Here is a 61,057-nt window from a genome sequence, read left to right as displayed (position 1 = left end):
TTCAAGGTAAGTAGGGAATTCAGCGGGCTGGACATGTGTGGAGGGACAGATGGGACAGTTAGCAGTCAGGGCCTGAAAAGCTGCCATGCTCAGAAGTTTGGTTGAGTCCTGGAGGAGGTCAAAGTACAGTGGAATGACCCTTGCAATAGGACCAACCTTTTGAGCTGTCATTCTGAGGAGCCGTAAGAGGAAGGAGATAACCCAAGTGGGCATCCTGGGGAATGTGGCTGCCTGGTTTGCAGCCCGCTCGTCCCCAGGGCTGGGTTACTGAGCCTCCATAGCTGAGGACCCCAGGAAAGCCCTGCCCTGGCTCTCCTCATACCTGCAGGCTGTTACACCAGCTCCTGAACGCTGAAAATACATCCCGAAAACACAGGCACCTTTGTCTTTGAGGGGAATACAGTCCTAGCAGAAGGTGGCAGAGGTAAGATGACAGCCCAGACCATTCAGGAGACAAGTCCTTGCCAAGGGAAGATTCCAGTTCAACATCCCCAAGAATGTCCCAGCTGAGTAGACAAGCCTCTCTCCACTGCCCCATCCAGAGCCAAGGGGGAGACAGGGTGAACTTTCAAGGTCATTTTTTGGCCATGATTCTATACAAAGAAAGGCAAGAGAACAGGGAGAAAGAGAAGATCTGTGTTTGAAGATACTAATATCCCAGGAGGATTAGAGTCCTCAAACATGGTTCTAAGAGTCGAGAGTTACACGGGGCTGAGATTCTAGAACTCACCAGATCTAGAATTCTAGAATTCTAGAATCCTGTGACTCTAAGACTCTAGCTCAACTAGAAGGAAAATATCATAGACATCACATCCTCTTCATAAAATCCATACTTCTGGAGAGAACCCTGCACCCCGAACTCCCAAGCCAAGCAGGCGTGTTTTCCCCTTTCTGCCTTTAAACTGTCTTCTTGCTCCTTGGTGTTCTGCTCATCTGCTCCCCCCTCCACAGTCCCTCCCCCAAGCCTGGCAGCCACACATTTGCCATCTGCATACAACCCAGTGATTAGCACAGCCATGCAGAGCAGGAGAAGAGGGGTTTGAAGCCCTTACTGCCTGCCAGTCAGAGGGCCTTCGGTCAACCAGGCTGCAGGGGAGTCACTCCTGGCTCTCCAGTAGGGCTGAGTAGGGGAGGGGAGACCTACTCATGCAGACACACACATACGCACAGAGGCAGACACACAAAGGTACAGAGAGACCTGCACATCACACATGGACATCTGTAGACAACAGCCACCCTCACAGATTCAAACAAATCAGAGCAGTCACACATCCCTGCAGGGACAGCCCCAACACACATATACACGAAGACCTAGAGAAAAACATGCACCAGCACACATGGATATTTGCAATGCAACACACACACACAGCAATGGAGACAGAGCCACACAGAGAAACACAATACCATGCATGTATATGTATATACAAACATGTGCAGACAAACCCAAAGACAGGTTTTACTTAGACTGAGACCCTCCCAGAGGGACACGACACTGAGCTGTTAGTGTACCCTCCAAAGGAGAATTGGCAAGAACATCATCCTTCCGGTACCCCTCTCATCCCCCTGCCACCCGCACTCATTCATGGGACATTATTGAAGGCCTACTAGGCATACAGCCTGGCTCCTGGCCCTCAGGAGAAAGATCCCAGAGCTGTGTGACACAGGGGAGCAGAGCTCAGAAGCAGCTGAAACACATGTAGGCATGGAGTTCAGGAAATCATTCCCATTGCTGAACAAAATGGATTGCCCAGAAAGGTAATGAGCTCCCCATTGCTAGAGGTAATCTAGCATACCGGAGAGGTTTATGCATCAGGTAGGAGAAGGAGTGCTGGGGGGAATGGAAGACCTTTAAAATCCCTTCCAGCTCTATTATTCTCTGTTTCTATCAGTTCCACTCCGTTTCAAAATAGTGATCTTGAACATTTTTATCACAGTCCCTATCAGCAAAAATATTTTATTTTTCAGGAAAAACATTTTAAGCATACACCTCCATGTATGTTTATTTACAAATGTTTACATCCTTTTTGGATAATACATTCTATTCTTCATAGATACACAGACACAAAAATAGAAAAACTTGAAATAATGAGATGAAAACACATAGATCCTTACCTGAAAGGACAGGTAGAACTGGTGGGAAAGTGATAGAACATTTATTGAGTGCCGCCTGTGTGCCAGACTTTTGATATATATTATTTCTTTGAATCTTCAGAATCGCCCTGTAAAGAGACTATCATGGATTTTTTTCCCCCTCTCTCCTTTTTACAGATGAGAAACTGAAGCACAGAGAGGCTAAGTCTCTTACCCAAAGTCACGCCACCTGTAGCTGGTGAGGCTGCAACCTGGACCCAGTCAGGCTGCCTCTGAAGCCTACTGCTTCCCACTGAAGCTTGGGCATCAAGCACTGGGTGGGGGGGGGGGGGGCACCTTGTGTGGGGTGGGAGAAAGATCCATTAGGTTCTTGCACACACGGTGGCAAGTGTGAGGCCCTCAGCTGGGAGGAAGGGGCTCTAAAACATAGCAAGAGCCTCACATGACACCCTTGAAGGATTTGGACTTGAACCTGAGCAGCAGTCAGGATTCCCAGACCACCAGGACATCTGGGCAAGACACCTACTTTGCTCCTTAAAGTGCGGTCCATGGACCAGCTGCTTGGGCCTTACCTGAGAGCTTATTAGAGATGGGAGAATCCCAGGGGCCACCCCAGACCTGCTACATCTGGATCCACGAGTAACAAGGTTAAACTCTGAGAATCCGTGGGTTACCTGAACTTCACCGGGTCTGGGGTCCCACCCCACAGCGATGAAGGCAAGCAAGCCTAGCCTTGGTCATTCCGGGGGCTTCCTCCTCCCCAGAGCTGGCTCAATTCTGGAGTTGTAGAGAGTCCCAGAAAATCAGAGGTGGCTTCCAGGAATCTGTCTATGCTGCTTTCCTTGTCGCTCCTGGGCCCCATCTTGCTGTAAATCAAAGCCAAAAGACTGTTCCTTTTGCTGATATTCAGGTGAGATTCTCCGCATCACTTCCTTCCGGAAACTCCATTCCCCCAGCAGGACCCTCCCGGCCACGCTTCTCCCAGCAGCTTCAGTACCTACAGAGGACACTGTATCTCAGCCATGGGCTGATCTTCGTGCTCCCGTTCCAACGGGAATGTCCCCAGCGCCCGCACAGCCCCCAGCCCATGGCAGGTGCTCAGTGCGGGTCTGTGACTGAAGCATGGCCAAACCATCATCCCCTCAAAGGGCCCCACCAGCCCAGCAGCGTTGCGCAGCCCTGGGGTCTGTGGTGAGGCCCAAGGCCTTGCAGCTCAGCTCTGGCTTCCTGGGCCCACCCTGATGCTAACCCCAATGCCCTGTCCCCAGCTCCCAGTCCCGCTCAGTGAGGGGCAGTGTTCGCCAGTCTGGGAGCCCATTCATCATTCATGTTTCTCCAGCATGTTCTTCCTCCCTCCGCCCCACCCCAGCCGCTCCTGAGTCTCTCTGATCATTTCTTTCATTTGAGACTTTGACCAGAGCTCAGAAGGCCTTAAATATGAGCCACGCTTCTGCCCCAAACCCTGGAAAGTACCTTGTGACTAAACCTAATCATTTGCTTGAAGCTGGGAGAGGAAAGCCTAGGGGAGCAAACTCAGGCTAACATTGCCGAATCTGGCCGGTCTCCCTCTCTGGGCCTCAGTCTCCTCTGCTCCAGGGGCAGGGGGTGGGGGTGGTTACAACTTTCTTCAGGTGGCAGATTTCAGGCACTTAAGAGTGGGACAGGGAGGAAGGGGGGTTGGGGATAAAGAAGACACATAAGGGATTTGGTACCAAAGGGTCGGTTCATCTCCTCGTTTGCTCCTGATTCCACATCACACAGCTATCCTCCACCCGTCACGGAGCTTCTGGTCGCTCAGCTGTCCAAGTGGGGAGGCATGAGAAGAACCAACCCTGGCCAGATGAGATCTGCTTCCAAGCCCAGCCTTCAACCCTGCATGGCCCTGAGGCTCCTGTGACTTAACGAGCTCTGGGGCGGGGTGGGGGGTGGGGGCAACTCTCATCCCACCTTTGTCCTTGCTCCAGAGGCAGTGGTGGAGTGGAGGCTGGCATGGCCACCCACTGCCCCGAGACCACAGAAGCTGAGCGGAGAAAGTGGTTTGTGTTTCTTTGGCTTTCCCTGCGAGCCAGACCAGTTCCTGCCCAAGGACAGACACTTCCTCCCAGGAACAGGAATGAGGCCAAGTGGAGTCCTGGCCTCCATGCCTGGGAAGGAAACCCAAGTTCAGTGAGGACATCTGTTCCTAGAGGAATCCCAGGCCATGCAGGGATGTCGGGGCAGAGGAGCCCACGCCCCTTTCAAGCAACCAGCATCTCACGGACAGAGCTGCTGGCAGCTAGGCGCCCTCTCTCACTCTGTCTACATCCTTTACTGAGGCCCTGCTCTGTGTGGGCACAGCTCCGGGTACTGGAGATCCAATACCAAGACCCTGCATGGAGCTCAAATCAGAGATGAGGGAAAGCCAGAGCAACCAAGAGGTATATGTAACACGCTATCAAGAAAAAGAAAGTAGGGTAAGGGCATGAAAAATAATGTGAGTCTTAGAGCGGTTGGAACAGGCTTCTACGAGATGGGGCATTTGAGTAGAGACCCAAAAGAAAAGACAGAGCAGAGCAAGCTAGAAGCTATCCAAGGAGAGGGGGCTCTGCGTCCAGGGAGCAGTAAGTGCAAAGGCCCTGAGGTGGGCACCTGCTGATGGTATTCAAGGAATGCAGAGGAGATGCATATGGCTGGAGCTGAGTGAGCCAGGGCAAGAGAAGGGGTAATGGGTGAGATCGGGCAGGGCCTTGGGGGCCACCCCGAGTCCTGGGTTTTACTGCAAGTAACAGGGACAGGAAAGGCTATGGCAGGTTTAGGCAGAAGGCAAAACAGGATGGGGAGACTGGAGAGCAAGCAGGAAGCCAGGGAGGAGGTGACTGCTCGAATCCAAGTGAGAGCTGGAGGTGGTGGAGTAAGAGGGCGACATAGGCGATAAGGAGTGGTCAGATTCTGCGTCTATTTTGGCAGGACGGAGGACTACTACCTGGCAGGACTGTGAGTCAGGAGGAAGAGAGACAGAGAGGGCTTGAGGAAACCTTAGCAAACGCGCATGAGCAGAGCTGAGATGGGGAAGTCGGGACAGAAGGAGGCACCAGCCATGGTTCTCAGAGGCCGTTCCTCCTAGTTTCTCTCTCTCTTTCATACACTCCCTGCCCTTTTTATCTATTAATCTTGCCCTCAAACTGTTGTCAGATAAGGACACAGAGGCTGGGAGGCACCCAAGATCACACTGCTGGGCCGGCCAGAGCCTGGGGTTGAAAGCACATCCCAGTCTGAGCTATACTGGCCCATCACCACTGGAAAGAGTTTGCTACTTCTGTTCATTCACTATTTCATTCATTATTCAGATGCTTGTGTGCCTCCAACGAGTCAACAGGCCTGGGGCTAGGCGCCCTAGAGGAGCCTGGAAATCACAGAGCCAGCCCTGTGGTGGTGAGGGAGACTGCGAGAGAGCTGCATTGTGGGGCCCTCAGCTCTCAGCAAAGTAGAAACCAGAATGTGCAGAGACTGGGAGCAGCAGCCGGGGAATGTGAACTCCTGGATTCAGGGTCTCATGCTGCTGTTCACAAGCTTACCCTTAACCTCCCTGTGCCTCAGTTTCCTTATCTGTGAAATGGGGATAAGAATTGTGGCCATGTGAGTCAGAGTAAGGAGCATGAGAGAATCCGCTGAAGTCCTTCAAGCCTGGGGCTCCGTACATGCTCCTACACGTATGACTACGGGCAGAGCCTACACTTGAACTCAGGTCTCCTGGTGAGTGCCAGACAGCTCTCTGTCTGGACGCCAGCCCTCGCATCATCACCCTGCAGGGCACCCCCACCCAGAGGTGTTGGGGGAGGCTTGGCTTCGCACAGCTTGGCTTCGCACAGCTGGGCTCAGCTCTCAGCAGAGCCAGAGCCCCAGAGCCCGAGAACAGTGTTTAGGGCCTGACAGCCTGGTCCCACCCCTAAGGAGCTCAGGCGAGCTGCCTGCCTGCTTTGCCTGCCAAGATACTTAGTTGCTGACTTCCCTTGGAAAGCACTAATTACAGCATGGCTCCCCCAGGCCCTGGCTCCGTGATCTGTCACGGCCCCTCGGCTCTGGGGCACCGGCGGCAATCTCTGAGCCATGCCCTTGCCCCCTCTGCTCTCCCTTGGGCAGGGAGGACAGAAAACAGAGGGCTAGACAGAACCCACCAACGGGAATGCTGGGAATGGGCTCCGTGGTCCCCAGACCACAGCCTCAGCATCGCCTGGGACCTTGTTAGAAATGCACATTCCCAGGCCTTACCGAAGACCCACTGAATCAGAAACTCTGTGGGTGGAACTCTGGGATCCGTGTATTAACAATCACTCCAGATGACGATGATGCCTGCTCAGTAGGAAAAAAAAGCAGCTCTGATCCCTGTGCAGCTATGGTGGAAAAGCTGCAGGGTGCTGTGGACAGGTGGTTATAAGCTGGGCACTTTGAAGCACAAACCCAGAGAGACTCCCCCCACAATTCAAGGCCCTGCCCATTTCTTACCGTGCCATCTTGGGTAGGTCACCTCTTTAACTGAATACATATTTACTGATAACCTACTGTTTACTGTTGAAGGCCCTGGAGCTGTGGAAGGAAGAGAAAACAACAGCAAGCCAGCAATATCTTTTCCTATATTAACTCATCCCTTGCAAGAGACGTTTTAGGTATGCTTCTGTTAATCTGCAGTGGAGGCAACTGAGGCAGAGATGGTCAAGGTAATTTGCCCCAGGGCGAACCTGAGCAGCACTGGCATCTACATCATAGGATGTGCCTCCAGAGCCAAGCACTGAGCCGCTGGGGCCGGGCTGACCTGTGACTCATCCAGGAGATGGACAAAATGCCATAAAGACCCCCTCCCCAACCCCTGGCAGGTCACGTGGTGTGCCAGGAAGATGAAATCAAGTTAGGAAGGGGGTCAAGTGCTTTGGGGTTTGGAGAGGTGACTCTTTTCACGGAGTGGTCTGGCCAGGGGACCTGCGAGCAGAGACCTCTCTAAGGCAGCTTTCTGTCTGTAAAAAGAGGGCCCTGTCCATACCCCTCCTCGGCGTGGTCTGAACACGTCACAAAAACATGTCTGTAACGCAGAGTAGCTGCCGGACAAAGAAGACCTGTTACTATCCGGAGAACTGGGTTCAAATCCTAACTGGTCCGGCCCCTCAGCCACTCACTAGATGCGAGTCACTCCAGTCCCGTGGGCTTGTTTCTGCGGGGATAAAATGGCTGCCGGGAGCCTTGGCCATGACCCCACATAGTTAGGGAGCAGAGCAGGCGTGCAGTAAGGACACTCCCACTGCTGGTCCCCATCCTGATTGCTGGCCAGCTCATTGGGAGCTCCTTTCTCCGAGGCAGTGGGTCCCCGGGTCCAGACTGCCCGGGGAGGCCTCACTATTTTTATTTTTATTGTACTGGCTCCACAGCAGAGGCCTCTAACTCCAAATGGCTCCTGTTGCCCAGAAAACTAGGTGGTTGGCAGTGCAGTCTCCTGACTGGCCCCAGGCAGCCTGGCGGGCCTGCCTGTTGACGCCAGCCCAGGGTTCTGGGAAGCAAGGAGCAGAGCCCTGGGCGGGGCCAAGTCCCTGCAGGTTCTGGCATGTCCCGGCCTGGGCAGAGTGACGCTGGCCCGGTTGCCTTGTGCCTCTGGAAACACAGTGCCGTTGCTGGGTCTTCAGTGAGATGACACGTGTCAAGGGACCTGGCGCACACGCAGGGCATCCCTGCACGGGCAGAGGCTCAAACTCCAAATTCACTCCTACCACGGCTGCTCCCACCACACAGACCATGACCTTCATGTCAGCATGGGCCTGGTTATTCCCATTTCACAGATGGAGAGACTGAGGCTCACAAAAAAAAAAAATTTTTGTTTTCCCCTGAGTCACACCAGTCAAATTGGCAAAGTCTTGGCTTCAAAGCCCCTGATTCCCTCCCCACCTCCTCCCATGCTCCTTGGAATCTTCCTTCGGATGGGCCCTGGACAACAGGGGCAGGATGTCACCTGACTTCCAGAAAAGATCCCTCTGGCTGCTGAGTGGAGAGTGGATGGGGGAAAGGGGGGCGAGGGGAGCAAGAAGGTGCCCAGGTGGGAGTCGCGCTGCGAGGCAGTTTGGTTCTGGAAGGTGGAGCCAGGATTACTGACAGGTGGCCCATGGGGAGTGCCGGAGAAGAGCAGAGTAGGGATGGGGCTACCTCTGGCTTCCCTTCTCGAGTATTTCAGCCTTCCCTCAAATATCACATCCTCAGAGGCCTTGCCTGACCGGTCTCCTCTCCTAGGCACTGCTGGGCTCCTTCCCCGCTTAGTTTCCCTGTAGCCTTATTTCCACCTTACCACTACGCTGTCTGTTTGCCCCTGCTAACAACAGTCAGCTCTTAGCAGACAGGGGTTTTGCTTGGCTTCCCTCCCCCCCCCCCCCCCCCCCCCCCCACCCGCCCTCTCCCCCCCCCCCCCCCCCCCCCCCCCCCCACTGCTGTATCTCCAGGCCCTATAGGGCACAGTGCCTGGCACATGGTAGGTGTTTAATAAATGTTGTCACACGCATGAATGAAGGGACTATGTATGAAAGCAGTTCAACTTTAATCCAGGGCAACCCAGGACGCCTCCTCTGGAGGTGGCTGGTTCACCTCAATGATCTGCCATAATCTCTCTGTGTGACCTCGGGCAAATTGTCCCCCAACCTCAGCCTACCCAGCTGCCCATTGGTTTCCATGACCTCCCAGCCCTGACAGTGAAGGATTTTTTTTTTTTTTCTGTGGTGGCTGGACCAGGAGGGCGAAGCCAGAGGGCTCCTGGGGCAGAAGGCAGGATGGAAGGGGCCCCTGCGTGGGGCAGCCCTGCTAGCGCCTTTGTCAAAGGTGCGCTATGTAAATAGCAGGTGGTTCAATTATTATCCTTCCTAATCCGAGGCTTCCTAATCCTAGGCAGGTCTGTGTGTGCATGTGCTGGGGAACGGTGAATGGCAGAGCCTTCTGGAAGCCCAGGGCCAGGAGACGGCCTCGTCTCTGACCTTCAGCAGCAGCTCTTGCCCCCTCCTCGCACCCCAGAAGGATTTGGGTGATGGATTTTCCCAGGAACCTCGGGTGGTCACCTTCACAGTCTTGGCCAGATGTGGCCTACAGAGTCAGAGATTCCCTACCCCCCTACCTCGGATGAAGAGGACCCCCAAACCACCTCCTGACTGGTGTCCTGATTCCTTGCTCCCTAACCTCAGGCCCACCCTCCAGTCTCCACCAGAGTGGCCTTTAAAACCCATAAATCAGACCATGGCGCTCCCCTGCTTAATACCCTCCGATGATTTCCTATCTGTAGAATACTTTTACCAAGGTCTGCAAGGCTGGACCTTGCAAGGGCTGGACCACCCTCCTCCATCTTGGCTTAACCCCCTCTGACTAAGGCTGGCCCCAGGGCCTTTATACCTGCTGCTCCCTTCTCCTGGAACAGCAAATCCCCAAATCCTCACCTTGCTGCCCCATCTGGCATCTCAGCTCCCAGCATCTCAGGAAGGCCCAGTGCTTATCTGAATGAGCCCTAGCTTCTCACACTCGATGCTCTTCCGTTGTTCATGAATTATTTCTTACTTGTCTACTTATCTGTCTCCCCACTAGCATGTGAATTCCTTGTGGACAGGGACCTTGCGGGGGTCGCTGTACCTCCCACACCCAAAGAAAAGAAAATCCCCCTACACTTCAAATACTGCTCAGAACCCTGTGGGCTCCCAAGGACCAGCGCCAAGCAGTTTACTTATTTATCAAAGGCCGCGTAGCACTTGGTACACGCTCGGCACTGTTTGAAGCGCGGTACAAATATGAATTTATCTAATCCTCACACCCGGTTTTTTTTAGGTTGGTCCTCCTATTAGCCTCACTGCAGATGAAGAAGCTGGAGCACAGAAATGGTCAGGGATTTCTCTCAAGTCTATAGAGTCAGAAGAGATGGGTGGCTGATTAGAATGCAGGGAGCCTGGTCCATGCTCAGCAGGTGACAGGTGTACCCTGTCAGGCCCCCCAGGCTCAGCACAAGGCCAGGACCAGGCATTGACTGGAGGCTGGGGTGGAGCCGGGGGAGACGGGGGGCACTTTGCAAAGGGCTTCAACCTGGAAATCAGGAATTAAAACCTTGTTTTTATCCCAGGCCTTGCTGTGCGGCTTTCAGCAAGCGCACTCCCTCTCTGGGCCTCAACTCCCTCTCTATTTCTGGGGCTGGCCCTTCCTCCACCTTGTTTCATTTGTATCCCCTTGAGGCCTTGTGAAGCAAAATGGGTTATAGCTAATTTCCAAACCCCAGTCCCTCCAATTAGCAGAGGGTCTGGGACTCTTCTGCCGCCTACTGCCTGGCACGTCCCTTTGCCAGGTGACCAGAGCGTCCCCACTCCCTGTCACTGACCCGGCTGCTGTTGGGAGCACAGCTCCCAACAGCACAGGGAAAAAAGAGAGACAGAGACAGAGAGAGCGGTTTCACCAGGAGGCTCTGTCCTCTGTCTCCAGGCCCTTTGCCCCTGCTCTCCTTTTCCCTCATCTTACCCTCTGTCTGTCATTTTTTGGGATCCCAGGCCTTCAAGCCCCACCTCTTCCCCCGCACCCCTGCCTGGGCCTTCTGTACCCCCTCCCAATCAGCCCTACCCACAAAGACGCACCTGGCTGAGAGCCCACTGCCCCTGGGGAAGCCCAGACCCTTCCCCTCTGGTTTCTCAGCCACAGCCCCCCTTCTCGTTCCTTCTCCTCCCTGCTTCCCTGCGCCTCTCTTCCAGGCAGTACTGAAGTCCTTCCTACACACACGCTATTTTTGTACCATCACTCTCTCCTTCCTCTCCCCCTTCCCCCTACATTCACTTACTTCCTGCTTTTCCTTCACCTCGGCCCAGCTCTGAAAGAACCCGGCCCCTCGGGCGCGCGCCCACTGCTCCCACCCCTCAAGAGGGGCCTTCAGCTTTGGGGCCCAGGGGCAGGGCCACTCCGGGAGGGGCCTAAGGCAGACACCCCCGCCCCGTCCCCCCTCCACCCCCACTCCCGTGCCGCCTCCAGCCGCTCGCCAGCCGGCGGGAAGCAGGGACTAGCCGCGGCCCCGAGTCCGGAGGCTGGGGGAAGGAGGTCGGCCGCAACTTCCCCAGTCCACCTTAAGAGGACGATGTAGCCAGCTCGCGGCGCTGACCTTAGAAAAACAAGTTTGCGCAAAGTGGAGCGGGGGCCCCGGCCTCTGGGCAGCCCCGGCGGCGCTCCCACTGCCTCCTAGCCCTCGCCGGCGGCGCAGGTCCGAGCGCGGCGGGCGGGCGAGCGGAGCGGAGCTGGGGGCCGGGGACAGGGGGACAGGGGAGCGGGGAGGGAGCGGCGCGGGCGCGCGAACTGGCACATTGTTGCAGCCGGCGGCCCGTCCGGTCCCGGGCGCTCGCGAGGCGCGCCGGCGGCGGGGATCGCGGAGCCGCTCCCCGGGCTGCAGCCGCGGGGCCCGGCGTGGGGGAGCTAGGGCCGCCGCGCGGGCGAGGGGGCAACGCAGCCCTCCGCCTCCCCCACCTTCCTCCTCCCCACCTCCCGCCCCCCGGGCGCGCGGCTGGCGGGCGACCCTGGGCTGGCGGGCCCGAGCCCCGCAGCCTCCCCGGGCGGGCGGGAAGGAGGGAGGCGGGGAGGGCAGGCGGGAGGGGGCCGGGCTGCCGGGAGGGCGGGGGCAGGGGCCGGGACTGCGGGCCGAGAGCGAGCCGAGCCGAGCCGCCGGCGCCGCGAGGAGCCCGGGCGGGGCAGGTGGGCAGCGGCGGGGGCGGCGCGGCGGGGCTCGGCGGGGCTCGGCGGGCTGCCCTCGCCCCTGCGCGCGCGGTCCTCCTCTCTCCCGCGCTGGCGGCGGCGATCTGCGCGCCGCCTCGCTCACTCCTCTCCCGCTCGCTCTCTCCCTCTCTCTCTCTCCCTCTTTCTCTCTCTCCCCTCTTCCCCTCTCTCGCCTCTCCGTGTCTCTGGCTCTCCGCCTGGCTCCCTCGGGTCTGTTTTTCTCTCCTGCCGCCTCTCCCTGGCCGTTCCCTGGCTTTATTTCTCGCGCGCTTGGGGTCTCTCCCCGTCTCGGTCTCTAGATCTCTCGGGGTTGGGGGGTGGTGTTCTCCGAAAATCGCAGCGGTGACGGCGGCTCCTAAGCCGCTCCAGGCGCCTGTTCCGGGTGGGGGGGGGGGGAGCCCGGCCGGGAGGGGGGGGGGGGGGGGGGGGGGAAGGGGGGGGAGCCTTAGTCATTTCCCCGCTCCAGCCTGCGCCCGCCCGAGCGCGCACTCACCGCCGCTCTCCCTCCTCGCTCCGCAGCCGCGGCCCATGGAGCCCGCCGGCCCGGCCCCCGGCCGCCTCGGGCCGCTGCTCTGCCTGCTGCTGGCCGCGTCCTGCGCCTGGACAGGTAAGCACCCCTGCCCCCCGCGGCTGCCGTCCCCCAACTGCGGGCCCAGGCCTGCCAGAGCGCCAGTGAGAGCCACTGGGCTAATGTCCAGCAGTAGTAAGGGGAGACATGTCTGTAACTGGAGTTACAGATGCAGAAACTGAGGCCCAGAGACGGCCAGCCACTTGCCCAAGGTCACACAGCCATGGGTAGGACCCACTCTCCCTCTCTCCTGTGTGGGCATTGTGCTGGGCCCAGTGCTAGGCAGTGGGACGTACCCAGATGAGTTGGTCCACCCAGCCCCTGCCCAATCTGATGGGGAAGGCAGGCTGTCAGCAGCTTTCTGAGCTAGGTGCCCCTGGCTTCTCTAGAAGCTCTTTCCCTGGACTTATGCTTTCCGCACGTCTGACTTCAGGGTCTGAGAGGAGGGGGTCGGGGCAGAGGTCCCTCAGGTGCTACCTGGAAGGGAAGAGAAGCAGGCTGTTGCCATTAAGGAAGAGTGAGCTTTCCCTCTGGTGCGTGGAGCAACACGGTGTTGGTGTGTGTATGGCAGAGAGAGAGAGGAAGGGAGGCCGCAGTAACTCCGGGGGTGAGCTGCTGTGATCAACAGATCCTAATGCGAAAGCACGAAAGCACGGTGGATTGTCCCTGGGTTTGCCAAAGCCTCTTGCTAGATGGTCTGCTCCTTGCTGTTCTCCCGGCTCCCCCACTTCCTCCTGCCTGCCTTCCCCGGGCTTCCACGCAGCTCCCTGCAGTTCAGGTGCTCTGTGGGGCTGTTACCTGTGGCTCTGAGCATGTCTTTTTGTTGGCCTACATCAAACACCTGGCTGTCTCCAGCCCTCGGCAGGCTCTGAAGGCTACCGTGTATGTTCGCCAAGGGGTGAGGTCACCATTCAGGAGTCCTGCTTCTTAAAGGGGTTTTGCAAAACCATGGGTCTCCTGGGAGGGCCTGGGTGGCAGTGTAATGGCTTTAAAGGAGTTGGGGTGGGGGAGAAGAATGGGGAATCTTGTTGTAGGCAGAGGGGTCCACACCATCCTTCTCTAGGAGGAAGGTAAAGATGAGCTCAGTACCCACCTCCCCCCCACACCCCTCCTTTTGCATTTGCCTAGAGACTGGTAACCATCTGATAGCAGTGAGGAAGGGAGAACTAGCAAAGAGTGGGTGGAGGGAGAAGTGGGGGTGGACAGCAGCTTCTCTCTGCCCTGCAGTTTCCCCAGAACCCCAGGGATCTACGTAGGCATCCCCCACCCCACCCCGGGTCTTCCCAGTATGTTTGGGTCCTGGCTGGGCGGAAGGAAACACTGATACATTTCAAGTCTGCTTGGTGAGTGGCATCTCCAGTCTGATCCACTTCTTGCTCCCCGAGCCACCCTTTCCACCCTGCGGAAGTCCTAGTTCCTGCCCCACGTCCTTCCTGGATCTGGCCTGGAAATGCACAAGTGTCTCTCACAAGTACTTCATTTTCCTGACACAGGGAATGGGGCCCAAGTTAATTTCTAAATGCCTGTTCCAGACCCTTCTCCAGCCAGGACCCCGTGGTTCAGTTTCTGGCAAATGACCTGGTGAGGCTGATTAGCAAGTGTTCGGATGGGCAGCCTGCCTTTCCTGGGGCGCTGGCCGGGAACACCGACACCCTTCTTGTGAGCAAATCTCCCCTTTTTGCCTATAAAAACAATCTATAAAATGGTAAAGATTAGGCCATAAAACTTCCGTTCCAATCCATTCAGCATCAATGGCCTGAAAAAGTGGGAGCAGCAGAGGGGCCAAGATTAACTTTGAAATAAATAAATCTGAGGAGGTGAGAACACATTTCTTGACCGAGGGTGGTGGGACAGGGGTGGGGTGTCGCCGTCATAGCTGAAGTCTGCCAGCCTCCTTCCCTCTGTGTCCTCCGGGCTTCTGGTCACACTCTGGGCCCCGGCATGGGCTTCACCTGGTCTGGCTGCCGGATGGGGCTGCGGCAGCCCCCCCTCCCTCGGCTGCTCCCAGCGTGGAGTTTATGACAAAGCACAAGAGAGGCAGGACAGAAGGGCAGGAAGGTAGAAGGAGGCAGTTGTCCAATTTTCCAAGAAAATAGATTTGTTCGAGTGAGAAACTCAAATGTCAGGCTTAGGAAGGCGGCATGAGATTGAATGACTACTAATGTCTCAGGAAGAACTGTCAGCCTGGTGGGGTGGGGGGGCGTGTGTCATGTGATTGCTGGGGCCCCACATGATCACCGCTTGCAGGGGGCCGGTCATGTGAATTATCTGGGTTGGGGAAGGCAGGAGAAGAAGTTACTAAAGATTGCTTTTAGCACAAATGCTGCCAAAGGGAAATTCTAAAAAGATGCCAGTGAAGTCACCAACCTGTGTTCTTGGAGCCGACGTGAGGCCTGTTTCCTAAAACAACCTCTCTGAGGGCCATTCGGAGCCTGGGAGTAGGGCAAGGGTCTCGGGGACACCTGGGCAGCCCCACAGCACCTGGCATCCGTTCTGCAGGCTCTTTGCTTGGTCCCACTGAGGTCACGGGCTTCTGGGGCCCCTACTGGGTAGATCTCGGTGACTCCCCCTGGCTCCTCCCCCTGTCCTAGAGGAGGCCAGGCCAAGATGGGGTTCAGGTGTTGGGGGCCAACTGGGCTCTCCAGCGACCTTCTGACCCTTTGGTAGAGGGGGACACGGCGGTGGCTCCTGTGTACTTTCCTAACTGGTGAAATTAGTCTCATTTCCTCTTTCTCAAGAAGACAAAGGGGGTGGGGGGCTCTTTGACCCCAATGGACTCTGGCTGTTGGAAGTTTCTTTTAAACCCATGGTGTTCTCTGGGTCCTTTCTGGTCATGAAGTATTCCTTTACCAACTCCTTGGAGACCCGTGGTGTGGTGTGATTCAATCTGTATTTGTAGTCATTTGGCATGTTTGAGATCCTGATGGGAACCACATGTGGAGAAGAAGGAGAATCCATGTCTTTGAATGGTAACAGCAACAGCACCCGAGACTGTGCGCTGAGGGCCTGCCTATGTCATCTCATTAGTCAGGAAAACAAAGCGTGAGGTGGCTTTTTATCCCCATTTTGCAGATGAGGAAAATCGAATCCCAACTTGGAGAAGTAACTTGTCTCAGGAGTAAGTGGCAGGGGGACTTAGTCCAGCCTGGAAGGAGTGAGAGGAGCCCCCTCCGGGGTCACATGGAGGTTTGTCAAGAGTTCCTTCTGGGGCAGGAGCCCTTCCCTGAGTCACAGTCGCTTCCTGGAAGGCACACTGAAGATGGAAACATCAAGAGCCCCTTGCCAGTGGCAGCTCATGGGAGCCATGTGACTTCCACCAGAGCCCCCCATCTGGGCTGCCGAGCTCTGGAGGCCCCCAGAGCTGGAATATTCCTCCTTACATCTTCCCGGTGCCCTTTGCGACAGATGGAGAGGGGGTGTGTGAGAGGAAGGGAGTCTAAAACTGTTGTACGGAGCCCACACACACTCGCTCGCTGCTTCCAATGGCTCCGTGCGACAGGTTATTTTCTTATTTGTAGAGTCTTGGACTGATGGAAGGCTCTCCCCCCCACCCCTCTTTATAAATGTGCTCAGATTTCTGGCCTGTCAACACAACGCAGATCATGTCACTCCCCAGCTCCAAACTGTTGAGTGGGTCCAAGTTTTTTCCAAAAACACTTGAAAAGAAAAGAAAAGAAAAGTGCAGCAGCCTGTGTGGGCTCCCTCCCTGACAGGCCTTACTCTCAGGCACATATTTCCCCAAAAGCTGACCTGACAAGACTGGCTGGCCCCCCATAGACCGTAGTTTGCCCAGCCCGCCAAGCGGGGGAGCCCCTAAGACCTGAGAAGCCCCAGAGTGGTAGAATCCCACACTGGACCCTGTTTACTGCAGCATTCCCCAAACATATGAACACGAGGCGTTTGGCTTGTGCAAGGCTTGCGAACATGCGATCTGACCCAGTTTGGTAAATGCTTGTGTACCCATCCCGTGCCCTCAGCTCAACTCTCTCATCTCTGGGCCTTCGTGGATGCTGTTCCCACTGGCAGAGCTCCCCTTCCCTGCACCTCCTTATCTTCATATGCCCAAACCTGTTCCTCTTTCAGTTGGAGCCAAGGGAGCTCCTCCTTCTCTGAACCATACCCAACCCCAGGATTGTCTCTCCCTCCCCACCCCCATGGAGGCTACTTGTTGCTTTCTCCTTGTTTCCTGGCCATATGCATACGTGGTTCGCATCTGGTGGGCGTGGTGGTTCTGGATCCAGAAGCGAGAGCCACGGAGGGTGAATCCCAGCTCCGCCGCCTGTGGGGCCACCTCCAGCACTTGGTGTGTGTCGCAGTTCCCTCCTCAGGAAGACAGAGATGACCTCAGCAACTGTTTCAAGAATCAAGTGCATTGACGCACACACGTGTATGCTTGCCACTGTGCCTGGCAGGGAGCAAGTGCTCGGCACACGTCTGCCAGCCAGCCTCGCGGCCACCATCGCTTTGTTCTCCTGGGATTTCCTCCTCTACCAAAGTGGGGCTGACTTTTGTGAAGTACCCGGCACAGCTTCTTGCAGGCACTGGGCACGAAGTCACAAACACTGTCATGGGAGGGCGTGGTGTTCCGCTTGGGGTTTTTCCCTGTAGCTGTGGGGGCCCTTGGAGGCTGGATGACTGCAGCCGATCCCCAGACTAGTGGGATTTAATTGTCTGTTCCTGGGACTGAGGCTGTGGGCGCAGGCTGCCTCTAGGTGTCTCTGTCCGGATCCACGGGTTTGGAATTGTGCGCTCCCAGACCCGGAAAGCCAGAGGGGGAGCCTGGGAGAGCCCCTGGTGGTCTTGCTGAGCGCCTCACCATGCCCCACTGGACAAGAGAGCCCAGCACTTGTGGGCTCACACCCCAGATCCACAGCAAGGCATGGATGGGATGCCAAGCGCCCTTTCTTCTAGGCCAAGCCTTTTTAAAACTGGGCTGTGCTGGAAGTTTCCATTGTTAAAGCCAGAAATCTGACAGGATCCCGAATTCCATGGAAAAATACTAAAGTAATAATAACAGGAACCACTGTTTCCAGCCACTTACGGGGCTGAGCACTGTATGCTGGCTGGCCTGTATGATCCCGGTGGTACTCAGTTAGCCTGGGCGATGTGCACAGTTATCAGATCACTGGACTAATGAAGAGATTGGGTCAGAGAAGTGGAGCAACTTACCAAGGCCACATCCGGACCGAGTCCAGATGACAACCCAGATCAGCCTGACTGCAGAGCGCAGGCTGTTAGGTAGACATCGCTCAGCCTTGTTTGACAGGTGGAGAAACCAAGGCCCCAGAGGGCTGGCATCCTGCTTTCTTGGTGCTCCTCTCGTATTTCTGTCAATCAGCGTATCCTCCCCAGGAGCTGGAGGTGGCCCATGTTCCCAGGATGGGTTTCCGTCCCATACTGGTGAAGGAAGCATCTATTTTCACAGCTGAAACTGCTTTCCTGTTCCCTTGAGCGTTGCTGGGGCAGGTCTCCTGACGGAGCCCCCCTCGCAAGATGGATTTTCCCCAACAGGTGTCTGGCCAGGCCCTCCGTCCAGAGAGATGCAAAACAGACTAGGTGGAAGTCAGGCCACAACACAGATCGGCTCTTTGTGTCTGTGAGATTTCCTGGCACAGCCACTTGGGGGCACAGGGGGTGAGATGGCCGCAGATTGGCTCCAGGAGCCTAAGGGATCAGTGGGGGAGATGGAAAGCCCGGAGCAAGCGAGCAGGGAGCCTCTGTGCCTGGAGAGCCAGCCAGAGGGGTAGACCCCTAGGGCCCGCTCCATTGCCAACCGTGTCCCCCAGAAATGGAAGCCTTGGTGGAAGGACAGAGTGTCCTTTGTGCTAGGGATGAGCTGGGCCTCGAATCCGTGCTCTCCTTCCTTACCTTTTTATTTTGGAAAACTTTAAACATGCACAAAAATGAGCAGGAATAGCGGGACGACCCCTGGCTTCCACACTGATCTGTCATTCTTTTTTGACTGCCCCCCCCCACACCCAACTTTACTGGGAGCGGAGGGGTCAGGGGAGCTTTGGAAAACAAATGCTAGACATCAGGAGTCACTTCAGCCATTACTAGTCTGACTCACATCCCTCGATATGCTCCGTGGTCTAGTGCCCCCAATGTGCCCACAAGCGTGGAGTCCTTCACCCACAGTTCACAGAAAAGGAAACCGAGGCTCCTGAAAGCCAAGTTGGGCTCCTCCCATGGCCATGTAGCCAGTGAGAGTTAAAGCCAGATCCTAGCCTCGGTTTACTCTTAACCACTTTGCTATTCTTGTTATAATCATTTTAGTTATAAATATTGGTCCAACAAGTACTTTTGAACAGCTACTACATGCCTGGGTGGCTCTAGTTGCTGGGGTAACAACCATGGGTAGGCAAAAACACCTGTTCTCAGAGAGCTGATGTTCTAGTAAGGAAGAAAAACAGACCCAAGTAAATATTGCATCAGGTGGAGACAGGTACTGTGAAGAAAAGGAAAGCAAGACGAGGCATAGAAGGTTGAGTGGGGACAGAAGGAGGGCCTCTCTGAAGAGTGGAGGCCTGAATAATACTGAAGAAGCAGCCATGGGAATATCAGGAGAGCGAGCCATGTAGAAGGAATAGCAAGTGCAAAGGCCCTGGGGCTGGAAAGAGTTTTCTTTGATCCAGGGATAACAAGGAGGCCAGAGAGCCTGGAGTGAAGGGAGATAGGCAGTGTGGCGATTGGGAGAGGTCAGGGCCAGACAAAATAGGATCTGGCTAACTGAGCACCTTGACATTGAACATGTCAGGCCTTGTGATAGAATCATTACTCTGTGCCTCGCCTCATTAAATTCTCACCACAATTCTATGAAGTGGGAAATATTATTATTGGACAGATGAAGAAATCAAGACTCAGAGAGGTACAGTGACTTGCCCAAGGTCACACAGCTTGTAAGTGCAGAGCTAGGGTTTGAGGCCCGGCCCTAAGTGCTGCAGCATCCTTGTCACTGCTTTCCTGCTTCCACTATTGCCCCCTCCCATGTCATCACCCAGAGCAGCTCACTGAATTAAATACTCCTTTCTCCTGCTCCAAACTTCTCAGTGGTTCCCACTGCCCTTAGTCAGACTTCTTACCATGATCCATGGGGCATGGCATTTTCCGGACCACGTCTGTCTGACTGACCTCATCTCAATCCACCCCCTCCTTCCTCTGTGGCTTATGGCCGCAGCAGCCCTCCTTCTGGCCCTCTTAGGCACTAGCCTCTTTCTTGCCTCAGGGCCTTTGTACATGCTCTTCTCTCCTACTGGAACAACTTCCTGGCTCTTGCTTCCTTCAGGTTTCAGCAGTAATCTCGCCTCATCAGAGGGGCCTTTCCCAGCCACCCCATTCTGTAAGTGGGTCTCCCCTTCTCTATCATGACAACAAAATTGTTTCTGAGCACTCCAAGCCATTTCTGTATTTGTGTCATTCTTTCAGCCTTGTGTCCCCTGCTAGGATGTAAGATGTTCCTACATGAGAGTAGGAACTGTGTCCGTCTTAGTCACTGCTGGGCCTCCTGGGGCCTGAGCACAGGGGCCGGCAGCAGTAGGCAGGCTAATACATATGGCTGAAAGAAGGAACAGGTGGGTAGTAAGATCCCCATTTTCAGGAAAAGGCTCAGAGCCTTGAGGTCACATAGGCAGTAACCCTGGTCTGAAAGCACAGTCCTGCCCTCACTACTTCTGTGGCTGGGGTCGTGGGCATGGCATGGATCCCCGCCCCTCCTGCTGTCATAGTGATCCCGAAAATGTCAAGAAGCACACAAATGTCAGGGCCAGCCTGGGTGGAGGGAGGTAGCCAAGACACCTGAGAACTGGTACTTAAAATTCGGGCTGTCCAAAACGGCTTGCCCGTGTCGGCACCGTGATGAATGAGCTGGCAAACCATGAAAGGTGAATGCCGTTAGTGCTCCAGTCTCTTGGTCGCGGTGGGTTTGGAGGGCCCAGCCCGACGTCAGCCACTCCCAAAAAGTCCTTCATTGCGTGAGGCCGCCCGGTGAGGGTGCAGTTGAAGTCCGACTGCTCCGCAGCCCCGTGACCCTGAGCGTCAGCCTTTTCCTCTGTAAAACGGGAGTAGTACCCGCCCTCTCTTGCTGGGTCCCTGTGGTGGTTCGGCGAGGCCCGTCGTCTTGCTGGCATTAGTGGTGCGTGATGCTGTCCCGCCGTGGTTACTATTACTGTTATTGTTGCCTGGTCATCGTGTCCTGGTTTGGGGCTGGGAAGAGCGAGTGGGACCCCCGTTCTGTCTGTTCAGTGGCAGCGAGACCTGAAACCCACACGCTGCCCCTCTCGGCCTCAGTTTCTCCTTCTGTGAAGCAGAGGCTCACCTTGGTGGCCCTCCTGTGGGCTCCTGCCTGCTCCAATGCCTCAGCCTGGAGCCCTTCTCACCCTTTGTCTTGCTGACACCCCAGGCTCCCTCTCCAGCAGGGGAGGTGGTGGAATGGCCATCAGCTCTGGGACCAATTCCTGAGTTCAAATCCAACATGCGCCTCTTACTTTGTAAGCAGGGGCTCTGGAGCAAGGGCCTTTCCCTGTTCTGACCCTCACTTTCTCCATCTGTAAAATGGAACCTCTGCCCCTGTTTCCTCTCGCGCGGGGACTGTTGAGGGTTAAGGGAATGAAGAGCTGTGGAAAGTGCTTTGTGAGCTACAAGGAGCGCTATAAAAGGCATCGGTGAATAGTGTCAGCTTGGGGAAAAAAATCTCATCCAGAGACTGTCTGCTGTCGGCAGCAGGGTGTGCTGAAACCTTGGCAAATGCCGTTTAATAAATGCGTGTTGCTTTTAAGGGGGCCTTTATCTCGGCTAGGAAAATGTGTGTGCGTCCTTGGCAGCCTGAGAATACAGCAGCCTGAGCTGGAGGGGACCCCATCGTGGCAGGGGGAAGCGATCACTCTCCAGCCCCAGGAGCAGCTATCTGTCTGCGTCCTGCTTCTGGCCCTGCTCTGCCTCTCAGGGTTCCAGCTTCCTCACCTGGAGGAAGGGGACAGCGACAATAGCAGTCCCCTAGCCGGGCTGTCATCGTGACAGTGAAGTGAGGGGTCCCCGTTCTGTGATCTCATGCACACGTGGGACCCATGGGAGAGCCCGGCCCTCTCCCTAGAGGAACAGTGAGGCCTGCGGTCAGAAGGACTCACCTGGGTCCTCAGCCTGTCCAGGTCCCACCTTTGGGCCTCAGTTTCTCCGTCTGCAAAATGGGAAGGTGAGAAGCAGATCCTTAGGTTGTTGAGGCACCAAGTATGGTGGATGATGGGGTGGTGTCCCCGTGTGCTCTCCCTGCCTCAGCGGGGCCACCGAGGCCTGCTGGACACAAAGCGTGTTTATAGCACATGTGTACCTTTCCCAGTGCTTTGCAGGCATTGTTTCCTCCCCTCCAGGTCCCTCCTGCACCGTGCCAACACTCACTAGGGCCTTCGAGCCTCCCCATCTCTGTGCCTTCTGGCCAGCAGTGGGCTCAGCCTGCTTACAGGGGCTGCAATGAGTGGGCTCATGCGTATGTCGGCCAGAGCCGGTTCTGCGTCAGAGAGAATGCTTAGCTCCTCGGTCTTAAAGCCGTGATCATCCATCATCCCCTCCATCCTTAAATGTCTGCCGCATGGCCATGGCTGCCCCGCGTGACCTGCTTCCTCTCTGCGTTCTTCACACGCGTTAGCCTAGAATGACCGTAGTGTTATTGTTATCATCGTCCCCATTCTACAGATGGGAAACCATAAGTCCGGAGGGGTTAAGACATTTCCTGGAGTCTCATAAGTGGCAGAGTTAGAATCTAAACCTGAACAGGATATAGCTGGGTACAAGATTAAGTACCTGCTCTTAAAGGGCCTATAGGTAAGTCTAGGGTAGGGCTATGGCTCTAACGAAACTGACAAATACCCATGTGATATGTTATGTGGTAGGTGATATGGAGAAAAATAAAACAGAGCAAGGGCCATGAAGTGGGGAGTGTTTTATACAGAGTGGCCAGGGAAGGCCTTTCAGGTAGGCCTGAAGGAGGTAAAGGAGCTAGAGTGTAGATATCTAGGGGATGAGAGTACCAGGCAGAGACAGAGGTGAGTGCAAAGGTCCTGCGGTGAATAGAGACTCTGGCATGATTGGGAGCAAGATGTCATGCCCTGATGGCCACCAGAAGGATTCTAGGTCTCGCTTAGAGTTCAGTGAAGGCTGCAGGAGGGTTTGGCTTAGGTTTTAGGGGCTCCTCTGGCTGTAAGGAGAGCATGTATTGTAGAGAAAGGAGGTGGAGGCAAGAAGACCAGTTTGGAAGCCGAGGTAAGGATGCAGGTCAGGGACGGTGGTGCGGTCAGGTGACTAGAAGAGATCAGAGTCTGGCCAGATCCTGGCAATACCCGCTCATTGCTGGGCTGGGGGCTGGGGGCTGGGGGCTGGGGCGGGGAGGGGGAGGACAGTGGTCCTTCTGACCACTCACATCTGATGTTGGGGAGAGAGAGAGTTGGACCCCCTTTTTTTACAGTTTCAAGAAAGCGGAGGCTCTGAGAAGAGTGATTTTGCTAAGTCTCCCCTCTGGGGGTGAGCCATAGGGGCCATCTGGCCCCAGAGCCTGTGCTCTGGACTGTTGGCCCCTCAGGAGTTTCCCTGCTGCGTGGAGGGAGCTGCAGGGGTCTGCCTGCTCCCTACAAGGATATGGCACAGTGCCCAGTGCCCAGAGCTGCCTGGAGTGGGGGTGGAGGAGAGAGTGCCCCTGTTTTATTTACAAGGCCATGTGCCTCCCTATTTGTACTGCCTGCGATGCCGCTGATAGTTTCTACCGCACCACGATGGGTCTGCCCAATGGTGCCAGGAGATGGCTCCCAGTGCTGGCCTCCTGTGCAGATGGCCCCTGAAGCCCAGTCCCAGGCTAGCCCCATCCCCTCTTGCTCACGACCAACGAGCATGTCCCAAGGACTCCGCCCTGCTGCCTGGATTGTGCAGAGCCCTTTCCTGTCTTCTGCACCTTTTCTCCTGTGGTTCCCCTTTCCTGGAATGCCTTCCCGGCTCTCCAGCCTCTGTCAGCCTTCATGATGAGGCTCACTGGCCACCACCTCCAATAGGTCTTCCCACATCCCACCACTCTCCCAGGACCCCATCCCCAATCAATGTCCCTCCATGTGGCCGGTGCCTGTGCTGGAGACTAGGCCCCACAAGGGCTAGGACCCGTGTACTCAGCTTTGTGTCCTGTAGCTTTGAGGACTGGACTTGGCACTGGCGTGGGGTTCGGGAGAGCACAAGTGGACGAGGCCTCCTCCAGAGAAAGTAAGTGCGTCACTGCGGCTCTCGGAGCCCTGGAACACTGGCGTCAAGCCCTGAGCCCCCATCTCGGGAAATGCAGGATCCATGAGTCCTCCACCCAGGCAGCCCCTCTGTGGATCAGCCCGAGGGGCTGTCTGCTCCCTGCCCTGGGGGGTGGGTTCCAGGTTTGGGGCAGGCCTCTTCACTGCCTAAGCACAGAGTAAACAGGTGCCCCAAGCTGGCCATCAGCCATCAACGTACATCAGCCACTGAGGACATACCTGTCCCTCCCCTTCTCTCACCACCATCGAGTATGGAAACCTGTGCATGCCAGGCACCTTGAGGCACGTGGGCACACGGGTGTGCTGCAAACACACTGTCGCCCCTGCTCCCAGCACTCTGCTAGTGCACACACTCACATTCATATGCCCGTCCCCCATAGCACTCAGGTTCCCTCCCCCCCCCCCGCCACTCTCTACCTATGCATGCACACACACACACACCCGTGCACGCCCCCCCTCCTGTGGTCTCCAGCCGGCTGTGCCCACACCCCTCCCAGACATCTGCTCACACCCTTGGGCACAGACACACCCTCTCATGCTGCCACCATGTTCACACACACCTGGGCCATGCGTGGTTCACATACTTTCCCCCATGTAGTTTACACCCCCTTGTGCTGCTGTTTGCTGGGCCATCCGTGCACACTCATGAGCAACACTCTTGCACTTGCCGGCACACACGCATCATCTCCTGCACGTGCTCACTTGTGTACACACCCCTTTGGTTTGGCACACTCATGCACCTAGGTGCCCTCTCCCGTGTCTGTTCCTTCATTCTTGTGTGCACACTCAGCCACACTCCTGCACTGCACGCTGGGACACACAACCCAGAAGATGCCAAAGGCAGCCACTGACAAGGTGTGTTGGGGGGAGGGGTCATAAACCAGCAGTGCCCCCCGCCCCAGGACGGCCAGGAACGGTCGTGGTCATGGAAGGGGCCACTGAGCTCCCCAGCTGTGGGGGCCCAGTGCAGGGTCCTGAGGCCCCCCCAGGCATGCCTGGAGCTCTGGCCATGGCCTCCCAGACCTCAGGGCTCCTTGAGTTTGTGGAAATCTGACAGTGGCCGCCCGCCTGTTTCACAGCAAGTCCAGAGGGCTGTCCTCACCTGCTGCCCTGACCGCTCCTGTTAGAAAACTTACTCCTAGGTTTTATTTTATGACTTTAATTCTTTTCCAAAAGAAGTAAATGTTCGCTGAAGAGACACGATTTCCATATATTATTTAGTCTAAAGCGAAAAAGAAAATGGGCCGACCCCTGGCCTCATTTCCCAGACACAACAAACCTTAGCATCATGGTGTTGGTCACGCTAGATCATTTTCTCAAGACGTTCCAGCGATCAGTCAGCATCTGCAGACGTTTCTCGAGCATCTGGTCTGGGCCTAGCACTGTGTCAGGAGCCGGGGAAAAGCGGCAGTGAACAAAACAGACAAGGTTCCTGGAGGGGAGGCTCATTTAGACAGTAAAGAGGTCTGTAACATACATAGTACACGTATAGACTTTTCTTATTAGAGTACTGTAAATATTTAATACTCATCGAGTTTAAGAACTCTGAAAAAGATCCAAAATAGAACGAAAAACCTCTCAGGTTTAGATTCATGATGCAGAGAGAGTTGCGTTTTATAGCCTTGTATCTATAGTACCTGGCTGTTGTTTATTTAAATATGGTTTTATTTTATTTTACAAAGTCATAATCATACTGAAAGCACGGTTTTTCTTATTTTTTTATTGCACGAGTCATGCAAACAGAAAACATAAAAGCAAAATCCCTTATAAATCTACTACAGAATTAACATGGCTAATCTTTAATATGCACCTTGGTTTGTTTTTTTTTTTTTTTAACTTAGCAGTCTGAGACCACACTGAATGTGTCACTCAGTAAGGACTCTGATCTTTTGATATATTTTCGTGTTGATAATTGTCATTCGTCACCGTCCTTTTCAATGGCTGTAGACTCGGTCCTCCTGTGGGTTCACCATCACAGGATCAGTCACTCTCCTTCTCTTAGACATTAGGACATTTTCAGGTTATTTTTATAAGAGCACCCGAGTGCTCTTATAACCTCCTAGTTATCGGAGGATGATTTTACATTGTTTTTTCTCATATGCTAACGACATCAAAATGTGGATTGCAGTTACCTTTGCTGGTATTCTCTGAGATCATTATTGTGTTTTTATACTTTTTCGTTTTCTCGACATGCTTTGCCACGAACAGTTTTCATTTGCATAATCACAATGTCATTTATAATTACGCCCCACAAAAAATGTCCACGTTACCAGCTCTCATGGTGCTGGCTTTTTTAGACCTCCCTATAAGCCTCCCTAGGGGATAGGCCCTAAATCACTCCGCCATCCCCTCTCTCATGGGCAGCCTGGGTTTTTTCCTCCCCCAACTGTTTCAAGATCGTCATGTGGGAACCCCACACCCTGCTTGGGGTTATGTCCTCGCGGAACAGCCCCGCAAAGGCTGGCGAACAGCTTTCACACCTTTGGAACATCGTGCCAAACTGCCTCCCCGGGAGGATGTTCCAATTTCCCCTCCCACCGGCAGCCTGCGAGAATGCCTGCCCAGCCGCCCTCCTCTCCTGGAGACGGTTCAGGCGCCTGGACCGCGGCTCTCCCTTGCCAGGGAGTGCAGGGAGAGAGCAGGAAGTGGTTTTGCCCGCAATGCCAGCATGATGACCCCAGGCCCAGAACCGCAGGAGTGATTTTTAACAAGCCCGGTTTCCAGAACAGAACCTGCGGAGAAAAAGCAAAGCAAGCAAGGGGGAAAAAAAAAAAAACAAAAAAAAAACCTCTCTGTTGGAAAAAACACACATATACACAGATTAAAATAATATTTGGCACTTACGTCGCACTTTTAAAATTCTTCAAACGCTTTATAAACACTAGCTAATTAATTAAGCCGCCTAAATCTGGCTGCAGTTGGTGGAGAGAGCTCAGAGAAGCTAAAAAAAAAGGGGGGGGGGGGGGCCAGCCCCCCCCAACTCCAGATTTTATTGTCGCCTGCCCGGGGTGTGATTACAGGCCTCCGGCTGCACCCCAAGAATAGCCTTGCTCCAACACGTTGCACGCCTGGTTCTGTAGCCGGCTCCTGCTCGCACCGCTCCTCTCACCAGCTGCTGACTCACAGCCCTGGGCCGCGTTATTGATAAGGATAATAATAACCGGCATCTATTCTACACGCCCTGGGGCCGGGCGTGGTCCCGGCCCCCAGCTCGGCCCCAGCTCGCACTGTCTCCCGGATATGCCTGGGGCAGCTCCATTCAGCCTCAGCCAAGCAGAAGCTGAGAGAGGGGCTTGGCCGGGGAGCAAGTGAAACCCTGCCTTCATTCATGCGTGCCTGCGTTCATTGAGCGTCTACTTACTGAGGGCCCAGAGCTGCCAGACTTTTTTCTAAGCAGGGGGTTGGAAACTGTTCCTTGTGGATGCTGCATCCTGGTTGGGGGGAAACATGACAATCAAGGATATAAATGTTATATCTGTGATAATAATGGGAACAGACACTGAAATCTACCCAGCCCCTACGAGGCAAGCACTTATGTCCCGCCATGCCCTAGTGCTCAGGACGGTCCTGGGGAGTGGACGCCGGTACCCCCACTTTGTGGGTGATGGCATGGAGGCCCAGGGAGGGTGGTGCTGGGCTGGCTAAGAGAGGAACTGGCACCTGGGCTCCCTCCAAGCGGCATTTCCAGTTCCTCCAGTGGCCCAAGCTGGAATGCACACCCGTTGGGGTTTTTCTTGGCTGCTTGCTATTGGCAGGTGCCTGTGCTGTCTCAAGGGGCTACCTCTGCCTCTGGGGGCCTCCTCCGTGTGCCAGTCACACACCTGGCCAGCAGCTCCAGCCTGAGCCCCTGCCCTCTGTGGGCGCTGTTTTCCTCCCTGCATAGGGAGTGTCGGGCCGCAGTCTGGCTGCAGCTCTGCGTCTCCGGCCCTTGCCGGGAGAACCAGGAGACAGGCATGGGATGATGGACACAGGGGTGGAGAGGCCTGTTCTGAGGCCCTGGGCTTGTTGGTAGGGAGGGCAGACTGGAGTCCTTGGGCTTCCAGTGGTGCCAGGCCATGGATGGGTGACAGATTCCCAGCTCTCACTCCTGCCCGGCCAGAGCCAGAGGGTATCTGCTGTACAGGGCAAAGGTGGCCTAGGGCAAGGTGTCAGGATGGGACAGGGTCATACTGCAGGTCATTGAGTGACCAGGAGGAGACAGATCCCCCTGTCCGCACCTACATCAGCTGCCACGACCTCCTGTCTGTCTTTTACTCTCTCTTCTCCCACTCCGACACCCACGCTCACGGTCCCTGCCCGTCCGCCTCTCCCCCCACCACCAAACCTGGCTCAGAATCGGACCCTGGGAGCATTTGGGCCTGAGTATCTTGCCGGCTTCTCTCAGCAGCTTCCCACGGCCCACTTGCCTTCCTGGCTGTGCCCCCCCCATCCCATCGTCACCACCATGTCCTCTGTCCGGATTCCCTGCCTCACGGGCCCGACTGCTCTCCAGTTTGGGGCTCAGGCCCCTCCCCTCCACCACCCTTAGGAAACCTTCCAGGGACTCAGCTGGGATTCCTTGAGGCCTGCCTTGCATCCAGCCCCTGTTGTGTCCCCAGCACTCAGGACAGCCTGGCCCGCAGGCGCATTAGAGCAAGGGCGGGCTGGAAGTTCACACCACAGACCCCCCCTCTCGTTTATTTGTTGTGAGATGACAATAGCTTCCCTGTGCCCTGCCTGGTGCTAAGTAACTTCTAGGTGTCGTTGCATTTTCTTCTCTGAACAAAGCAGAGGGCTAGGGGATGCTCTGCCCATCTTGTAGCTAAGGAAACTGAGTCTCAGAACCAGGGGACAAGCACGGGTCATGTTTGAATAAAAGGTGAACCATGGCCTGAAACGGCCTGAGCCACATTTCAGGCCACCTCAGATGGCTCTGAAGGCCTATCCCTGGCCAGGGTTGTTGGTTGGTCCTGCCAGAGACCCACTGAGATGGAAACTGATTAACACATGAGGAAACTGAGGCTCGAGAGCCATGAAGGGACCTGCTCAGACTCAGGGCAGCACTCCCATCCACATCCACTTCCTGTTGGATGTTCTTGGCCCAACTGAGGGCCATCATCACAGAGCAGTAAGGTCTGAGCCGGGACTCAAATCCAAGTCCTCCGGCTCCACAACTCCACAGCCTGGATGAGCCCCAGCTGCTGGTGGCTTCCCCGCTCGGGGGCCTGCTTCCTGGGCCAGGCCCCAAAGAACCTAAGCTCCGTGTGGAGCCCCACGCACACTGTGCTGCCCCCCACCTCTGAGCCCCTGCCCCGCTGTGCCCTCTGTCAGGAATGTTGTGCCCTCACATCCTGGTAAGTTCAGAGTCCATCTCAGATCTGACTATTCCGCAGAGGGCTCAGGACCTCCAGCCCAACCCTGGCACGTCGCTGACCTCGGTTTCCTCGGTTGTGATGGGGTCTCCCGTTACAGACTTGGGAGAGCTACTCCCGGAGTGCACTCGTCACGGACTGTTGCGTGTAAACACGTGAGGAGATGCACAGAATCACGGCACGATGAGTTAACGACTGCTCTGTTTTCCCTCCAGGCGTGGCCAGTGAGGCGGGGCTGCAGGTGATCCAGCCTGACAAGTCAGTGTCTGTCGCAGCCGGACAGACAGCCACTCTGCGCTGCACTCTGACCTCCCTGATCCCCACAGGGCCGGTTCAGTGGTTCAGGGGGACAGGGCCAGGCCGGGAGTTAATCTTCAGTTTCAAAGGAGGCCACTTTCCCCGAGTAACAAATGCTTCAGACACCACAAGGAGAAACAACATGGACTTTTCCATCCGCATCAGTAACATCACCCCAGCAGACACCGGAACCTACTACTGTGTGAAGTTCCAGAAGGGGACCCCTGATGATGTGGAGTTTAAGTCTGGACCAGGCACCCAGGTCACTGTGAGCGGTGAGTATGGCCTGGGCCTCCTCTGTCCCCTGGTTGTGACAACAAGTCAATAAAAATATCCTCCATTGTCTAACCAACATCTGAGAATCAGGCCTTGTGGTGGGTGTCCCCAACTTCAGCCCCTTCCACGGATCAGGGAAGTTGAGGCCTGGGGAGGTCATGATGCTTGCTCAAGGCCCCTGATAAATGGTGGGAAAGTCTAGAACCCCAGTCTGTGGGTCCAAAGCTGTCGACTTTTCCAATCCTGACCAGCTCTCTGGTCCAGGGATGAGGGAATTACAGTCTGAGTGATTTGCCCAGTCACATGACCCAGTCTTACTCCTGCCTCCAGAGAGTTGTCCCCTCCATATGGCTGACTCTTCTCGACTCAACACTTACTGAGCACCGGCTGTGTGCAGGCTCTGGTCTGCGTGCCGGGGAAGCAGGGAACAAAACAGGGAAGGGCTCCTTTCTCATGAAGCTCACCTTCCCTTCCCTTCCTGTAGACGAATGCACCCAGGGCAGGGAGGTGGGGTGTGTCTCCCACCCAGCTCTGCCTTCCCTGCTCTGTGACCTCTGATGAGTTGTCTGCACATTGGGCCCAGTGTTCTTGTCTGTCTGTCACAGCGTGACCCCACAGAGCCACTGTGGGGACTGAAGGAGACCTTAAAGCGCCCAGAGCAGGGCCTGGCACGGGATCAGTGTCCCAGGAGCATAGCCAGGATAGGCCTGAGCCATGGGACCTTGGCCGGGTCACTTTCGCTCCCAGACCCCGAATGTAAGTGGGGTTTGGGGGGTGATGGGTGCCTTGCAACCTGGACTGCTCATTAGAATGACCTGGGAAACAAAGATCCCCAGCCCCCGACTCCCTCTTAGATATTCTGACTGACTTCATCAGACATGAACCGGGGCAGGTGAATTTTTTATCTGCTCCAGGGGACGGTGATGTGTGGTTGGGGCTGAAGAGACCTAAGCTGGGGGTTCCCAGAGGTCACAGAGGAAACACTGAATTTTTCTCCCCTTTGCTCCCTGGAGCCAGGAGAGGAGCTTTTCGGTGGGTGAGTGTTTCACAAGAGCCTATGCCCATGACCACTGTGAGTGGAGTGGCCAGGACATCCTCCTGAGGAGCACAACTGGGGCCAAGCGGCTTCCTGTTGTCCGGCCTATGGAAGGGACAGCGGCACCCTGCTCAGATCCCAGCTTCACGACCAGGGACCTTCCCATCCTCCAGCACATGTGCCCCTGAGCAGGGGCTGGGCTCCCGCACACACTCACCACTCAGCCCCAGAGCCCTCCCTGCCTCAAACACACCCGAAACGTCCCGGCCAAAATCTGTCCTGCCTCTCTCAGACACGCTCCCGGCTTTCTGTAAATAGCTGATCTGCGGGAATACGCCTGTGATCCCATTTACGTTTTGAAAGCCATTTCGCCAAACTTGCTTCCTGAGGGGATGATTAAAAGAAGAGGGAGAGAATCATAATTTGCTGGTTTCTGTCGCTTTTCTCGTTTGGGGTTCTGCATGGCAGCGGCAGGGATCAGGTCTGGGGACCCTTCCGGTGTTCCCGCCAAGCTTTCGTTTTGTCTTCTTACTGCCTAAAGGACAAATACATAGTTTCAGAAGTGGTCAGGACCAGATCTTAGGATAATAGTCACCAGTGTTGTTTATTAAGCACCTACGGTATGCCACGTTCTGCATTTTATGTGCATCCTTACCAATCACCGACGTGGTGTTTTGACCCACTTTGTACCAGAACAGACACTGAGATGCAGGAAGAAAGAACAGAGAAGCTAAACTGAATCAGGGTGGGGAGGGGGGTGAGATGAGCTCTGCCCTTTATTCACAGCGTGCTCTGGGCCAGCCGTGTTCCTCCCTGAGCCTTGTCCCCCTAAATGGGACCATCCTGGAGCCCCCCTGAAAGGGTTAGCTGAGGGGTGAAGGAGCCACGGGGTGAGGAGGAATCAGCCCGGTGTCCGGTGCCCAAGATGCTGCCCGTGAATGGTAACCGAGCACAGCCCCTTGTCCCTCCAGGGGCATCTGGGCCGCTGCTGGTTTCATGACTTCACTTACTCACCTGACCTCAACATGTTCCATGTATTTTAGGAAACAAGTTAAATACTTGCAAATGTAAATATTTGTAATATTTTGTATGTTTGTTGTAGAAGGTGTTGGTAATAATTAACAATTTAGAGATACTCTATAGAAACTTCTATGGGTGAAATACCCCCGCTCCCCGTTTGATTCACTGATGTGTGAGCTTTCAGGACACCGGACGGCTTCTCCCTGCTTGTAGTCCCATGTCTCTGCCCTTGAAATTAACTCATGATTAAGAAATTAACCAACTTGGGCTTTCTCAGCACTCGGTGATCTTGGTTTTCAATCCAAAGCAGACCCAAGAAAAGAACACAGTTTCAGAAAAACATCCCTTCATTCTCTCCTTGGATTCAGGGATGACACAGATGAGACCTTATGGAATATTTGTGGAAAGATGGGAAACTAGAGTTAATTCGTAAATATCTGAACAGAGAGCTCTGAATATAGATCAGGTTTGGGATAAAGATCGATCTGTGTTTGTTTGGCTCTGAGAAGCATTTTCCGTGTTTTATTCAAAGTGAAACTGCTTGCATTCCCTTACTTGCCCCTCCCTGCAACCCCGGGAAGAAGAAATGCCTCCTGTCCCATGTCACAGATGGAGAGCCACACTGTGCCACGGCCACACCTGTGGTCAGCTGGCCAGCCTGGTTCCCCTCTCCCCTGCACGGACTGTTGAACCTGTGGCAAACCTCAGTGAGGTTTGCAGGGAGGCAGCTAGGAATGGTTGATGCCAACAGTCAGACCCATCAGAAACGTCCTTCCTGTGCCCAGATTGGTGGGAAGTCGCCTGGCAGAGAAGAGAAGGGGCGACTTGAACTCAGGCCTGGAACTGCACCTGGGCCCTGCCCCTGACTCAGAGTTCAACTCTGGGACCGTGGGGCCTCCTCCGTTCAAGGAGAAGACACGGCCCTCTGCACACTATCAGAAGGGCGGTGCGTTCTCCACAGCGTCTCACACATATTCTGAGCGCTGATGACCACAGTCATGCTCACTGTTCACAAATGCTCCTCTTGTAGCCAAACCCTCTCCCCCCGTGGTGTCTGGCCCCACGGCCAGGGCCTCGCCGGAGCAGACAGTGAACTTCACCTGCAAGTCCCACGGCTTCTCCCCCAGAAACATCACCCTGAGATGGTTCAGAAACGGGAATGAGCTGGCAGCCTCCCAGACCAGCGTGGACCCAGAGGGAAACAGAACGTCCTACAGCATCTCCAGCACAACCAGACTGGTGCTGGCCCCGGGGGATGTTCGCTCCCAGGTCATCTGCGAGGTGACCCACGTGACCCTGCAGGGGGGCCCTCCTCTTCGTGGGACTGCCAACCTGTCTGAGGTCCTCCGAGGTAGATGCCCCTGCCCCCAAACCCCAGCCCAGGTCTGGCCCCCTAGTCTCCAAGCCTGCCCCTCCCCCGCTCCCTGCCCCAAGCCCTTGGTTCCCTGGAGTCTGACCCCTGGCAGACCCTCCAGGTCACCTGCAGCTAGATGTGCCGTCCCCTCCTACTGTTTCCATGGCTGCCGTGGGATGAACACCTACCACGTGCCAAGCACTGTGCTCAGTAGTTTGCTTTACTCTAACACAGCAATTCCAATTATTGAGCACCTGCTGTACTCCATGCCACCGTGTGCTTGGTGGGGTCATTTGTTTTGCTACAGTTATTCTGTTCCAAATGTATGCATGGAGCTGAGAATCTTGATTTCACTCATTCTTAGCTTATCAGGAGCCATCATTCCTTGAGCACCTACTGTGTGCTGGGCACTGTGCTTAGGGATTTCATTCATATGCAAAGACTTAGTGTTAGAGCACCAGCTGTTTGCCTAACTCTGTTCTGGGTGATTCCCTTGCTGTGTGGGGGCAGCTAAGTTCTCGAGCCCCTCCATCTGTTCCATGAGGTGAGAGCTTCTGCCCTGTGCTGTTTCAGTTCCGCCCACCTTGGAGGTTTCCCAGCAGACCGTGTCAGGGGACCAGGTGAAAGTCACTTGCCAAGTGAAGAAGTTCTACCCCCAGCGCCTCCAGCTGACCTGGCTGGAGAACGGCAACGTGTCCCGAACAGAAATGGCCTCAAGGGCCTCGAACCTCGTAGAGAACAAGGATGGGACCTTTAACTGGACGAGCTGGCTCCTGGTGAACTCATCTGCCCACAGGGAAGACGTGGTGTTCACCTGCCTGGTGCAGCACGACGGACAGCCCGCGGTCACCAGAAACCATACCCTTGTGGCTTCAGCCCACCAGAAGGACCAGGAAACGCAAAAAACCCAGGGTGAGGCCTCAATGCCGACTGTCCTGGCACTTTAGATTTTATGTTTCTTAACATTGAAAGTAGTAATTCACATTTATTATGGAATAATCTAGAGGTCTGTAGATACGAAGTCTAATTTTACAATAAGTGCCCCTCCCCCCAAAGCCCACAGCTCAGCAGTGACCGCTGGTAAAGGTTTGGTACCCATCTTTGTAGTTCTTTTGACAGAAACATGCATTCGAGAGAGACCAGGGGGAGGGACACTGGCCTGTTCCTAGCTTCCTGCCTCCTGCTCCTGCACCTGACAGAGACTGTCACCAGGCCAGGCTAGCTGTCCCTCCTGCTGTTCTTTCTTGTCTGGGCCTTGTCTCTCTAGCTGCCTTTGCAAGCCTGCACCTCCGGAATGGGATGGGAACCCCAGAACCTTTGCAACTTACCTGTGATGAATGACCTTGCGCAGACTCTGATACACGTGCAGCTGTTTCTGGGGGATGATTTCCCAAAGAGCGTTTCTAGGCCAAAGTGCATGCCCGATGAAGACGGTGACAGCCTTGCCGTTCCCCTGTTCCAGTGAGAGGTGTCAGTGTGATTTTCTCAGCCCTCCCAACCTGTTGTCGACATCTCTCTCTTCTTTCTTCAAAATAGCAGCACCTCATTGGCATTTTGGTGCCACTATGGAATGTTCCATCCCTTGTCATTAACAGAGCTCTGCCTTGCACCTGGCCGACCTTTTGGATGGATCACAATAGAGACCATATCTTTCCTGGATGCAGCCTATGACTGAATGGGAGCTCTAGGAGCCTTGGGGCTGTGGCAAGGTGTCCCTTTGATGTCACTGATGCCTGGTTTTCATAGGATAAGCACTATACTAGCAGACAGGACCTGTGAATTTTGACCCTGGCCCTGTCACAGACATGCTAGGTGACCTAGGACAAGTCAGTGCCTCTCTCTGGGTCTCTTGGCCTGCTCATGGCAGTGTTGAAGAAGACGCCCTTGACCTCCAGCTCTGAGACTGAGCTGCCAGGAAGCATTGCTGCCTTGTTCAGCATCATAGCTTCAGGACCTGGCATCTAGTAGACACTCAGGAAATACTTTTAAAAAGAATAAGTGAGTGAGTGAGTTGGTTGATTGTTTAGTTAGTAGGTTAATCCTCAGAGCTATCCAACAAAGTAAAGATTATTATTGGCCTCAGTCATACAAGAGGAGGTCAGTACGTACAGGGAGGTTTGAATGCCTGGCTCAAGGCCACACAACCAGGTGCACTGATTTGAACGCACATCTCTGCCGCTCAGAGCCCTGCTCCTGACTACCCACAGTGCTCTAGGGCAGGATCCCACTGACCTGTGCCCTAGCACCAGCCCTACCCACGCGGTCTCTATCCATGCGGTCTCTATTGCATGTGACCTGGGGTCCCATCTCCTCTGCCCTGGTGCCAGGCACAGACGAATAGACAGCTCCTGAGAGCTCTGTAGAGTCCAGTAACCAGCTGCACATGTCTGCCATTGGTCACCATCCCTCGACAACCCGCCCCCAGCCTATGTGTGACAGCCAGTTACGACTCGAAATTCCAGTCAGACCTGGGCTGTCGCGGTGGCCACTCTGGTTCATTCCACATGAGAAGGAACATGTTTCTGTGCCTTGGGAGTGAGATTTCTGCCCACATCCTGAGGCCAGGTTTCCTCCATCGCCATCAGCCAGGAATGCTTTCCCTCCTGGCCACCTCGGCACGGTTTTTGCACGAGGACCACACGGGACCCACGTGGGGAAGTGTATGCCTACCCATGAACGTGCCCTTGTGACTCGGAACATGTATGGCCAGATGTTCTCTGTTAATGATGCCTACCTAGTGGTGAAAAGGGGTGGTGGGTATTAAGTTTCACTGTTTTTAATTTGCATATGTGAAGTCTCTGTTCCGTGTGGTCCCTAGACAATAATGACAGCCGGAGCATCTTCATTGTGGTGGGCGTGGTTTGTGCCTTGCTGGTGGCTCTGCTGATCGCAGCCCTCTACCTCCTCCGGATCCGACAGAAGAAAGGTGCGTGCATTCTCCTCTTCCTCCCCCAAGAGCTGGCCCCTGGGCTGTCCTTCCCAGAGGGAGAGACCACGAAAGTGCTCTGGGCTAACGTGGCTTGAGCCGTGAGGGAGTCCAGTTGCTTCCACAAGAAGCCCAGCGGTAACAGTGTCAAGGCTGGCCCAGCACCTCCTCCTCCCACCGCCCCCCTCCCACTGCCCTGTGGGTCCCTCCCTCCGTCTCACTGCTCCAGGCCTCCCATCCTCCCAGGACCACTACCAAATTGGGAAGCAGGGAGATGCCAGGACATGAAGGGGGTCTCAGGAAGGAAACATTATTTGCTAGGAACCCCAGCAATGTCTTCTTTCCTCTTACCCATCCAGGTACGTGCCCAGCCTCTAGGCAGGAGGCTAGAGGAGGTGGGGATCATACCAACGCCTCCTCCAAGACTGTTGGGAAAGATTAAGTGGGCCATGTCATGTAAAACGTTCAGGGAGTGCCTGGAACACAGCAGGTGCTCAGTAAACGTTAGCTCCTGTTGTCAGTATCGTATGTGAGCCCAGAAACAGGAACCACCTTCCTGGAAAACTGTTGTCACAGTGGCAAGGCACACAGCCTTTGTGCAGCAGGAGGGTCGAAGGGCAGATCTGTGTGTGTGGAGGTGCTGTGGCCAGGCCTCTGACTTTAGAATCAGGCAAACCAGGGTTTCACAGCCTTGTTCTAGGTTCCAAACAATCGCATTGGCCTCTGTGAGCCTCAGTATCTGCATGTGTAAAATGGGTATAGCAGTGCCTCCCTCAGAGGAGAGTTACGAAACACCGATGGGCTCACGTAAAATAACATTCTCAGACCTCAGAAAATATATGCTCTCTTCGCCACTCTTGGAGGAGACGATTTTAAGCCAGTGTTTCTGAAACTTATTTGACTACGAGTTACAGAAACACATTTCATGTCTCTACTCGGTGCACACCACACTCCTGTAGATAAAATTGGAACTCTGGTATTTTCTTTTCTGTCAGATTCTATACTAAATTCCCTTTAAAATGCTGTTTGTGACCCACCATATGCCACAGATCGCAGAGCGCTATCCTGAGCTGCCTTTCTGCAGCCGGACCCCGGGGCTGGGCTCCGATGGGTGTGGTGTTCATCAGTCACACGTCTCTGCACCCCTTCCCCTCTGCTCCCCAAGCTTCCCTCCCTCCTGGACTGGCTGGCAGGACTCGGCTATGAGTACTGGCTGAACCTTAGCCACCCCCATCCAGGAGGGCTGGAGTCCGGCCACCTTTTGGACTCTGGAAGAGGTTTCTGTTAGGTAATCTACCGGGTGGTTTTCCCCTAATGTCCAAGCCTTCTCATCACACAGGAAGGGCAGAGAAGCAGGCTCCCCTGCCCCCGGAGAGTGAGAAGCCCGTCCCTTGGAGGGCATTCATGGTGGCCATGAGTGAAATCCCAGCCCCTCTTCGGGGGCTCGTCCCTGGCCACCATGTCAGGCATATGCACCCTCCTTACTGTGGGCTTGGGCCCGGAAGAGGGATGGGGCTTGGAGAGCTGCAGACACTGCTGAAGGCCGCCCAGCCCTCAAGGGATGGGTCTAGTTGTGCTCAGAGCCCAGCTCTCAGATGTAGGCCCTGGTGACAGTGACAACTAGCGCTCTGATGTGCCATACACTGTTCTCACCACAAGCCTCTGCGGTGGTTTTATTAACCCGCCTTTACAGAGGCACAGACTGAGGCACGGAGAGGCTATAAAATTTGCCCAGGGCCTCACAGCTGCTAAGAGGTGGAGCCAAGATTCAAATGTGGTCCGTCTCCAGGGACCACGTCTGAGAACCACTCTGCACATCATCTCTGCCTTAATGAGATGACCCTTCACTCCTCATTGGTCCCTGGAGGCGTCTGCCCATCCTCTACCTCAATACCAGCAATGAAATGTACTGATTTCAGCTCTACTGCTTACCAGCTGTGTGATCCTAGAGAACCACCCAGTGTCTCTGGTCTAAAATGGTTGGTGATTGGTGTCCCGGCACTCTGCAGCCCATCAGCTTCCATTCAGACAGTGGATGCTGAGATGCAGCCTTCCCAAGGCTACCCGCTCACCCAAAAACCCACTACCTGCCCAGGCACCAGGCGCTCTCCTGGCAGGGAGAATTTTTGTGCTGTGGAAGGCTCTAGCCTGGCAAAGGGTGACTTTTGCAAAGGTGTACAGGTTGCCTCTTAATTACAATTTTACAGTGGGATGGGGGGTCAGTTAGTGGTCAAATCCCAGCAGGTTCTCTGTGGGATGCCCCTTATCATAGGTTTAAATTCTCTGAACCAGATGGATCCTTTCTTCCCGCCTAAGATCCTTTTTTGCGACGTAGTGACATGAAAATAAATGGATGTCCAGCCCAGTCCTGTGAGCTGGAGAGCTGAAATCCAAGCTCAGAGAGGGCACGTGATCCAGCCAAGGTCACACAGCGAGTGAGTTGGGGGCAGACATGGGATTTGCACCCGCTCCCCCAACTCTCACTCTGCTAAAATCTGTTCCTCAGCAGTGAAGTGTCCTGACGGGGACCCAGGCTCCTACAGGGTCTCAGGTAAGGTATCTGGCGAATGGAAGTGAGGCCAGACAGACGCAGGGCAGTCGGGCCCTCCTGGACTGAAGGCTGCTTGGGGATCGGACCTTGGCAACCCCCAGAGGTGGGAAAGTGGGAAGGCCCAGACCACTGGTCCCCTTGATGGAAGATACTGGACCATCCCGCTGGAGTGGCCATGGGGGATTCCTGTGGTTCAGAGGAGGTGATTTCAACAATTCCTCACAACCTCCCTAGAGGCAAACCTTTGCACTCCCCCCTCCCCCACCTGCGAAAAGTTACATAAGAACAGTGTGTTTCTAGGTTAAATAACTGGTTTGGGTTTCTTTTTTCTTTCAGCCAAGGGCTCCACTTCTTCTACGAGGTAAGTGCGCTGCTGGGCGAGGAGGGCTCTGTATTGGGTGGGTAGTCGGTTGACGGCCCCCCCAAACTGTGAAGCACCATCCACGCCCACTGACCCCCATTGCCATGCAGGGCAGCCTTGCTATTTCTCTCCTGTGTAAGCGGCTCTGCCAGGGCCGTGTTTAATAATTGTCTAGAGCAAGGGGATTTGAGGGGATTTCTTCGGCATGCGGAGGCTCTGATGTCCTGTCTGCCGTCCGCAAACAGTGAGACCCTCAGCCAGTCCTGTTCGGAGGGGGGCGGAAAGCTGCCGTCCCCACACGCAGCCCTATGATCCAAGTTGCGAAATTTGAGCTTCCTTTCTGTCATTCTGTGTGTGTTGCAAGCCCGGGCGCAGGTGGCCCTGGGAATGCCGGGACAGGTAGGGTAGAAACCGGTCTGCAGCCGACCCAGCAGCCGAGGGTCTGCTAAAAAGCAGGGCGACGGAGATTGACTGACTAGCTTAGGTAGGAGATGGGGCCTCTGCTGAAGAGAGGACGTGAACAGGGACTGAGCCAAGGAGCTGTGAAGGGAGTTGTGTCTGCTGGGCAAGAGCGAGCATGGCCAAGGCGGGAGGCCGAGAGGAGGAGGCCTGCGTGCTGGGGCAGAAGGAACGGGAAGGGCAGGAGATGAGGCCAGGGAGATGCAGGTCCACGGTCGCAGCCCAAGGCCACGCAGCCAGGTTGTGACTAATTCAGACTTCCCAGCTTTTAAAGGAAAGCCCCCGATATTTGCCCCCAGCGGAGAGATCCAGAACCCCATAATCTACCACTTGAATGGACCTGCCTGGAAACAACAGATAAATTGCACAGACACGCCCCGCATGGGCCATAAATAAAAGCCATAAATAGCTTCATGTTGGTTCAGGTCAGGTTTTGCTAACAAATGGGTTGTGCAGATCTTTCCCTTTTTTTCTTTTTTCTTTTTTTTCTTTTTCTTTTTTTTTTTTTTTTTTTAAGAGCTTTGTGGATTTCAGAACTGCAGAGTAGGAACTAAGGTTCTGGAGTGGAGGCCAGTGGTCCAGGCTTTGACTCCCAGTGGGACGAGGAGCCATAGGAGGGAGACGATCTGACTTGTGTTTTAAAAGGACTACCGTGAGCGGCATGTGGGGAGCAAGCTGTGGGAGGTGACGGAGGCGGCACGGAGGCCCAGAGGAGGTCGCCACAGGGGTCCAAGCCTGTGTGGGTGGCCTGGACCAAGGGGGTAGGATGGCAGAGGAAGGGGCAGATGCTGCATGTAAAGTCAAGAGGACTTGCCGATGGATTACAGACTCAAGGACAGTCCCCAGGTTGGGGGCAATGGGAGTGCCGTGTGTGTGTGCATGTGTGTGTGTGTGTGTGTGTACACCAAGTACACTCTTTTCCAAGGGCAAGACTTCTCTTCTTTTTGTTGCTGTTTTTGAAGATTTTATTTATTTATTTGAGAGAGCATGAGCGGTGGGGGTTGGGGGAGAGGCAGAGAGAGGGAGAAGCAGGCTCCCCACTGAGCAGGGAGCCCGGTGGTGCGGGGCTTGATCCCAGGACCCTGAGATCATGACCTGAGCCAAAGGCGGACGTTTAACCGAGAGAGCCACCCAGACACTCCAAAACTTGACTCCTGTCCTTTGCCTGGAAACCTTCAGTGGCTCCCACGGCCCTCGACAGTGTCCAGCCGCGCCCCTGAGGCCCGCAGGCCCCTCTCAGTTTGGCCCCCACCGACTTGGACAGTTTCCCTTCCAGCTACTCCCCAGCCTTCACACTCCGTGACTCAGCCACGCTGCATGCCCTTCACAGCCTCCCACATGCTATGTCCTCGCTCTCCTCCCAGGCCTCACGTGCCGGCCTCTCTCCCTGAGATGTGCTCCTGCACCACTCAGGGTTCCCCCCCTGCCAGGGAGCAGCATCACCATGGGCTCTGCCAACAGTGCCCCTTGGAGTTGTGTGACACGGGAGCTCAAGTGGGCACCCCTCCTTTCACCTGCTTGTCTCCCGCCCTTCCCCTGGGCTCAGCGAAGACATTACACACACACACACTCACTCCAGGGACAGGGTCCCGTCCGGGCACTTCTCCTGGTGCCCCTGCACTGACAACCACCGTGTATTCCAGCTGCCTCTGGACCTGCCCTAGGCTGGAACCCACCCCGCAACCCTCCCACACCCACCACCATCCCCGTTAGGGGCAGGGAGCCTTTCCTTCAGGTTCTGCTGAACCTGGCACTGTGCCTGGAACGGAACAGGTGCTCGGTTAAGGTTTGTGGAATGAACCAAATGCACGAGGAATGAAAGAAAGCCATCCCAAACCATGGCCCCAATCCCCAATCTCTTCCCCTTCCGAATCTCTAAAACTCTCCTTCTCAGTGCCTTCCCGGCCGCAGATATGGGAGGATCGTTCTTTTTTATTTTGTTTTTATCGTTGTCGTTGTTTGCTTCTCTTAACTTCCCAATTAGACATAAGTTCCCGAAAGGAAGGGACAATGTCGTAATAGTAACGACAGCGTCAGCAGCTAACATCCATCCGTCAAGCACTTTCTGCATCCCGGGAACCCATCTCTGTCTTTTCCTCTAGTGGCCCAACAGTAATTTTAATTATAGCATAAACCCTCTGATTTACTCTTGCGCCATGTTCATTGAACAGAGCTTCTCAAACTCCGAGCGTGCAGCAGAATCTCCTGGATGGCTTGTTAAAACACAGATTACTGGGGGCCTCCCCCTCTCCCCTCCAGAGTTTCTGATGCAGGGTTTGCGTTTCTAACACGTTCCCAGGTGGTGCTGATGCTGCCGCTTCCAACCCAGACTTTGAGAACCCCTGTTCTGGAAGGTTATTCTTGTCACAGTGTATGCGGAGGAAACTGAGGCTCAGAGAAGTCGTGTGACGTTCCCAAGGCCCCACAACCGGCAAGTGCCAGAACTCGGGCTCCAGCCCAGATTTCCCTGCCACGGGAGCCCGTTGCTGCTGCTCGCTGCTCTCATGCCTCCCACTGCCTACTTTTTCTTCCCCAGAGAAGCCAACCATTTTCCGCCTAGGTTTTATTTTTCCAGTGTGAATCTACCAAGGGAGCCGTGAGATTGCCTGCTCCCTTTCATCTCCCTAAACCGAAGCACTAGCTGGTGAGCGGGGATGCTGGTTCCCATGCAGCGGCCAGCTTCCGGCAGCCGGCTGGGATCAGGCACTTTCCAGGACAGGCCGGTGTAGATAACAACCGAGCACCTTTGGGAGGGAGCTGAGGGTGGGTGCCGCCACTTTGAGCTCAGGGGGCCCTTCAGGTCTCAGGGCTGGTGGAGGACTGGGTTAGGGACATAACTGTAGAACATTGTCTGTAACCTTCCCTGGCTCAGATGGGAGAAAAATAGGTCTCTGTTCCCTTAATTGGGCACTGGGGTTCATTCGGTCGGCCGTTTGTTCACTTGTCAGACGTTCACTGCGTTTATTCTTGGAATACTTAGGGCTTCTCTGATTCTTTCATTTATTCATCTGAATTGAGCCCATCTCAGTGCCTGGTCTTTAGCTGGGGGGTTTCGAAGGAGAGCAAAAAAAAAAGATACTCATCCTAGTCTTGTGGCACTTTTGATTCAATGTTCATTCATTCATTCATTCATTTCTTTGTTTAACAAATACTTAGGGTGTGCTGACAGTGCCCCAGCCCATTACCGGGTGTCAGGGCTTTAGTGTGGAGCCCATGATCCATCAGGAGGGAGGTCACCAAACAAGCTGGGTGGGAGGTTAATACACGATGTCATACAGGTGCTGGCTGGATAAAACAGAGCTAGGCAGGGAGCAGAACAGGGTGTGGGCTGCAGCGGGCGGTCAGGGAAAGCTGGTGTCCAGAGGTGACATTCAGAAGGTAGCTGAAGGACAGGAAGGATCTCACCTCGGGAATATCTGGGACAAGAGTGGGCCAGGCAGAGGGAACAGCCAGTGCCAAGACCCAAAGGCAGGAGCAGTTGGAATACGGAGGAGGCCAGGGCAGCCGGGCTGGAGCGGGCGAGGGGAAGAAATGGGAGACTAGAGCACTGAGCTGGGACCGACCACACAGGCGTGCCATTCTGGATACGGAGATGGATTTCACTGTACCGTGACAAGGGGTTAAGGGTTTTGAGCAGAAAATGACATGACCTCACCTACACCTTTTCCATGTGGAGAATGGCATGCCGAGGGGTGGGAACAGAAGCCGGGACACCAGGGAGGAGGCTCTCCAGGAACCTAGGGAGCTGGGATGGTGGTGGAGGAGACTTGAGTAGCTGAGTTTGAGAAGGATTTTGGAAGCAAAGTCCACAAGCGTTGAGATGGGCTAACGTGGTTTGTAAAGGAGGACAAGCGAATCAGGGATGATTTCCATTTCTTTAGCCTGAGCCCAAGGATGGGTAAGAGCAGTGCCATTCTCAGAGATAAAAGAGAGACCCAACAAAAATGGATAATTGCGTCTCATCTGCAATATTGCTCTGAAAAGAGGAACCCAGTGTTCTGAGAATGGAATTTGAAGCCCGGTGAAGGTTTCCCCAAGAAAGGACTATTTGAAATAGAATCCGAAGAAAAAGAAGCAGTGAAGCAAACAGAAGCTGCCTGTGCAAAGGCCCTGGGGCAGTCTGAATGTCTTCATTCCAAGTCACTTTTACGCACCTCTACCCATGTGCTGACGAAGCATGGCAGGCAGGCGGCAGGCGGGAAAATAATCAAGGAAGCTTGAAGGTGTATCCTGGAAGGGCAGCCCAGCCAGCCCAGCGCTGTCAGAGAAGCTCTCCCAAGAGAGTGACACCATAGATAAGTCTTAAAGAAAGCACAAAAGTCAACCAAGAGGAAAAGTGGTTGAGAGCGGCTTTCCAGGCTGTTGTTGATGCAAAGTATGTCTCATTGAATAGCCATTGTGAAATACTCAGTGGGTAGATCTGTGGGTAAATAAGGTCAGGCAGTGAAAGGGCCTGGGGCAGTCCACAGGGGCCAGAGCACACAGCTTACTATGGGTTGATGGGTGATGGGTTTTATTTGAACCAGAGGCTGTGGGGAGCCTTGGAAGGGGTGTGGATAGAGCTTTGTGATCTTCCTTAGCAGCCGGTGTCCCTGCTCCCAGAGGGCTGTTTCTGTGGCCACGTGGGGCTTGTCATGTCCCAGAACTGCTCTCGGAGCCAAGATCTCGTGCCAAATCCATTAATAACCCTGCTGCCAAGCCCCATTGCTCATTTCTGACATTATCCAGGCTCACATCCCCAGAGTTGCCGGCCTGAGAATTTACACAACTCCCGTAAAACTGTGGCTCCGATGTGCTCACCACCTTGACCATGACCCTGAAGTGAGCCAAGCCACGGCCTTCAATTACAGAATCAAGTGCATGAACAGCTCCTTTGATTAACCAGGACACTGTACCTTCTCTTTTCTTTTCTTTTCTTTTTTTTTTTTTTTTTAATGCTAAGACCTAGATGTGTAGAATATAGAACGTGTAGAAAATAGGGGAACGAAAAGGGAGGGGAAAAAAAAATCCTCCCAAAGACCACTGCTGTTAGCATTTTTACTATGTTTCCTTCCTTGTTATCCATACATTTTTAGAATCCAGATCAAACCACAGAGAATGTTGCCTTTTCACTTATCACTTTAAGGTAATCATTTGTAAAAAAAAAAAAAAACAAAAAAAAAACAAAAAAAAACAACCTCATAAGCCTTTTAAATCTTTATCTATGAACCTATCCTAATTTCCTAAACCAGTCCCAGTTGGCAGAGCTGTAACATAGAAACCTTCCTCCCTGTCCTGCTCTGTGACAAATGCCTCCGTGCCTAACGCTTTTTCTATATTTTGAATCCCCCCCCCCAAAATGCTCACTTATGAGTCAAAAGATGAGGACACCTTCCAAGCTCTCGATTTTGCCAAGCCGCCTCCCAGCAGGCTTATATGGGTTTGCCCTTCCCGCCAGCCATGTATGAATGTGTCTGTTTCACCATACCTTCCCCAGCACCCGGTATTTTAACTTTTTTTAAAATCCTTGCCAGAAAATGTAGGTTGGGGTCGGGGGGAAAGAAAGATAAGTGCATTGCTTAAAATTCCTTCTCAGTAAGACTGACCCTTCAGTCCAAACATTTGATAAACCCTGTGTTGCTGTTGTGACTTGCTCCACCCATATGGGAAATGGAACGAAAATGTTATTCTTACCGATTTGCATGAGCACTTGAGATAGGGAGGATATTTTTATCTGTGCGTCTCTTTCCTTTTTAGGTTGCATGAGCCCGAGAAGAACACCAGAGAAATAACCCAGGTACAGTCCTTGGTGAGATGCCCTTCCTGGGAATCTCGATGGTGTGATTTCCTTCCCCTCAACCAGAGTTGCAGCTCCTGTTCTAAATTAAGACTCCTTCCCCAGAGCGGGGCAGGGGCTGGGGGGTGGTGGGGAGAGTCGGGGAGCCTGACATTCCTAATGTCCCCCTCGTCCTCTGTGCACACTCTCCCTCTGCCCCAACCAGGAGAGAATCACAGTCTCCTTGATCCAGCACACCCACTGTACAACTCCAGGGGGCGCTGTCCGCGGTTTGCTTACTAAATGCCTCGTGCAAGGGCATACTCCCTTTCTGGCGCTTTCTCCTCAAAACTGCTGATGCAGTGGCGCGGGCAACTTGGTTGGCCTGATTCTGAGAAGCCTAGCCCTGCTTCTTGCTGGCTGATGTTGTCAGACCTCGGAAGCAGAGGGCTTCTCCGCCTCTTGAAATGAGACAGGCCCTGCCCTGAACCCGAGAGCAAGAGAGGACCAGCTGTCCTTGACATTTTCCCGGCTCTGGTCATCGCTTCAGACACAATTTGTGGTTCAGAGTCAGGGCTGGTAAAAGCGCAGCATTTCTGGCCTCAACACTGCGGCCTGCTCTCCTGACCCGGTCAGCCCCAAGGGCTGGGTGGTGTGACCACAGCTGGAGTCCAACAGACTTTGGATCCTTTCCAGCTGTGTGACTTTGACCCAAGTATTTAAACTCTCTGGGTCTCAGTTGCTTCACTTGTAAAATGGGGTAAGTAATTCAACAACGGGCTGAGTGGGGCCTAGAGAAGGTGCTCCGTGCGACGGCATGGAGCCTCCAAGCCCTCGGAGGTTGAGCTCTGCAGTCATCACTGTGCACCGACGACAGCCAGCGGCTGCCGTCGCCCCCTCTGCCTCTACGGTCGGGGCAGGAGCGCGGAGGGAGCAGAGCTGGTAATGCGTGATGAGTAATTTGAAGGCAGCAGTTGTGCATGGCAAGACGAGCACGTGGGGGACCTTTGGGTTGGCTAGGTGGCCGATGATGGCTAATGTTTATCGAACATACGTGTGTCACTTGATAGGTGCCAGGCTCTCTCCTAAGAGCTTTACCTGAGGGATCATATGTGATCCTCACAGGGACTCTGGAAATACGGTTGTATCCCTGCTCTACAGATGGTGAAACCAAGGCCCAAAGAGTTTAAGTGAATTGCCTGAAGTCCCTCAACTAGACAAAGCCCAAGTGAGACGCAAACCCTAGGCCTCTTAATGCATCTGCTCCCCGGGGTCCTATGCACTGCTCTCCTCTGTCTCCCGGATCTCAGCTTCACCCTGAGTGAGGCTGAAATTGCTGTCTGTCCGTCCATCCATCCATCCATCCTTTCAACACTGATTGGGCTTCTTCAATGCTGGCCTTGGTTCCTGCATTCTAATTCATAGTAATATGTGTTGATGAAACCAGTAAGTAAATGACTGTGTCCACCCACTGTGGGTCGGCATCTACTCCAACCCCCAGACAGACTCTGTCATGGGGGATGGGTGCCGTCATGAGTGGAGGAGGCACAGGGCGGGAGCCCTGGAGCCCGCCGAGGCAGGGTCTTAGGATAAAGCGCTGCTTGTGCTGGAACGTGTGAAGCGGATTAGGTTTCATGATGAGGAGAAAGGGGTTGGACACCAGGCAGAGGAGGGAGCACTGAAAAGGCAGGATGAGGTTCAGGAGGAGGGACACTGAGGCAGGGCTGTGAAGTGACCCAGCTGGCTGAGTTCAGGAAGCTCCTTCAGGCTATGCAGGGCTTGGAAGGGTAGAGCTGGAGGTAGGTAACCCAGGCCAGAGAAGAATGGGGCATGACTCAGGGCTGAGCCAGTGGGGCCCAAGGGGAGACAGAAGCATCCAGCCTTTGGTGCCAACAGGCCGATGAGTGGCTGGGAGCCCCAGAATGAATGTCTCTCCACCACATTTAGATCCAGGACAACAATGACATCACCTATGCAGACTTGAACCTGCCCAAGGGGAAGAAGCCTGCGCCTCGGGCCGCCGAGCCCAACAACCACACAGAGTATGCCAGCATTCAGACCGGCCCGGCGCCTGCGCCTGAGGACAACCTCACCTACGCGGACCTGGACATGGTCCACCTCAACCGGGCCCCCAAGCAGCCAGCCCCCAAGCCCGAGCCGTCCTACTCGGAGTACGCCAGTGTCCAGGTCCAGAGGAAGTGAATGGGACCGTGGTCGTCTCTAGGGTCTGTCCTCGCGAGCCTTCCTGTCCCATGTGGGACAGCTGTGATGGGGACAGCCAGCCCAGTTCCCAGAGGGCCAGGATGGCGCAGGCCCCGGGACCCCAGGATGAGGCTGGCTCTTGTTTCCCCGACCCACTTGGCTCTCCAGCATTTCCAGGGCACCCGCCGTCCTCCCAGCATCACCACACATGGAGGCCGATGGTGCCGGGCCAGCCGGGGGACCGATCTGGGAACTGGCCAGAGCCGCCAGGGATCCAGGAACCCTCATGCCTGTCTCCAACGACATGTGGGTCTTGGTCACGGTCTTGGAGACCCTGACGAACCCCCTTGATGTTCTGCAGCCTGATCTTCCAGGGTGAGGAGGAGAAAACCCCACCTCCTTTCACCACCCATCTGGGGCTTGGGGGAAATGTTCCCTTTAGATCCAACCGCCCCATCCATGGAGAAGCTGGGGGAAAAAAAAAAAAAAAAAAGAAACCTCTGGGACCCACATCCCAAGACTTGGTGAGATTGCTGCCAACGTCCTAGCCTCCCCATCCCTGGACTGATGGAGGCGGAGGCCCTGGGGGAGGGGAGGACCCTCCAAGGAACTCCCATGCAACCACCACCACCACCACCACCACCAAGGACTGCGTAACAAAATCCTTCTCCTCCTGGCGGCCCTCCGAGACTCCTTGAGGACCCATCATCCCAGCCGTGACGCAACACGTGGCCCCTCCTCTCCTTCCTAGACCTGAGCTTGCTTCCTCCAGCTAGCACTAACTCAGCAACATCTCGCTGTGGACGCCTGTAAATTATTGAGAAATGTGAAATGTGCAATCTTGAAACTGAGGTGTTAGAAAATTTGATCTGTGGTGTTCCGTTTTGTTTTTTTCTTAAAACGACAGCAACGTTATCTTGGCTCTTTGTCATGTGTTGAAGTCCCCTGTTGGGTCTCGTGTGACCTAAGGTTTACCGCTTGGTGGTCCTGGAGGGATCCTCTTACAGCAGAAACGGAGTTCCTGCACGACCCAGGCCCCGAGGATGGGGAGGAAGGTTGCGGTGTGGCTGCTCCGTGGAGATGCTTAGCCTTCTCTCTCCGGGACGAAAGTGGCCGTGCCCTCAGCCGAGCCACGTGGCCGGTACTGCTGCCTTCCGTGCCCCCAGCGTGCTAAGCCCAAACCTGCCCAGTACTTCTCCAGGCTGCGTCCTTCACAGGGTGAGAGGGAGAGAGGAAAGATGCCTACCCCACCCCCATTCCCTGCCATTCCACAGGCACTGGATGCCATGCAGGGGAGGGAAGCTATGCGTGGCTACTTCCCCGCCCATTAGTGACTGCCCCCTTTCCAGCTCTCCAAGCTAACCCCTGCTGGCGGAGTCTTCTATTTCTGCTCTCAAACGCTTTCAGGATCAAACTGGAATAAATCCAAGACAGCCAGGAGGTTGGGCAGATGCTGTGACCTACTACCCCTCACCCCCCACCCCACCCTTCTGGTGGGGAGTGGGGGCCTGGCTAAGCCCAGGGCCAGCACGTGTGGCAAGCCCTGTTTATTTGGTCTTCACGTATAAGCGACCGATTCTGCGAGCTGAGAGGTTCCTCTTTCCTGCACTCCTGGGTCCAGCCACTCGATGCCCCAGGGGTCCCAGGCCATCGGAAGGAGAAGCTGAGGCACCTTGCCCATCAGCAGGTTCCACACGTGGAACACAGGGAGCTCAGCTCGGACCCAGTTCTCTGGGGACAGTGATTTGGCGCTTTACGTGGTGGCGTCCAGGAATCGGCTGAGCCAGCAGGCCACGTGGGCAGTTTTGGCCCGATGAGCCGAAGTTTCTCTGCGGCATCTGGGAGCACAGTGGCCCAGCCACCTGGCTCGGGCCGCTTCCAAATTCCGAAAGGTTGGCTTGTAAACCTTAGTCTCCCTCGCTTCTGCCCAGAGAAGACACATGTGTTGAGCGTGCGTGCGTGTGTGAGCACACACATGCACACAGAATCTTAAGAGAATGTTTTCTTGGTGCCATTTTCATTTTATTTTATTTTGAATTTTGGAAGGGGAGTAAGGGAATGAGGCCAAGAAAGTTGTGCGGCTTTAGCTCCGGCCTGGCAGCCTGGAGATTCCCGTACCTTGTGTATTGAACCCCAGGAAAAGGAAGAGGTCGAAACAACACTGCAGAAGGAGCGTGGTTTCGGGAGTTTATTTTAAGACTGCTAGGAAGGAAACAGGCCCCATTTTGTATATAGTTGCAACTTAAACTTTTTGGCTTGCAAAATATTTTTGTAATAAAGATTTCTGGGTAACAACGACCCTTCTGGACGTTGAGTGGCTTTGTCTTGACGCGTGTAAGCCCCCCTGTCTCCGGGAGCCGGGGAGAGGCTGGCGTGTGGCCCTGGGGCTTGGAGACCGTGGGGTTTGGGTCTCTTTCTTGGGTTTTCTAGACACAAAGACTTTGTTTCCCCTGGCTCAGAGGAGTCGGCAGAAGGTTATGCCCCAAACACCTGCATAAGCCTTATTCCAACAGAACCGTGTTTGAATCCCAGCTCTGCCACTCTGCAGAGTTCACACAGCTCGCCTCCTCCCGGAGACTCAGACTCACCGTGTTGTCAACACAATGGGGACAGTCGTGCCCGTAGCCAGGGTTCCGGTGCAGATTGAAGGGGGCCGGGGCTGCCAAGCCCCAGGCCTGGTGTGTGGCAGGCCTTCACTAAGTGTTGGTCCTTCCTCCCTGCCCTAGACGTTGCACAGCTGGGACTGATCGCCCCTCCCCACCGGTGGGATCTTGCACAAGTGGGTCACCCTCTGGGAACCTCACTTCCTCCTTGACTGACCGAATGCAGAAGTCCGGTGCTCGGCCTAGAATATCCTCGCCAGATGATTCTTGGCAAGTGCTCGCATATCATGCTCGTGTAAATGTTGGCTTCCTTCCCTTTCCTCCATGGGAATACTCATAATATTAATGACAATTAGATAATGACAGTCATATGATATTAACAAGTGGGGCTTACCGTGTGTCAGCATTTGACCTTGCTGAGCTTCAATCTTCACGGTGGAGGTAGGAAATATTCCTGATCTTATGAATAGGGAAGGCACAAGGAAGAGGTAGAATTTACGCAGGGTCGCACTGCTAACGAGGGCTGTCGCTGAGACGCAGGCTCCAGCTGTGCGACCTCAGTGGGCAGCTTCTAACCCCTGAGTCAAGAATTGAGACCTCTCGTGTTGGCACTGGCCAGGTCAGATGGGGAGAAACACACCGGTGCCTCCCAGTTGTTACCTCATTTAGTCTTTCCAGCCCCCGGATGAGGGGGAGCTCTTTGTCATACCTATTTTGTGGATGAGTAAACTGAGGTCCAGAGAAGCTAAGAGTCCCCTGGCAGAGCGAGGCTTGGAACCCAGAGTCTTGCTCTTCCTCAACACATCCTACTGCCTCATTCACTTCTCATAGCGGCCAGATAGCAGGGGCTGTGCCCATTTGGCAGGGAAGGAAGGTGGAGGAGCAGGAGACTCGGGGCACCAGGCCGAGCTCATGCAACAAACCTGCAGTCGAGTTGGGACTTGTACTTGGGTCCGCAAGCCCACATGGGACCATCCCCGAGCCTGATCTGTGATCAGAGATCTCAGGCATCCAAGGCAAAGGAGACTCCCACCAGGCTCAGAGAAGTCACCTGCCTCACAGGCCAGGCCAGAGAACTGACAGAGAGCTCAGCCCTCAGCCTCCCTCGGGGCCCAACCTGGGAAATCTGTGTGCTGCTGGCTGGGATCGGGTGTTCAAGGCAAGCATCCAGGCTGCGTGGGCGAGGAAGTGCCTCGCGTTTTCTGAGAGGGTGGGGGATGATGGACAGTGTGTCCGGGCAAGGAGACTTGGGGGGGTGTATTTCATGCAGCACCTGGGCCCTGCCTCCTCCACGGCCCAGATCTCCAGGGCTGCGGGTTGGCAGGCAGAATGAAAGTTGATGGGAGCCAAGTGACCCTCTTCCTGCCCGCCAGGAAATCAGTCCAGCAGTCGGCGTTTATCGGGTGCCTCGTCTGGTTCTGTGTTGTGCAGAGAACCACAGGACCCCACTGCACCACCCACCCCCCATGAGGACTCAGGGGCCGTTTGCGGCCCCCCACCCCAGCCCCTTTTACATGATCATCAGGAAAATCTCTGCCTTCTCTGCAAGATTCCAACACCCAACTGTGAAAAACTCTGCGTGTTCCAGCAAATTCCCAACAGCCAAAATTTGACCAAGGTTTGTTTATTTAATTTTTACATAAGTACTTTTTAATGTATCAGATAGTCTCCTAAACTCTGGACAAATATTAACTTATTTAAAATCAATTCACTCCATCCTTTTAACAAACCTAGAAGGTAGGTAGTATGATTATGTTCTGTTTAATAAAGACATGGGAGCAGAGAGAGATTGCCTGTCCTGTTCAAGGGGCCATTGTCCAAAAAGTGGTGTCACCCTGGGTGTGGGTGGGCACTGGATGGGCGTGCAGGGTGCGGGGGAGGGGGTGGTTTGCTGGAGACGCAGCAGGGGACACAGACGGTGGGAGCCAGGAAATGCGGTCTCAACCATCAAAACATCAGAGTATGAGGACAACCCCGGTCACCTGCCTGGTCACCGGCCAGTCCTCATAGCTTCGAGCTTCCCTGGGGCTCAACCCGGCACCATCACATGTCTCTACTGCCCCCCACCCTTAACCATGGCCTGGGTTTGTTTTCTGAACATGGGATTTTGAAATGGAAAATGATTTCCAAAAGAGACTTGCACCCCAGATGTTCGAAAACAGGCAAAACCTCCGTGACAGATCGGGGGATGGGAGCTGTCCTTATTGGGAGGCAGCAATGGGGACCAGTCTGAGGAGCCTTCTGGGGTGATGGGATGCTCTGTATCTCCATCTGAGTGGGGGCTGTGTGGGGTGGGGTGGGGGTTGCGGATGTAAAATTCCATCCCGTGCACATTTAACGTGTCTGCATTTTCCCATGTGTATATTACACCTCAAAAAAGACAGGTTGTCCCCCCGGGGCTTCAACCCCCACCCCGCCGTCGACTTCAGATGCCTGCCCCAACCTGATAGTTCTGGGGCCCAGCCCCAGGTGAGGGCTCTGGGAACACTGTCGAGCACCTCGGAGAGATGGCCTCCTAGTGACCAAAAGAGCACACAATACGGGGAAGGCCAAGGCTACAGGACAAGCCATTTCTCTGACATCATCTGTCCGCTGAGGCTGCCTGACCTACTCCCCCCACGCCCACACTCCTCCTCCTGCCACCCGGGCTACCAAGGCCTCTGCACAGACTTCACCCTGTGACCTTGGGCAAGTGGCTTCACGTCTGAGCCTCAGTTTATGCTACTGGGAAATGGGATGGAGTCTTCCCCTCTGGGTTCTACTGAAGATTACATGGAGAATAGAGAGAGGACCCTTTGCAACAGCATGGGACAGACAGCCGTCCGCATACTCATATTCACACTCACACACACACATGCTCACATGTTCACAACCCCCCCCCACTTGCAGGCATTCACACACACATTCACATACACACAGACACGCTCATATTCAGACCCACACAATTCACACCCCCCCACACCATGCATTTGCACACACATCCACATTCCTGTACATTCACACCCATGCTCTCACACACATCCATACACATAATCACACCCTCCCCCCACATACACACACGCACACACTCACACACACATTCACACCCATACACCAAGGCCAGGTTCTCAGAGGAGCTCAATGGTGATGGGCCTCCCTTTCTGGCTGAAGCAATATTAGCAGCTCCCTCCTCCCTCATTAGCCTGGGGTGGCTCCCTCTTTTTTTTTTTTTTTTTTAAGATTTATTGATTTATTTATTTGACAGAGAGAGAGACACACACACACACGGCAAGAAAGGAAACACAACCAGGGGGAATGGGAGAGGGAGAAGCAGACTTCCAACTGAGCAGGGGCTTGATCCCGGAACCCTGTGATCATGACCTGAGCCAAAGGCAGATGCTTAATGACTGAGCCACGCAGGCGCCCCTGGGGTGGCTCCCTCTTACCGACTCTGGGGAATCCAACACCCAGCCTGGCCTTCAGGCTCCTCTTCCTCACCCCCCACCTGACCTCTTTAAGGATATATCCTGCTCCTCTAGCCGGCCTCGTCCTGCCAGCTACCAGCTGGAGCTACCTTTGGCTGCCCCCACCCCACAGTGAGTCACCCTCCCTCCTGCCTGCCCCTGAGCCAGACCATGAGCTCCCCAACACCAGAACGTCACTTCCTGCCTTTGGGATCCAGCCCCTGGGAGAAGGACTGAAGCCCGCCACATGCCAGACAGGGTCCAGACTTGAATTCTTTATTCCTCTGAAGATGGGCACTATCTTGTGCATTTCACAGATAAGAAAACTGAAGCTCAGGGAGGTGAAAAGACAAGATCACTCTTTCGCCGGGATTTCTTCAGCTCCTGCTGTGCGCCTGGCCCTGCAAACCTCTGGGGAAAGCATGCTGAGGAATGCCGACCACACCCTCATGAGCTCATGGGGTGCGAGGGAGCCAGAGCATCTGCTCAAGGGGTGTCCCTGTGTAGTTCTCAGGAAGTTACAAAACAGGAGAGAGGCAAACACAGAATGGCAAAGCCAAACGCAGCCACACTCCTTATAGATTAAGCAATCCTTCAGGGGGTCTTCTTAAACAATGCCCCAGGAGGCATTGAAAGGAAGTTCCACCTTCTTTGCCTTATTTCCAAGTTCTGGATACTTTTTCTTATTAGGCTTCACTCGGTGTGGCAGGCCTTCTGAAGAGGAAACCCCGAGCTGAGGCCTAAAGGATGAGTAAGAATGAGCCAGATAAAGAGGGGCCCGTGGAGTCAGCGCTGCCCAGAAGCCATTCTTCCAGCCCTGGCTGAGCTCCGCCGCCCTGTCTTGCATCACTCCCCCCATCACTCCTTGCACTGGCAACACAGTTCCTGGAATGAAACACAGGGCCTTTGCACGTGCTACACCTGCTGCGTGGAACACCTGCCGGGGCTCTTTCATGCTTGTCCTCCAGTGCAAAGACCGGGCTGAGTTCCCTTGTTAAAAGCCACCATTACAACACTGCGAGTACCTCTCTTTGTAACCCTGGTCACTGATATTGACCTTATGGTTCCTTGATTAACATCCCCCTGCTCCACTGGCCTGGAACCTGCCTCAGGGCATGGAGGATGTTGGCTTTGCTAACCAGTAACTGCCCTAGCCCACTGGATGCATCCAATAAGTATTTGTTGGGTAGATGGGAGGAGGGAGAGAAGGAGGGGGGGGAGGGAGAGAGAGAGGATGCCTGGGTGGATGGAAGATAGATTTGTGGCTGGGAAGGGAGGGAGGAGGGAGGAAAGGTGAGGAAAGGAGAGCATGTAGAAGAGCCCAGAAGCTGGAGACTGCAGGGCCTCTTTGGAGAACAGAAAGTTCCCCAGCTGGCAGGTTTGGAACTAGGATTCAAACCCCAAGCCATCTTGCTTTTCCCACTGAGTCCCTCTGCCTTTCATCATGATCCTGGGTTCAGAGCAATCACTTTTTTAAAAATGGATGTGTGCTCCCCAACAGACAAGGAGCCAGTGACCTTTGTCTGAGCCTTTGATGCCTCCTCTGGGGAGACTGGGCCCGTACTTAGAAAACATGATGAGCGATGGCAAAGATCTTCTTCTACCCTGAGACTGCACAACCCCGGGTGGCCGGCCGGGCTTTGGAGCTGGTGGGGCTCTGCCGCCCCGCCCAGCAGATGTAGTTTCCTGGCCAGGTTTCAAGGACAACAGGCCAAGCCCTCACGGGGGAAGGTGCCCTGGCCGGCCACCCGGGCCTTCTGGCCCCGAGGACTCGCTCTGGGCAGGGTCAGCTGGTGTGGCAGCCGGTCGTCGTGGTAGGGATCTGGGCCACGGACCTGTCTCCAGAAGGAGGCCGGGTGAGGGTTTAATGGCAAGCTGGCTGTGGCCCCACAGAGGCTGTGGGCTCCGTCCTGCCCTGGCTCCCGGGGTGCCGGCAAATGGACCCTGCACGTGTGCAGATGAGAGCATTACCGCCAAGATCACGGGCGGGAGGCAGAGGCGCGGCAGCGGCCAGGCCGGGAGCTGCCATTACGCCAGGACCTTTCACTGGAAAATTTTTCTTGGGGCAATTAAATCTTCAGCTGTCTCCTCGCAGGGAGTGCCTGCTTGCATTTTAATTATCCTTAAAAGACAGAAGTAGGGGAAAGGACACAAGGCAAAGAATTAAAAAATAACAAATCTGCTTTATAAACAGCCATCATCTCGCTGCTGTGCATGTCTATTCAGAGGGCAGCTCTGCAAAGCCCTTGACCCTTTGCACTCCGGGCTCCCTGGGGCAGCTGCAGGGAGGGGGGAGCCCTCTGGGGGGGGATGGACAGGGGCCCGGGGAGAGAGCACTGCTTGGGTGTGGCTGCAGGTCTTCTGTGTGGGGCCACGGTGGGTCTCAGGGTCCTACTTCGTCCTCACCACCCCCCTGCCCTCGGGCAGAAGTTACTGCCCTCGTTTTCCAGATGAGAAAATAATCTGTAATAGGATGAGTTATGGCAATAAAAAGAAACAAAGTACCGATACACACAGAAACATGATGGGTCTCAAAAAACTGTATGCTGAGTGCCAGGTGGCTCAGTTAAGCATCTGCCTTTGGCTCAGGTCATGATCTCAGGGTCCTGGGATGGAGCCCCGCCTCAGGCTCCTTGCTCAGTGGGGAGCCTGCTCCTCCATCCTGTTCTCCCTCTGTGTGTGCTCTCTCTCTCTCTCTCTTCTTCCTCTCTCTTCCTCTCTCTCTCTCTCAAATAAATATATAAAATCTTTAAAGAAAAAGGTCTGAAAGAAAAGGGTCTGAAGCAACCAGACCCTAAAAGGTGTGCCGTGAGTGATTCCGTTGATACCAAGTTCTAGAGCCGTCAAAACTAATCTACCATGCTGGAGAGCAGAGAAATGGGTGTTGGAGAAGAGGAAGGGCTTGGCTGAGGGGGCAGAGGGCACTTCTGGTGAGATGGAACTGTCCTGTAGGTTGACTGAAGCGAAGCTTACATGTGTACGTACAGCCATTAATACTCATTGAACGGTATACTTAAATGAGTGCATTTTATTGTTTATAAGTTATATCTCAATAAAATAGATTTAATAATAGTAAAACGATGTGAGTTCATGTTTAGCTAGACTCCCTCCGTGCCAGTCCTTATTGTAAGCTCTTTCCATGAGCTAAGTGGCTTAGCTCCCACGCGGACCTGTGACACAGGCACTGTGAGGGCCCCGATTTTCCAAATGAAGAAACTGAGGCACCAGGAAAGTCATGGAATTTTCCCAAGGTGACGAGGCTGGAAAGAGGCAGAGCGTGGGTTCAAATCCAGACAGGCCAATGGCAGGGCCTTATAGTTTTGAAAGAAAAGTTCAAAGTTACCCAACTTAGGAGTCTTACAGGCGGGATTAAATCCCAGGGCCTTTCCAACACGGCAACGCTGGCAAAAGGGGAAAACTCATTCATTCAAGAAAACTGACCTGGTGTCTACTGTAGGTTATGGTGGCCACACAGGGAGCAAGAGTAAAGTGCCAGGTCCTTGGGGTGTCTGTGGGGGAGGGGATCACCAAATAATCCCCAAAAGGGGACATCACAGGGCACCCAAAGGAGTGAGCCCAAGACCACAACCTCTCCTCTTGTATTTGTGTGGAAACAGTGTTGCTCTGGCTTGCACCGAATTCCCAAAACTCCTGCCCCTCACTTGCTTTCCCTTCCAAGCCGCGGATTCTGCGGATGCGGGACAAGTTCTAGAGTCTTGTCTTTGAAGAGATGCGGCAAAGGCCCTTTGAAATGGCCCATCTGCTCTGAGCACCAGGGGCCTGCAGCTCAGCTATTTCAGGAATCGTCCCTGTGCATTACCCAGCCCTGGGGGTCACATTCCAGCCCGGTGGGAACAGAACCACTGGGACAGGGGTGACAGCTGGGAGACCCTGGGCGCCGGAGGGGAAGACTCTTGTCTTGAGCCAAGCACCCAGGCCCCTCGGAGCCCCTGTGTGGCCTTGGCTCCAGGAAATCGACACAGCCTTCAGCCAGTTTCCTAGACATTTACATCTTTGCTCATATCTACCATGTGTTGAGGGCCTGGACTGGGGCACTTTGGGTACATTACCCAACTGATTCCTCCCCAGAGCCTTTAGACACCCACCCTGGGTTCCCAGGTGAGCACAGAGAAGGGAGGCAACTTGCTGGAGTTGGCACAGTGCTGGCGTCTGGGCCCCTCTCCTGTCATCCCGTGCCTCCCGAGTCTCACCTGGGCCCCTCTCTACCCAGGTGAGAGGGTGAGTATGTCTGTCTTTGGAAGTCAGACTGTGAGTATGTCATACCAGTGAGTATGTCTGTCTTTGGAAGTCAGACACTCTGGATTTATTTTCTGGGCTCCCCTACTTTCCAACCAGCTGTGTGACCTTGGGCAACTTTCTCCACCCCTCTGTACCAGTGTCCCCCTCTCTAGAAAGTCCCCTAAAACTCTCCCTACAACGGAGGATTGTCATGGAGCTCAAGCAAAACAAGAAATGGAAACACGATTACAGCCAGTCCTCCAAACCCAGTAGCTCGTCCCATTATGGACACTGTTGTTGACATAAATGGGCTCCTACCCAATGACTTTCTATATCTGTGGCACCTTTCCAAGGAGAGCACAAAGACCAGCCTCACGCTTTTAAAAAGCGCGTCATAGTATTCTCATTTAGTTGTTCACCTATGTGTTTATTTCCCAAACATGGCAGCTTCTAGACACCAGGCCAGGACCCCCAACGCACAAAGCGGCTCTCCATTCTAGTCGGGGAGACAATCCACAGGTACGCAAATACTCGAGATCAATTCACCTTGTGCTGAGCGCTTGGAAGAAAATAAGATGGGGCAGAGAGATGGAAAGGCACGGATAGGAAGGGAAAACAATCGAGATACAGTGCCCTAACTCCCCGAGGACATGACAGGGCGCATTCCTAAAGCCACCAGCTGAACAAGAAGGGGGAGGCAGAGGAAGAACCTGGGCTAGGAGACTCCAGGCCGAGGCAAGAGCAAGGGCAAATGCCCTGTGGCTGGACTGAGCGCCGTGTGGTTGAACTAGAGGCAGAGAATGGGTATCTTTGAAATGGTGGTGGAGGGGCAGGCTGGGGCCATGGTGAGGAGCTGGGGAGTTATACTGAGATCTTGAAACAGGAAGCCCTAGAGCATGGGAGCAGTCTGCTCTAATTCTGCTTTTTACAAACCACCCCGGTTGCTGGTCGGGAACAGATCCCAGGAGCCACCGTGGAAGAAGGAGGACGGTCATGAAGTCCCCACGGACGGAGGTCCGGGCTCCTGCTCTTTCTTTACCTCTTTGCAAACAGTTTTGCAGTAAACACATGGCACAGCACTTCCTAGAAGTGGGACGGTCGGCATTAACATGCGAGCGTTTTTTTTTTTTTTTTTTTTCCACAGTGTCCAGACTGCCACACGCACTCCGTATCACCTCCCGACCCACGTGCAGGCGTTCCAGCTGCCGCCCCCGATCAGCTCACCTGACCTGCTCCAGGCTACATGGCCCCCCAGGCTCTCTGGCCTGGTATCAACCCGCAAGTCCCGAATGCCTTCTTAGTTCTTGTTGCAATCTGGAAGTACAAGTCATTGAGAAGAAAATCTCAGAATCAGGCTAAGTGGCTAAAAGGACTGTCCAGGGCCCTCCTTTTCCAGTAGGAGTCAGAGACAGGTCTCCAACACCCTGAAGAGGCCAATTTGCCCCTATTCTTCTAACCACAGATCAGTTGTGCTTTTTTTTTTTTTTTTTCTCTCCTTCTGTTCAGCCGTGACAATGAGGCATGGCACTGAGACGACATTGAAAACAGGCCCTGGGGTTATACAGGACAGAGGGCTAGTTGGAAAACCCTCCTCTTGACCACTCTGTGAGCATCAGGTCTGGAGAGAGCCGCCATCCTCTGAGCCCTCTGCCTCCCACCCCTCAGGGCCCCCATCTTGCCCTGTCCTTGTCCCCTGGCCACGGCCACCACTTGCTTGCCAGTCTCTTGGCTTCCATGTCATGTCTGCTCCACTACCAATTCTCCTTTCCATAAGTGGCCTTTTAAAAGAAAGCATTCTCTATTAATCAGCAGCTCTAGCACCAGCAACAGCGTGGAGGTATAATTTTACTATTTTTCTCATCCTTTCGGGCTTCTTTCTGTTGTTTATTTGGGGGAAGGGGAAGGAGTGCTACGATCTCAGTCGCTCACAACCAGCTTGCATGATTTTAATCTTGGCATTTGGAGATGCTTTTGGAGGTGGTTTGTGTTCTTTCCAAGACTGACCTGGTGACTTACTTGAGAGAAGGTATTGCAACAGACTGTTCTTAATATTTTCTCATTTAAGACAAGGGACTTTTGTTTTTGTTTTTGTTTTTGTTTTCCATAGCAAAATAGCTGGATAGCAAAGTCTTTGACACAGAGAGGAATTATTATTCATTACCTGCTTATGAAATGCCAGCCTCTAGATGGGATGCATTGTCTCATTTTGTCTTCTCAGCAACCTCGTAAGGGAGGTATGAGTTTTGTACGCATTTTACAGGCGAGAAACTGAGCCATCGAGAAGATGACTTACCGGGGAGCCAGTCAAGGGTGGAACTGGCAAGCAAAGCAGGTCCCTCCTTTGTGATCACGGTTTTCACCAGCCATGGCGCCTTGAACCGTGTCAGTCCAGCCGACTTGGAGCTGCATGTCCCGGAATTCCTTCCTTGTATGGTTCTTCGATGATAGGGGTCCCCATGCGACAGTCTGCTCAAGGTTTCGAAGACACAGGTGAAGAAGCCACCATCTTTTAGGCTCTGAAGATCAGGGCAGGGCCCATGCATGTCATCGCTGGCCCGACTGCTCATCTCGTTGGCAGGGGGTGGGGGCGAGGGGTTGAAAGATGCGGGGTGAGGGGTGGGAGGCTCAGGGCCCAGACACCCAGAATCGCTCAGACCGCCAGGACCCCACAGTACCTTCCAGATGTTCAGCTTCTCTGAGACCTGGGCCATAGTTCTCCCTTGTGATGGATCCGTAGACAGCTGGTGCACAGTGGCCATGGAGCTGATGGCTCCCATTACGCGGGAGGTCACTGCCCTGAGATGAATCCCTTCCTCCAGATCACTCATAAAGTCTTTGCTTCTCCAGATGGGACCCTGACTGATCCACAGGAGTTCAGATTTTATTTGGAAAGTGGCCCGTTCCCCTCTACCTAGATTTGACAGGCTTAGCAAATAAAAATACAGAGCAGCCAATTAAATTTGAATTTCACGCACACACAAACATGAAGACTTTTTTAGTGTGAGTATATTTCATGCAATATTTGGGGACATACTTATACTAAAAATAATCTGTTGTTTGCCTGAAATTCAAACGTCACCTGGCATGGGCAGCCTCTATTTTATCTGGGTATCCAATCTCCATCCTCCAAGTAGATATCTTTCCAGGGAGAACCCCATAACACAGCCTCTTCCATGTGACAGATAGGACAAGAACACTGGAGTACACACTCGGTCAGCATGTGAGAGGATGCAGGACAGGCTGCGGTTGGTCTTTACAGGATCTCAGTTTCTCCCTCGGGCTATGTGGTGAAGCTATAAAGTCCCTGGGGAGTCCCAAGTCCACACACTGATCCTTATCGCTTTGGGGACAAAGCCCTGGTTCCTTATGGAGGACTTGCCACCGCTGCCCAGCTCACACAACCACCTAGAAGGACTTGCTATTTTTCCAAAGACAGTCTCTTCTCACTGGTAGGGTTTGACCTTGACTTTTCTTGCCTTGAATGCCCCTCTCTCCCTTGAATGCTAAACTCCTATTCACCCTTTACACCTTT

At 54.3% G+C, this 61,057-nt stretch overlaps 1 protein-coding gene across 2 annotated transcripts; it reads left to right on the top strand.

Moving 5' to 3' along the window:
- The first annotated feature begins 11,083 nt into the window (after positions 1–11,083).
- Positions 11,084–49,538, top strand: LOC132021789 (tyrosine-protein phosphatase non-receptor type substrate 1-like). 2 transcript variants are annotated; one of them, XM_059406673.1, is made up of 9 exons: positions 11,084–11,308; positions 12,334–12,421; positions 29,219–29,575; positions 32,663–32,983; positions 33,560–33,898; positions 35,805–35,912; positions 38,800–38,824; positions 45,020–45,059; positions 46,986–49,538. In XM_059406673.1, the coding sequence occupies exons 2-9, from the start codon at positions 12,343–12,345 to the stop codon at positions 47,238–47,240; spliced, it is 1,524 nt and encodes a 507-aa protein (XP_059262656.1). In that variant the 5' UTR covers positions 11,084–11,308; positions 12,334–12,342; the 3' UTR covers positions 47,241–49,538. The 2 variants fall into 2 exon arrangements, with proteins under 2 accessions (XP_059262656.1, XP_059262655.1); XM_059406672.1 differs by lacking the exon at positions 11,084–11,308 and having other exon boundaries at positions 12,289–12,421.
- Positions 49,539–61,057: the final 11,519 nt, after the last annotated feature.

This window comes from Mustela nigripes, chromosome 7 (assembly GCF_022355385.1).
Source record: "Mustela nigripes isolate SB6536 chromosome 7, MUSNIG.SB6536, whole genome shotgun sequence".
In the NCBI taxonomy this organism is placed as follows: Eukaryota; Metazoa; Chordata; class Mammalia; order Carnivora; family Mustelidae; genus Mustela; species Mustela nigripes.
The sequence above is the reverse complement of the archived record's forward strand: the minus strand, read 5'-3'. Positions and strand labels throughout refer to the sequence as shown.

Bases quoted from the DNA above. Each gene is read 5' to 3' on its own strand.
- LOC132021789 (XM_059406673.1), top strand. From the start codon at position 12,343: ATGGAGCCCGCCGGCCCGGCCCCCGGCCGCCTCGGGCCGCTGCTCTGC. The intron at 38,825-45,019 runs GTAAGTGCGCTG...TTTCCTTTTTAG, and splicing joins GGCTCCACTTCTTCTACGAG to GTTGCATGAGCCCGAGAAGA. The intron at 45,060-46,985 runs GTACAGTCCTTG...CACCACATTTAG, and splicing joins ACACCAGAGAAATAACCCAG to ATCCAGGACAACAATGACAT.